The sequence below is a fragment of the Thamnophis sirtalis genome, unplaced genomic scaffold, assembly GCF_051295495.1.
Source record: "Thamnophis sirtalis isolate CommonGarterSnake01/CBP01778 unplaced genomic scaffold, rThaSir2_p1.2 scaffold_2, whole genome shotgun sequence".
NCBI lineage: Eukaryota > Metazoa > Chordata > Lepidosauria > Squamata > Natricidae > Thamnophis > Thamnophis sirtalis.
Genome location: NW_028261382.1, coordinates 27271824 through 27343609, shown reverse-complemented (window position 1 = coordinate 27343609; position 71786 = coordinate 27271824). Strand labels below are relative to the sequence as shown.

The following is a 71786-nucleotide window of genomic DNA, read 5'->3' as shown; positions in this document are numbered from 1 at the left end:
ATTTTTATCAATTCTGATTTTTTCCTATGGAATCAACTGTTCTTTTGTACTTTTTCTACTCTGTGGAGTATAAAATGAAACCAGAATCTGTGTCCTGGATTCCCTGTTTTCATTAATGGAAATCTCGTAATACTCTAATAAATTACCTTTAAATGGACATCCCACTTGGTGCCTAATTGAAGCAAGTGTGCTTTGCCTTGAATCTAGGGCTAATTTGGCCTTCATTGTTGCGGGTGTGAAGGAGCTTCTCCCTGTCATTATTTGATATAATCTATATGAGTTTTCCAAATGTCCGTATCATGTAAGACATCTGAAACTCTTGTCAGTTGGATTCCCTGAATGGTCCCCTTGTCTTCCAGCAGAAACCGCAACAAGAGACTCTCTAAGGCCAACAAAGGTCTGTGAGATGCCAGTCATATTCTCCTATCTCGCTCTACATGGGGCAGCCTTTGAAGAGTATTCGGAGACTACAACTCGTCCAGAATGCAGCCGTGCGAGCGATTGTGGGTGCACCTCGGTACACCCACGTTACACCTATCCTCCGCGAGCTGCACTGGTTACCGATCGGTCTCTGGATACGCTTCAAAGTGCTAGTCGTAACTTATAAAGCCCTTCATGGTATTGGACCTGGGTACTTGAGAGGCCGCCTGCTGCCAATTACCTCCCACAGACCCGTTAGATCGCACAGGGCCGGCCTCCTCCGGGTTCCGTCTACCAGCCAATGCCATCTGGCTACCACCCGCGGGAGGGCCTTCTCTGTTGCAGCTCCGGCCCTTTGGAATGAACTCCCCGCGGAGATTCAGACCCTCACCCCTCTCCAGGCCTTCCAGAAAGCTGTCAAAACCTGGCTGTGCCGGCAGGCCTGGGGTTGATGAGTTCCCCTCCCCTCTCGACCTGTATGGCTGTATGACTCTTGTGTATTTTAATTACGTGTATTGTGTTTGTATCCCCTTTCCCCTTTTGAGTTGTGCGCCGCCCTGAGTCCCTCCCGGAGAAGGGCGGCATACAAATAAATTAAATCTTAATCTTATCTCAGGTATCTCACCTCTTAGAGCTCCCACTAGGTGAAGTCATTAGGTGTGTTCCAGGTGTCAGGATCCGTAAAAGTTTCTATGCTTCCTGTTAATCAGCTGCTTGCAGCCCCACTGGGTCCCTAAAGGTATTGGGCCTGCTTTCCTGTCCTCCTGTGGTCCCATGGCCTCATTTCCATCTGTCGGTCATTGCTCACTGTTATTTATTTATAACCCACCTTTATTATTTTTGCAAAGCGGTGGATATATCCAACACATTCCTTTCCTCAATTCCCCGCAAGGACCTTGTAAGGTCAGTTGGGCTGAGATGGGGTGGCTGGTTTTGGTCATCTTTCTTCCATGCCCAAGGTGTATTAGAACTCTGCACCTCTTGCTTTCCGGCCCTGTCCCTTAACCCCTGGACCAAATCTTTTGAGTAGATCTCTTCAGGAAAGAGCCGCTCCAATGAATGGCCTTCTTGACAAGAGGATTTATGCTGCTGTCCTGAAAACGGGCACCATTCTGAGAGCAGCTGCAAGGATTTTTGACCACTCCAAAAGGGCAGCCACTTTGTGGACAGCACTCCAGGGCTTCCACTCTATAGGGAAGCTGAGGGCCAAAGCAGCCGCTCTCTTCGAACATCCTCCTCTATTGGGATTCTGGAGATCATATTTGGAAGGACTTATGATCCACACCCCTGCCTTAATGGAACTTCCCTTCCACATGCAGGGAAGTAGGCAGTGGGGTACCTCAAGGTTCTCCCAGGGGCCCAATACTCTTTCCTTAGGAATACTAATTAGAGTTAACTAGGTAAATGGGGAAGGAACAGAACGGAACTGGAAGGGATCTGGGTGGTCATTTATTGTCAAAGCCAATTGATTGGCAAACACAAGATGTGAAACTAGAACATACTTTTATTTTGATACCAAGATAGAAGGACCCAGGCTTTGAAAGCCTCCAAGTCCCACACACCCCTTGCCCTCCCATTAATAATGCCTATAATATTTATTGTTTACCTGGGTTACAGTCCTACCCAAAGCTTTTACCCTTGTTATGCTAAACAGCTAAATCTCAGGCCACCTGTTGCGTGTCCCAGGCCACGGGTATCTTTCAAAGCTTCTAGTTTCATATTCTAGCTCTGTAGTTTTGGGGGTTTCCTTGTAAGGGAGCTATTCTTGCATTCAACATCCTGGCTAAGTGGTTTCTGACAGGTAAGTTGTTTCCTTCTGTGGAAGCTCAATGATTCAGAAAACAATTGCAAGAGTCCAAGGGTCCAGAATGAGAAGCCAGAAAGGCCCAGGTAAGCACCCAGGAAGGTGGACTAAATTATGATTACGCACAGGTGTCACAAAGAGTATTCCACAAAGGGAAAATAAGGCGAGGGAAACTAAATGGAAACTCCTGAACTGCAAAATGGGGGAGAACACATGATTATTCTGAAATCACATTTTTCTTCTTTCTTTAATGATTGGTCCCATCAACCCCTCCCAAAATGTAGCCGCCCCACAATAATAAAAACATGTTTTAAAATTTACAAACTGCCAAGAGTCTCCGGGGATCAGGTGGCCAGGACATTTAAATAGTATTTATTATAATAAGACGGAAGGATGGCTACATTCAACGCTTCGTTCAGGCTGGCAATAGCCATCGCGAGGTCATCCGCCCTTCCTTCCAGTGGGGAGAGGAAGAGGGTCTATGTGCCAGGCGGCCAGGAGCATCTGGACTGGGGGTGCTGGTGGGGGAGACCCAGCTGCAACCCCCCTTCTCCCCCAGGAGGAAAGGGGGCCACCTGGAGATGCCCACGGGGCTGCTGCAGGCTTAATGGGGCGGGAAGGGAGCAGCTCCGGGGAGGCAGAAAAGGTTCTAGCACAGGAAAGCCCAGACCAGCAAGGGAAACTCCATCCGTTCCTGTCCATTGCAGAAACCTTTGGGAATCCCCCAATCCCCTCCGGTCCCAATTTCGCCTAGCCGGGCGCAGTGGTGGGGGCGGGGGCAGTGGAAGGGCAGGGCTGGCAGTACAATGGAGGAGCCAAGCGAGAGGAGGAACCCAGACGGGATGAAAACCAGGAAGGCAGCAGCCATAGAGTCGAGTAGGGGGCGTGGTCCCGCACCCGCCCGACAATGGGATGGCATAGAAGTTTCCCCGATGCAAATAACGCATCCTGGCAGGAAAAGGGCTTTTGTTTTCCTGGCGGAGTTTCTCTGACAACGGGACGGAGGACGGTGTGGCCCTCACTTCCGGAATCCGGGAAGCGACAGAAAGAGTTTTCCGCTAGGGGTTCGCATGCAGCCTGATGCTGGTAGGGCGCAGGGGACGCCGGGACTTGCAGTCCTGGAGGGTCCTCTGAAGAAAGGAGGCCTGTGAAGGAGGGGAGGCTGCGGCGCCCGTGGCTTGGTTTGGCAGGTTGTCGCTGACAGGGAGGACGGTGGGAAGCGGAGGCTTCGGCCTGGGCCTCCCCTGCGGGGAAAGGGACGCATCTGTGACCCGCCTCTTTCTTTCCCATGTAGGAGGACGGAGGAGGGCGAAATGTTCCGGGGCTACAGGAGGGATGAGCCTAGGGGGACCACAGGAAAGGCGGCTGCCTGGAGGGCGATGCGGGGAGGAGGAAATAACCGGAGACCCCGAGACAGTCTTGGAGGGAGGAGGATCCTTCGGAAGAGCCCAGAATCCCCAAAGGATTCCAGGAGGAAGGAAGGAAATATCAATGCTCGGAATTTCTCCTTCAAGAGAAATGGACATCTTCAAAGACACCTAAGGGTCTACTCAGGAGAAAACCATCATAAATCCCTGGAGTGTGGAAAGAGTTTAGTTGGAGGAGCCTCCTTTATTAAGGCGACCAGACGTCCCGCTTTGGCGGGATAGGCACGCTTTGTCACAAATTTTCCCACGTCCCGCAATGTTTTTAAAAAGTCCCGATCATTTGAGTGGACGAAAGGGCATCGGCAGTGCAGCCAGGACCCGCTCTGCGCGGGCGAGGCAAAAGCAGTACGGCGCCTGAGGGAAGCCGCAAGGAGGGGTCTCGGAGGGAGGGAGGAGCCAATATGGCGGTGGCTGAGGAGGAGGTCTCGCGGCCGCCGCTGCCACCGCCGCCGCCAAGGAATTGCAGGATGATAGTGGTTGTGCGCCCAGAGGACGGCCTGCGGGGCTGGAGGCTGCGTGGTAGGTATGCGCTGCGCACTTACAGGAGTCGCGGGGCAGGCTGGCTGAGCAGCCTCGCGTACGCAGCTTGCCTTGCTGCCCGATGGAGGCTGCCCTACTGCTTGTGCTGCTGTGCCCTGCTTCGTAGCGAAGATGCCACCGCCACCCCCACCGGCTCTTCCTGCCTGGACACCTGCCGCCCAGGAGCTGCCCGAAACCTTCCTCCCCACCATCGGCTAACCCATAAAAATTCAGAAGCGACTTGTGGGAAATAGAGTTCACTTCAAGGCGGTTGTAATTAAAGCTGCCCTTGAAAAACAACGTTACCCGTGAGCCCTTGGCCTCCGCTTCTGTACTACTCCGCTGCCTCCTATTGGTTCGAAGTGAAGATGACGTTGGTGCGGAACTGCGGGAAGATGAAAGTGTTTGTTTTTTAAAACTGTCTCGTTCTAACTGTTCAACGTAGCTTGTGTTTTAATATTTCTGGTGAATCTTCTGGTTAGAGTATGCGTTCTGTAAAGACCGAGAAGTAGAAAGGAAAGGATTTCCCCCCCCTGTTTTCCCATTCCTTTTAATTTTCTCCTCATTGGATTTGCTTCTCTTCCTGGTTCCCTTTCCCCACACTTGGACTTGGGTTGTCGTCCCCCATGTTATTCAAAGGGTTTTGAACTGTGGTGTTGAAGAAGACTCTGGACTGCAAGATGCTTGGACTGCAATATCAAAGTAGGTGATAAGTATTTGTATCAATTTTCTTAATTGTTTTATATGTATTGGGGGATTTTTAATATATCTTTCTTTGGGAATATTCTATTGCCTGCTAAAAATATCTCTATATGGTAGCAGCTATATACCATACAAATAAGTTCCAAATTCAGAAGTCCAGATATGAGATGGTGCATATAATTCATAGTACTCCATGAATTATTTTAATTATGGTTCTAAATTAGTGGAATTTGCTGCTCTCCATTTCAATATCTGTAGGTATCAGCTGTACTCTCTTTTTTTTAAATGGCTCTCACTTGAGACTCACATTGTAAATTGGTTTCCTTTAATAAATAAAATCCATTTTCTTGTACATTATTTCTGCTGTCCTGGAACTTCTTCTGTTTCATTTAAATGGGGATGTACTTGACGTGACCCGACAAAAGCGCGAACGTCATAAGCGTGCCGACAAAACCGTGGCACTAAAACCGCGATGTCAAAAGTGCGTAGACAACAGCGCGATTTAAGTTAAGGTAAGGTTTAGGGTTAGGTTGAGGGTTAGGTTGAGGGTTAAGTTTAGGGTTAGGGTTAGGGTTAGGTTTGGGGTTAGGTTTTGGGTTAGGTTACAGCGCGCTTCTGTTGGCGCGCTGTTGTCGGCACGCTTCAGGGCTCATTCGTCGCTCCTTCGTCACGCAGTTTTGTCGGCACGGTTTTGTCACCGCAGTTAAGTGAGCCGCGCTTTTGTCGTTCGCACATTTGTGGTGGAACCCGTACTTGTAACAATAGGGTAGAAAACAGTACTGATTTCTGAAGGAAAATTACATGGAATTGAGGATGCAAAAAATCTGATCAATCTTCATTTTTTAGTCTGAAAATATACAAGGTGGTTTTATGTGCTCCTGTTCTAACTAAAGGATGCACTCACAGTTGTGATTCCGTGAACTAGTTGCAGCTTATTTCTGTACCATTATGTGCCATGTGCTTTCCAAGTTTCAAAGCCTTGGATTTTTGCATTTAATCACTTTCTGATTCAGATTCCTAGGCTTTCGCTTGCATTAAAACATTAATGTTGATTCATAAGATCAGTAAACTGCATATTCTACTTTACAGTTATTGTAAATGCCATTTATTAGACATACAAGCCACAACAACTTCTAACAGTCATAAGTATGAACCAGTTGCCAAGCATCTGAATTTTGATCACATATCATGGGGATGCTACAAAGGTCATAAGTGTGAAAAATAGTCATAAGTCATTTTCAGTGCCATTGTAACTTTGAACAGTCACTAAATGAACTATTGTAAGTTAAGGACCATGTCAGCCTCTGCTTTGCTGTTGCTTCGGCTGCCATGAAACGGGGAGGGAGGGCATGGTATTTGGGAGGGGTTACTCATTGTGCTGGAGGAAGGTTCTGGAGTTCAGCTGCCTATCGGACTACGCATGCGTGGGAGATTCCCGCCAGGACTAACAGCACCGACGTTCCATCTTCGTGATGCCTTTTGAAGTTATCTCACACCTGACACTTGAGAGAATTATGATTGGACTGTAACTGTGATGCCAAGGGGTGGGGAATGGGCTATTCTATATATCAATCGCTTTCGCGCCTAAATAATCAGACTTCGCTACGCTATGCCTTTAATCATTTATAATTAGTAAAAGTACACTTGATTTCTACACATGGAATCTCGTGGTCTTCTTTCCTAATTATCTAATGGAGAGGTTCTGACAGACCACTTGTAATCTGTTTACACTCATGTAATTTAAGTATTGCCATAGCTAAGATTATGCCAGGATATTCTACATAGCAAGACATTCTTTAAAGCTTGCAGTCATTTTATGGGCATTTTAGCTTGCTGTAGTATAATTTTAGAATACATCTGAATGTAGGTAGTAAGCAATCTTTTCCCAAACAACGGAAGGGACAGAACTGGCCATCCTGCATTGGAAAACAAAACTTGCTGCTGGAAGCAGTTGATATTGGCAATCTACTTGGAACATATCTTATTTGGCAAGTAAACTTTTACTTGTTAAAATTTGTTACTTAGTTGTTTGATTGATTTCTCCTGGAAACAGTATTATATAAAAGAGGCATTTGCTCTTTTCTTTGCCATTATAAACCTTGTTTTGGGAATGGGAGATTATCATAGCCCTCATTCCTATGATTGAAAAAGAAGTAAATTAATTTCTTATTAAAATAAAGTATACCTACTCAGTACTTCTTGAAGATGGTCACATAAACTTTTTTTAATTTGCAATATTTGGCACATGGACTTCTTTCCTGGAAAATGTATTCCCTCAAATTGAGGTAGTACTTTTGGCCCTGCTTCAAGTTTTTCTTCCTCCTTTTCTAAACTGCTGAAACACAGGGTGATTTAATTTTGAAAATATTATTCAATTTTCAAACCACTGAATTAGCACAAAAACTATATACAATAGCCCATTAGTGGTTTGAAGGCTAAGTTTTCTGTTTGTACAATGGTGATTATGCTTATGCTTTCTTATGCCACTTGAGTAGTGTATTGCTATGATGAAAATGAATACTTGACATAAAATGTTTAAACATTTCTGATCAGAGTCATGAATTATTAGTTGCAGGAATAACCTCCCCATCTGCATTTATTTTTCATAAAATACTTGAAGAATCAGTGATGTTTTTCTAGAAAGAAGATAATTTTCTGAAACAAACCGGACAAATATTCTAATTGCTTTGGATTAATAATTGGTAAGTGTGCCAATATTATGATAAATATCCAGGGGCACAGATACTCGGCACAAATGATAGTGATGGTATTAATCATAATAGCCATGGACAAGGAGAATATAGTACAAAAAGATGAAATATAGTACAAAAAAGACCACCTCCATAGTTTAATATTCCAATCAAACCACCTCGTATCTTTACGTAATAAGGGAAAGGACAGTAACAAACCTGGTGATGTATCGTTTGTATCATCATACTTGCTTCTTGAAAAGAAAATTATATCAGCTGTTCTCCAAGCTTTGTTAAACACAATTGCAGTTATCATTTGGTTTAAGCCAAGCAGCATGCTGCTTGGAATTATATCAATCCAGAACCAGTGAAATTAAATCAGTGTTAAATTAAAAATGTATATTCCACATCCATGTATTAACTTAAGGAGGAGGGAATTGATATGCTAACAAAGACATATTTGCTCCACATGGTTTCACAACTTATTTATAGATTGATGTGTTTATTGTAGTTTTGAAAGAGTGTGTATTTTTTACTCAATCAGAACCTGCTGGACATAGGATCAAAATGTATTGCTATTACCTAATTTTTGGGTGTGATTCAGCAGTTAGAATAGTTTGCAAAGGTACAAGAAGTTCTATATGTCATCCCCACACATGCAAGTTACACAGCAGTTATTCACTTAAGAACTGTGGCAAGAAAGGTGGTATAGTGACCAAAGTTACAATGTCATTGAAAAAAGTGACTCATGACCATTTTTCACACTTTGGGGCCATTTTCACACTTAGCGACCGTTGCAGCATCCTCATGGTCACGTGATCAAAATATTGATGTTTGGCAAGAGTTACAATTTATATTTGTAAATTGTAGTTATGTTGAAATAAAAAAATTACAATACTATTTTTGCGTTATATGAAAATTTTTGTTGCTCCGTATAAAATTTTTAATCAAGCCCCCCCCCCCCTCTCCCGGTCAAAGGTGTCCCTCTTTACCAATCTGAAAATCTGGTCACCTTACTTTAGGTTATATTATCTACCTTTTCAAATGGGGCATCTGACACTAAGTGGACCATGTGACAAGTTTAGAGTTTCAAATAACGGGATGGTTTTGCAGAGCAGTAACATTCAGAAAACCCCTATAAGTTATTTATTTATTTTGTTTGACGTAGTAGAAGGCAGTGATGGGCTGGCTGCTAAAGCAGGGTCATGGCACACACTTGAAAGGGAAGCAGGAAGACTGTAATTGGGAGGTGTGTGTGTCTGTGTGTCTGTCTGGGAAGAACAAAGTTGATAAAAATAACAAGGATTAGACAACTTACCTTTTCCAGCTGTTTCACAGGGGATTTCAACTCTCCGCTTGTCTGCCATGATGAAAATGTAAAAAATGTAAAAAGAAAAAGGCAAGAGCTGCTGAGGTAAGGCTGGATTAGCTGCTGCCAGAGTCCCCAATGGATGACTCTGCTTAACTGTTTAAAAAAAGCCCTCTAAAAAAAGTGCCCTCTACAGGGGGAGGCAAGAGAACCACGTGCCTCATCTACATTAAGAATTTTTCGCCTTGAGACTAAATGTGGCACGTGGTTCTCTCGCCTCCTCCTCCTCCTGCAGAGGGCACTTTTTCAGAGGCTTTTTTAAGCAGTTAAGCACTAAGCAGAGTCATCCACTGTGACTCTGGCAGCAACTAGCTCAGCCTTTTTCCTTTTACATTTTCTTTTCATGATGACAGTGGTGAGGCTCTGCCTCCCCTGCCTCCCCTGGCTGCACGTCACTGGTCCCAGGGGATAAGGGGTATCCACCTGAGATCCGGCTTTGAAATGGGAAACTGGTAGCAAAAAGGAATCCCGTCCAGGAGCAACAGAGTTACTAAAAGGGAAGCTGCCCAAAGATTTGCCAGTGGTTGTATTTTGCCTCAATCTGAGATATTAGGAGGATTAGATATAGGGGTCAAAGGCAGCCTTTTTCTCATGACTGTACGTCTGTCTGGCGTCAACTTCCCTTGGACATTCCAGGGGATTTTTGGCCATTTCAGGGACCCCATAATATGGGACTTATTGAGCAACTAAAAGCAATATTGCAGAAACAAAAGAATAAGGCAGAGATACAATATTTGAGTTTATTTGTGAATCTTGTTAATAGTCCATTTATGTTAGAGGAGTGTGGAGGTAGTGTACATATATGTGTTTCTATGTTTTGTCATTTCCAAGACTTGGGGGAGGCGCAAGACCCTCTAATAATTATTAAGGATAATAATGATTGGTTTGCCTGGAGAAAGTATGAAAGGAAATATTTGTATGTGGATTTTTATGCAAGCAGTTTGAATGGAGGATAAATGTACAAGTATGCTGATGTGTAAATGCTTGTGTGTGTTGAGTCCCTATCCCCAGACTGTGAAAGGGGTTAATTATTTTGATTCCCTTTCTTACAAAGAAACCAGTGCTCCTCCTGTTAAACTAGTCTGCCACCCCCTACTTACTAATGGAATGAGACACCCCAGACAAGGAGATCCCAGTAAAAGCGGGGACGCTGAAGAACAACATAATCAAACAGTGAGTGACTCTTGTGAAATCCCATCTCGTTCAAAACTAAAACCAGAGATGCCGGCTCACTCCAAGAAAATATAGTGATAGGAGGAGGAAATAGATTCTGTGAAGTGCTTGTTTACACACCATTTTCTACTTCTGACCTTTGTAAGTGGAAGCAACAAAATCCCAGTTATAGGGAAGACCCAGAGAAAATGGACTCTGTTCTTATCTATTATAAGGAGGCATAGCCCCACTTGGGCAGACATTCAGACATTGATGGATGTCTTTTTAACACCGGAGAAACAGTGACTGGTGGGTGGGGGGGCAGTGGAGCGGCAGTTTAAAAAGAAGAGGAAGAAGAAGAAGCATGAGAATGACAACCGCTGGGAATACCCCCCTCACGGACGGAGCAAGAATGGGATCCGGATGATGATGGGAACAATACGAGGCTGCATAATTCTCAATGTTATATGGTATCCAAAAATGGAGTTCCCTAAATTAAGACTCTTGTAAAAGTATATGAAATAAGGCAAAAGAAAGATGAGAGTCCTGAGGACTTTTCATGAAAAGATATACCAGGATTTTAGCTAATACACTGATTTAGACCCTGAAGCCTCAGATAATCAGAAAATGATAAACATGATTTTTACAGGGAAGCCAGCGGAGGATATTAGAAGAAAGTTACAGAAAGTAGAAGAGGTCTGTAGAAAAACATTTCAGACTTGGTTGAGATAGCTTCCTGGTGTAGCAGAAAATGAGATCAGACCAGCTCTTTGTCAGAGGGAGAGGTTTATTTGAGCAAAGGTTCAGAAGCAATTGGTCAAGCAAAACCTGAACCCCGAAGGGCAGTTGTTTACAGTCTTTTATACTTGTAGACAACTTATCAATCATCCCAAAGTACCTGACTTTCCTGTGTCATGTAAACCTCCTACACAATCTCCCAAAACACAGACATGACATTCATTACTCATTTACCTCCCCACAGGGGGTATTGAGGGCTTGATCCACCCAAGAACACAGGATCCCGACCTATTCCCTGGTAATCTCTCATATGCAAGGTTGCCACCTATCCAATACATATTATCTGGGGCAATCTACACTTCTGATTTACTACCGAGATAATGAAATATGATGGTATCAAATTTTCCAGGCTCTGTTCCATTATTGGGTGACGTCCAGAATTTATATTCCTAGTCCCAGAGCCCTAAACATATGAGGTCTCCCACCGGTGCACTCTGGTCTCTTGTAAAACAGTTCCTTCCCACTAAGTTGGTTGACAGAGTCTAGATAATACCAGCAAAGCGAGTTCTGGCTGTGATGTTTCTTGCTCTAAACTTATTATTGAATATCTGTGGGCTAGCTTCCAAGGCTTCCCATGGCCACTGTTCTCCCATGTTCGTACCACCGCACACAAAACAGTTTTTTTCCGTAAGAGTTTTTTCTTTTCCTGCGAATTGTACAAACCTATTTATAACTCTCTTGGGGAATTCAGGCAATTCTAATTTTTCATATTCCTGGTATTATGACTAAATATACTTTTGTGTATTTGTTTTAATTTTTTTTCCTTCAATACTAGCCAACCCTATGGATCTTTTCCTTTTCTATCTATTCCAATTCCAAATTCTTTATATTGTGGTCCATTTTCCAGTGATTAATTGGTGTATAAATAAACCCAACACACAAAACACAATCGATACAATGAGAAGAACAACAATATCCACATGTACAATTACAAAACCAAGACATCTGGGAGGGCACGCAATGGAATTTGTTCAATCATAGTTTTCTGCAATTGAGGGAAGAGCATAGGCAACTCTGCCCTACATAGCACAAAAATTAATCTGAGTGCAAATATTGCCCTTCCTATCGGTAGCATGATTGTCCACCAGTCCATTAAGTCCATTGAAACTTCAGCTTCAGTGGGTCTCCTTGGTGAGACTCCACCTTCCATTTCTTTAGGGCTGGCACAGGCTCTCTCATTCAGAAGTAATGAGTCCTTCTGTCAGCAGTCCGAAATGCAGTCTCAGTAGTTTAGAGGATAATTAAAGGTCCTTCCCAACTTGGATTTTCTTTTCCATCTCTCCGGGTATTTATCAGCACCCACTGTCCTGCTTTTCACTGGTGCACTGCAAAGTTCAAGAGAGGCGTTTTGCACATGAATGCCTTTCTGTCTTAAGAAAGAAAAACTTCTGGACAGTTCCTGTACATATTTTCTAAACATTTTGTCTTTTACTTCAATGTTTGGTAGACTTTCCCTCCCTGTATTTGGTATTCCAAATAACATCTTAAATGGTGATATTCCCACTTCTTTCCTCTGGGTACGATATGTTCCAACAAAATTCTAACAGTAGTTTTTGCATTTGCATTTCCCCCCATCGAGTCAAATGATCCACAATAACCAACAAGTATTTCATCCTTCCCATCCTATTCTTCATCCTCATCCATCAGTCAATATACTTGCTGTTCTCTCTCTCTCCCTATTTCCTTTTGTGTACAGTTTCTAGAAAAATGTCCGTCCTTTCCACATCTAAAACACTGAGTTCTTCCACTTTTGTCCTGCCCACATTCCTCTTCCCCTGCTTTGCCACCTTCCTCTCCATTATGCTCAATTTCCAAAGTCCCTTCTCTGTCTTTTCTGGTCTCCTAACCTCTTATCCATCATTACTCCTACAACTGACAGCAACACTTTCTTATCCTCTCTTTCATCTCTATTCACATCTACTTTCTGAGCTTCTGGCACAATTCCCATTCCACATTTCCCATCTTTTAGATTTTTTTTCTAAAAGGGCAACAACTTGTAATGCCCCAACAAAGCATTCAAAATGCATTCAAACATAAAGACATTTAAGGAAGGGGAAAAATAGGGGTAAGAAAAGCAGCTTCAAAAATAAAACGAACAATCTAAATGGAGTACTTTGGGTCCATGCTCTGAAATATATTTGGATCAAACTTTTGTGTCCGTTCTCTATTTTTAGTAAAATGTGAGTTAAGTTCAAATTTCATTCAGATGGAAGCAAATTCTCATTAAGTAGGTTAAAACACGTACAAATGCAAACAAAATCTTTCAAAATCATTTCTTTTTATATAGGTTTAGTTTAACATCTTAAACCTCAAAACTTTCCCAGAAATAACAAAATTAAAATTATATTCAGAGCAGAAAAGAAAATATAAGAAAACCAAAACAATGAAAGGCAAATCAGTAGTCCACCCAGTAGCCCCTCTTTCTCAGACAAAAGGGTAAAGAGAAAAAAAAATGTTAAAGGGAGCAGAAAAGCAGCAACCTTTTCCTGCTAACAACCTAAACAATTTAAAGTGGATTAGCTCAGGGTTTAATGATCCACTGACAAAGGGGGGTGGGCAGGAAGCTGCAGGCAGCTATTCTGTCTTTTAAAACATGTTTTTCTTTTCACATCCAGAGAAATATTCTGCCTTTTCAATATTTCCTAGGATATTTCCAGATGCAGCCCTCAATCAAATTGAGTTTAAGACCCCTGATCTACAGTAAAAGTGAGCCATCAATGATGGGTGGAGAGGAGGAGGCAAGATTCAGCAGGGTGGGAAGCCTTTAAGAATGCATGTTGTTTTTCCTTCCTGGCTCTTTATTTGGTATGTGAGAACTTGCATTTTCAGCAACTACACAACTCCGAGTGTCTTTGAATACACCTGCAACTTTCAAGAAGAAACACAAACCCATCTGGGAAAGACTAAGGTGTACATTTGTGGAATTTTCTCTGGAATCAAATGTCTTCTACTGTTCAAACCTCACAAGCAATCAGTGCATTCAATCACTTGTTTTCAATTTTTTATTCTTTATCATAGCATGAAATACAAAATATAAAGAAAAATACAAGTAAAAGAAAAATAATGGAGGGAGAGAGGAGGGGAGTAAAGTGTAAGGTAGAGGGAGGAGCATTAATGTCCTCTTCTCCTTTTGATGCAGTAGAATAAACAACACTTCAACTTTTTACTTTTATATAATAAAGGTAAAAGCAATCTGGACTCTTCCCCCCTCTTAGGTCTCCCCTCCGAACAACCCTGCCAGGTAGGCCTGCGGAGGGAAGGCTGCCCCCTCCCCCCCAGTCAGAGCAGCCCCGCCTCGAAAAGGGAGAAGGTTAGGGGGAGGGGCGAACTAAGGCAGGAAGGGAGGACAAGACGCAGAGGAAGAGTCGCGGAGGGCGGAAGGGAGCGGATGGGAAGAGCAAGAAGCGGAGAGGCGGAGCCAAAGGGGGGACGATCCCAGACACCAAGGGGCGAGGGCGGCGCGCCAGTAAGGAGCGAGGGGCGGAGTCACAAAGCGGGCACCGCCAATGCGATGGCGTAGAAGCTGCCGCATGCAAATATGAACAGCCCTGAAGAGAAAGTTTTCTTCGCAATCGGAGAAACCTACGGGAGCGACAGGGAAGGAGGGGAAGAGGCCCCGCCCACAGTTGCGCAATCAGAGGAGCGACGGGAGAAACTCTGCGGTTACGGGACGGAAGTGCCCGGATGCAGGTAGGGCGCGGGGAGTGCTGGGAGTCGCCAGGCTGAGAGGCTCTGCGGACAGGAGAGTTCTGGGAGGGGGGCCCGTGGGAGGCGGAGGCGGAGGCCTCGGGTCTCCCCTGCTGGGAAGGGGACGCAGCCGTCACCCGCCCCTCTCTCTGCCCTGCAGGACGACGGAGGAGACCGGCGGGGGAACGAAGGAAGCGCCGTCCTAGAGGAGGAGGAGGAGAAGAGCCGACCCCGCGGAGCAGCCCTGCCCGGTCCCGGCGCGGCTTCCTCGGGAGACGGCGGGGAAAGGCCTGAAGGCTCCGAGGCTGCAGGAGAGATGAGCAAAAAGGGAGCCCGGGAAAAGCAGCTTCCTGGAGAGAGATTCTGGGAGGAAGAAACGGGAGGAGATCCCGAGACGGTCCTGGAGGGCGGAGGGTCCTTCGGAAGACCCCGGAATCCCCAAAGGGTCCAGGAGGAAGGAAAGGAATATCAACACCGGGAACGTGAGAAGTCCTTCAAGAAAAACGGCCATCTTCAAAGGCATCTAAGGGTCCTTTCACGAGAGAAACCATTTAAATGCCTGGAATGTGGAAAGAGCTTCAATAAGAGGAGCGACTTTGATAGACATGAAAGAATCCACTCAGGGGAAAAGAAATATAAATGCACAGAATGTGAACAATCCTTCAAAAAAACCAGAGATCTTCAAAAGCATGTAAGCATCCACATAGAGCAACAGAAATATCAGTGTTCAGAATGTGAAAAATCCTTCAAAAGAAAAGAGCATCTTCAAAGGCATCTAAGAATCCACTCAGGAGAGAAACCGAATAAATGCCTGGAGTGTGGAAAGAGATTCCGTGAAAGAAGATATCTTTATAAACATCAAAGGATCCACTGGAGAGAGAAACCGAATAAATGCCTGGAGGGAGAAAAGAAATATCAATGCCTGGAGTGTGAAAAATCCTTCAAAAGAAAAGATGCTCTTACAACCCACCTAAATGTCCACTCAGGAGAAAAGAAATACGAATGCACGGAATGTGAAAAATCCTTCAAAAGAAATGCCAATCTTCAAAGGCATCTAATGATCCACTCAGGAGACAAACCTCACAAATGCCTGGAGTGTGGAAAGAGCTTCAGTCAGAGGGGCAGCCTTTATAGACATCAAAGAGTCCATTTACAAGAAGAGTATGAATGCGGGGAATGTGAAAAATCCTTCAAAACAATTCAAACCCTTGAAAAACATCAAAGAACCCACAAGCCGAATATATGCCTGGTGTGTGGAAAGAGCTTCACTACAAGGGGAAGTCTAGATATCCATCAAAGAATCCACAGAGGAGAAAAACCTCATAAATGCCTAGTGTGTGGAAAGAGCTTTACTGTGAGTAGACATCTCCATCGACATCAAATGATTCACACGGGAGAGAAACCACATAAATGTCTGCAGTGTGGAAGGAGCTTCAATGTAAGGAGCAGTCTTAATATACATCAAAGAATTCACACAGGTGAAAAACCACATAAATGTCTGGAGTGTGGAAAGAGCTTCAGTCAAAGGAGCAGTCTTAATAACCATCAAAGAATCCACACAGGTGAAAAACCATATAAATGTCTGCAGTGTGGAAAGAGCTTTAGTGAAAAGGGCAGTCTTAATAAACATCAAAAAATTCACACAGGTGAAAAACCTCATAAATGTCTGCAGTGTGGAATGAGCTTCATTGTAAGGAACAGTCTTACTATCCATCAAAGAACACACTCAGGAGAAAAACCCTACAGATGCCTGGAGTGTGGAATGAGCTTTATTAGGTGTAGTAACCTCCGTCAACACCAAAGAATTCACACAGGTGAAAAACCACATAAATGTCTGGATTGTGGAAAGAGCTTCAGTGAAAGGAACAGTCTTAATAAACATCAAAGAATTCACACAGGTGAAAAACCACATAAATGTCTGGAGTGTGGAAAGAGCTTCAGTGAAAGGAGCAGTCTTAATAAACATCAAAGAACTCACACAGGTGAAAAACCACATAAATGTCTGGAGTGTGGAAAGAGCTTCAGTGAAAGGAGCAGTCTTAATAACCATAAAAGAATTCACACAGGGGAAAAACCACATAAATGTCTGGAGTGTGGAAAGAGCTTCAGTGAAAGGAGCAGTCTTAATAACCATAAAAGAATTCACACAGGTGAAAAACCACATATATGTCTGGAGTGTGGAAAGAGCTTTACTTTGATTGGAAACCTCCGTCGACATCAAACAATCCACTCAGGAAGGAAACCATATAAATGCCAGGAGTGTGGAAAGAGCTATACTGAGCGTAGAGGCCTCTATCGACACCAAATAATTCACCTGGGAGAAAAATGATAAGCATGCCTCAGTGTGAGAAGATCTTTGGTTACAGAGTGTATATTAGGAATTGAATTATGTATTCAATTTGTCCAATTCTGAATAGACACGCTACGAATTTGTCCCAAGTGCACAAACTCTCTGTGTCCTTACAAAAAATCAGAATCATCATGTCCATGATAATTATAATTCCAATAAGAGGGTTGAGTAAAGAAGACATTAAGAAAAGTAAATAGTTTGCCAAATGAGGGAGTTTCCCAGGCTGATTAATAAAGGACTTTTTCAATTGTACATGCGAGATGTTTCAACTGGCTGAAATTGTACCTTTTCACAACAGACTTAGGTGATTCATGATGCCATTTCTCATGTGAACCTTCTCTTTTTAATGCAATGCTTAAAAGTTTCAATGCTTGTGCTTAATATTTATGGGATGTTACTGTCCATGTCTCTGATGTAACTGTAGCTGAGCAGGATGATTTCTTCCATGCGTTAAAAAAAGTCGGATTTAAATTTTAAATATGTTTTGTATATTTTTTTATAAAATCTATTTTTATCCAGTCTGATTTGTTACATAGAATCAACTGTTCTTTTGTACTTTTTCTACTCTGTGGAGTATAAATGAAACCAGATTCTGTGTCCTGGATTCCCTGTTTTCATTAATGGAAATCTCATAATACTCTAATAAATTACCTTTAAATGGACATCTCACTTGGTGCCTAATTGAAGCAAGTGTGCTTTGCCATGAATCTAGGGCTAATTTGGCCTTCATTGCTATCGGTGTGAAGGAGCTTCTCCCTGTCATTATTTGATATAATCTATATGAGTTTCTGTGAGAGTGAGCTTGCATTGGGAATACAAGCATTCTCACAATCCGATGGACCACTTCACGAATTCTAATTCCTAGGCTGCTTTGGTAATGAGACACGCACACACTGCAGACTGGGTGAAAAATGGTGGTTTCTGGCTAAACCAGAACACTTTTTATTAGGAAAGTTCAAAGAAAGCTAGTCAGCAGTTTAATACAAAGGATCTCACAGTATGTTACAAATCACTTCTTGATTATACATTCCGGCAGAGAGGCAGGGAGGAGGGACAAAAGGTACTCTTTGATAAGGGGAAATGAGGAGGTATGGAATTGTAAAACACATCCTGATAAGGAGAGCAGGAAGGAGGAACAAACGGTCTTAGAATTGTAAATCATACAGAGAGCTACATTAGGCATATGGAGATGACTGATTTGTTACACGAGGCGGCAAAAGGATGCAAGGCTAATTCTGTGTGTTTATATCTCAGATAATAGAGGCCTCTCATCTCTGTGTGTATCTGTGTATTGCTATTCACATAGACACCCGAAATGAATTCGGCTTCCTTATCTAAAAGCTTTCCCAGGACTGTTCTTCCCATATGGCTTTTTGGCAAATGTTCACTGGGATCCTTCTGATCCAGATAGAATTGATCCAGATATTCTATCCTATCCTATTGATCCCAGCTAATTTCACCCAGCCAATTATGGGGTAATTTCCCACATCTCCTCCTTTTTTATTTTTTAAATGGAAGCAATTGCCATGGGTTGTTTCTTTCTCACAAATCCCCCTTCCATTGGGTATCCAGGGATTATTAATTCTGATGTGTTGACACTTATTAATAATGCATGATGCTTCTGGATAGTTGCGTCCGCAATACTCTGCATAGTGGATCTCAATAATGGTATTATGCATGGCAGCATAGTTAATCCCAAAAATATCATCCCAATAAAAAATAAACCTTGCTTCCAATTGTTAAAAATACCTCCAAGCCAACCGTCAGTGTCCAATATGCCTTTCCAAGTTTGTACAGGAACATGTGCAGTTTGTATCATAGTTCGAGTTATTTTTTCTATCACAATTCCAGAATCATCAATTTGTATACAACAATTACTAAGATTAAATTTACCATACACTCCGCCTTCGGCAGCGAGCAAATAGTCTAAGGCTAAACGATTTTGCATAATATAAGTTCTTGACAATACACTTTCTTTTGCAAGCTTAGTTAATACCAATGCAGTTTCATTTGTAATTATTTCTAATACAGCTTGTAATCTAATAATGCGATTTATCATATATATCGGCGTTCTATATCCCCATGATCCGTCTTGTGCCCACGTCGCGGGATCATAGTATGCAATAATTCTCTCAGGGGGCCACTCATCATCCTTCCAGTTACCTATTTTTATCCCTTTAGAAAGATCTATTGTACGTTTACGTCTTTCAAGAGTATCATATACAGGGACTCCCAGTTTTTGTTTTTTCTCTATAGGCATTAGGAAGAATGAGGGCTGAATCGCTCCTAAGATACATGAGCCGTACCAACCCGTGGGTAACATATTATAGGCAAAATTACCACATATCCAATATAACCCATCAGGTGGATTCCACACAATAGTATCATTTTCAGGGTCTGAAAGTCCTCGTAACTTAGTTACTTTTAGCAATGAGTTTTCAGGTTTGGTCATATTAGTTTGTGAAACCCAAGTGTTATTTTCCCACTCATTAGAACATTTTAAAAATCCCATAGGTTTATTTCTTTTAGTCTGATTATTTTTATTTCTGGTATAACATATGTGACCTATTATATGAGAGGTAACTTGCCAGGTTTCATTGAAGTTGTTATTAAAGGTGAAGTTCCCTTTCCATTGTGCTATTTCAGTATAGTTTGCTTCTTGTACATGCCATGGCCAGCGATCTCCCATAGTGGTTCCTCCACATACAAAACAATTTTTTTAACATAAGTTCTGTAGCAACTTCTTGAGCCAAATTAATAAACATATTTTTTGCTTTTGGAGGTGTAGGTAGATCGTTAAGTTTAGCAATCTCCTGCTCATAACTCCAAAAAAACTTTACAGGTTGATTTGTCAATTTTGTTGCTTCAGTCTTTACAATGATGTATCCATAAGGATCCTTTCCTGCTTTATCTATACCAATACCATAATGATAGTATCGGGTGCCTAAAGTACCTGCTACCTGTGCAGTAAGGCAGAGTGGTGTGCAGTGATGGGATTGACAATCAGTAGTGACTGGAGTAATAGAAAGATCGAAATGGTTAGGTCCATAGCCACTTGTATACCAATATACACTCGGTTGGGTATAGCCTCCATGTGCTGAAAGTGTTGAGCGAGTGAATAAATATCTGTGGTTTTGGATGTATGATTGTTCCCACGACTGTCCTCCACAGGTTACCCCCGCGGATCCTGTTCCTTGCCCTATAGCAATTGCTAAACATGTATCAAAACAAACAGTAATGGGTGCCATTCCCTTTGAAACATTATGGGCTATGTACCCTGATAATCTTTGTGCTGTAAGAAATTGATGTTTTAAACTAGATCCTCCTTTATAGCCATAAACATAGATGCTACTTGTTATAGGTCCTACCGCTTTTGGTTCATAACATTGTATCCCATTTGGTGTATAGCATTGATTGTATTGTGTATTGTTATGTGTGCATGGTGGTATTAGAGTTCCATTGCATTCAGGTTTCATAGTATAATATATTAAGGTCATGGAAATTGTTTTGCCTTGTTTGGTTTTTTGTAAACAGGCTGTGCAAATGTCCTCTTTTATCTCTCTTTTTGTTAGGTGGCGAGAGCTGTCTCCTCCTATCTCTTGTTGATAACTCAATAGTGTTAAGAACCACTCACTAACTGGGGGAAATTTTATACTTGCTCTTGAGGTTACTTCTGTTTTTATTATTTTATTAGGTAACCCTTTTTGGTATTGTGTGCATTGATACCAACCTATAGAATTCTCTGTGATTTTTATTCTAATATGTGTGATAAACAGCCGTTCTCTTTCGGGTGTGAAATACCTCTCACATTTTGGATTGCCTTTTTGAATTTTGCAGGCAAAAATTGCCATGTAATTAAACACGCTGCAGCTGGATTTTTCAAATAACAAGTTAAGGTAACTTGTGTATTGGCTTCTCCGTATGTATTGTGAGGGTAGATGCATATCCCTTGAGAATTGCAGTTTTCCCCATTGGAGTATGGAATGATCGCTCTTTTTGAGTGGTTGTGTGTGAAAGGAATTTCTTGAATATCCTCCACTATTCCCTTCTTATTTTTGCGTTCATATTCACATGCCCCCCATACAATTAAAAGCATAATTCCCATTCCCAACATCATCAGCAGAAGGTGCAACAGAAAATGCTTACAAGACATCGGAAGAGCCAAAAGATCCCAAAATCCCATTTCCTGTCCAGGCGAAGGTCCTCTGAAAAATGGGCATCGGGGCTGGCGTACTCTGGGAACATATGACCGGCCAACGACCTGTTCCGGACGGATTTTCATCTTGAGTACTAGATATCAAAAGAGGGGTCAAGAGATCTTTGGTGATAATCGTTAGAAAAAGGATTGTCAATAGTTTGTTGTACTGTTGGTGTGATACGGAGTTCAGTGTGAGAAGGATTGGTATAGGAAAAATATTCCTCAAGATACTGTTCAATTATCACAATGTCACACGGAATTTTGCAGTGAGTGCAAAGTTCACAGGAATAACAGTGGGAGCAGCAGCAATTCTAGTCGTCTGTTGTTTGAAACAAAAGGGATAGGCTTGCTTCGGGATCCTTTTTATCATCTGTCTTCACTGATTTCTCATGAAACGGTCGTATGCATCTTCCAGGAACCCACAGCACTCTGTCCGGGAGTTGTACAGCAGCGTATCCACGTCCCCAGGTAACGAGCTCCACTGGGCCCTTCCACTGAGGGTCTGGTAATTGTCTGTAATAAACAAGAGGGTGGGGAGAAACTACGCTACTCTGAAAATGTCTTTCCCCAGCTGTGGAAGCTATGGGTGAGCCTGTAAGATTCAAAAAATTCTGTGTGTATAAGGCTTTGCTTAAACGGTTTTGGATTTCAGGCAGCCCTATCTTAAAGGGGCCTTGCTGTTTATCAAGCATCATTTTTAGTGTTAAATTTGCTCTTTCCACAATTCCTTGTCCTTGGGAATTGTATGGGATGCCAAATTTATGAACAATTTTCCATTGATCACAAAAGGTAGCGAATGCAGCGCTACTGTATGCGGGTCCATTATCTGTTTTAATCTCCAGGGGGCTTCCTAAGACTGAAAAAGAGCGCATACAATGGTTGATCACTTGTTTGGTTGTTTCCCCCCGCTGTGGGCTTGCAACATCTTCACTAAGGCTTTTGCATTTTGATGAAAATACTCATGGCTTTCCCATGGAGTTGCAAATCCAACAAAACTTTCCCTAGCGGCTTTGTCTGCATAATCATTTCCCTCTGTTAGCATACCAGGAAGTGACTGGTGACTCCTAATATGAGCCACAAAATATTGAAATTTTCTATCCATAATTAATTGCTGTAACTGTAAAAACATATCTAACAATTGCTTATCTAGGGCTGGTGAAAGATAGGCATCAAACAAATTGTTAATCACTTGGTAAACATACAATGAATCCACAATTAAATTAAATGTTTGGTCTTTTAATTTCTCAAATGCTAATATGGATGCAGCCAACTCAGAACGCTGAGCTGAACTCTGAGGGTGCGTGTGGTAAGTTATCCACTGTCCTGAGATTTGATACACACATGCACCTCTATTCTTAGTTCCGTCAGCAAAAACTGTAACTGCATTTTTAATTGGCAGTTTACTTTGTAAGGAAGTCAATTGTAAATGTTGTAGATTCAGTAACAAAAACCTATGATCTGTGGGATAGTGGTATTTAATTGTCCCTAAATAGTCACTTAAGGCCAATTGAAGTGCGTCTGATATTTGAAAATATTTTTCCCACCAAGGTTCCCAGTACAGTTCGAGCTCTCTCTCTTAGCTTTATAATTATCTGGGATAACAATAGAGGTTTTGTTGAAACTGTTCTCCCCGGGCTGTTTGCTAAGTGTATCCATTCAATCACTAGCACTTTTTTCTGTTGTGTTTGCAACAAACACCCTGTGGGCAAGTTTTTGGTATTGAAAATAGCAGCTGAGATAGGAACGTGTGAAACCATCCTGTCTACCCATTTCTTTGCTAAGGCTGCCTCAATCACCTGAATACACTCTTTTTCTTTGTCCCCTATGGTTAGTATAGCAGCAGGCTCTTTTCCTCCTGCCAGCAATGCAAATAAGGGTTGTAATTGACTCGTAGTTAATCCCATGTAGGGACGTGCCCAGTTAATTGAACCCAAATATTGTTGTAACTGCACCAAACTACATTTATCCATCTCAGGTAGTTTTGGAATTACTGGTGAGGCATGAGATGTCATGATTCTATGTCCCAAATATAAATATGGTGGCATAGTTTGAATTTTTTCTGAAGCAATTTTAAATCCTTTATCATTAAAATCTTGTATGATCTCTTTTATACAAAGCGTTGGGCTATTTAGCATTCCCTGGGGTAAAACTTTCCACTGATACCTTACTGTTGGCTCACTATAATTTAGTACAGGAATTGTAAATGCAAATAATACTCTGTCCTTTTTATGTAAAGGTATTGAGAAGAAGGCATCTTTTAAATCAATAACTGTTAAAGCATAATTTTGAGGAATTATGTTAGGATTTGGTAATCCGCATTGCAAGGGTCCATTTCATTTATTCTTAATACAAAACATTCATTACCATCAGTTCAAAAAGCTATACGTAAGCCAATGAGCTCTATTTTCTTACTGTCTCTCTCCCTCTAGGTCTGAAAGCAGTTACACACACGTCTTCTTTCTCCCCCCCCCTTCTCCTGTTTCCTTCCAAGGAATGACTCAGGGGGAAAGGGGGGGGTGGAACTCACGCACACAATCACTTTAAGTTAGCTCAGGGCTGAACAATTCTACAAACGGCTATCCTGCTCTTTAAAACATGCTTTCTCTCAACAAATTTGGAAATGATAACACAAAGGCATACACACATCCCATTAAACAATCTTTGCAACTTACTGTTTCTTTATATGAAAGAAATCAAAGTACGTGCATACCAACTTTTACCATTTAACATACTAACACTGCAATCAAACTGCTTGTGTAAATTAACTTCACATACAAAATCCTTTGTCATGCATTCTTCAAACAGCGAGGAATTTCAGAGAGCAGTTTAAATCCTAACTACTCTTCTCACCCTCACAGCTTCAAGCCAAAACCCATTTACAAACTTCAAACATCAATTTAATTCAATTCTCCTCTTTCTCTTTACCTCTTATTCACTTTCTTTTTTCTCTCTACCTTTCTCTCACTCTTTCTTTACCTTACTCCAAAGTTAGGGTTGCCCCAAACTGAGACAACAAATCTCTCCCCCACAAATTAACATGCAATTTTAAAATAACCGGTCGGATACGTGCCTTAATTACTGAACCTGGGATAGACACTTAAGAATTGTTTTAACAGACATTACATCAAAGTAATCAAGTCCAATTACCTAGGTCTTCCCATTCAGTCAGGCTTTACCTCATTACTTACTAAATTTCTTACTTTTCTTTTAAAAGACAACTATTACAGCTGCAACAATTTTCATCTGATGGTGGCCAGAAAGTCAGCAAATTTGTTACAAAATTGAACACTTTAAAATCCCTGTCTTTTGGATTGAAAAAATCTTATCTACAATTACCTTGAGGGTGCACAAAACTTAGGCACACATTCATGCATGCACAAAAACATTTTTTCTGCATTCCAATTCAGATCTGACACGGGCTTTTGTAATTAGAGCTGCAAAGAGTGCAGGTTTCTGAGAAATGAAACATCTATGAAAAAGTTTCAAGTGCTCAGGCAGAAAAGTGTGCTTAAAGCAATCAGAAGAGAAATTAGATGAGTCAGTAAGCAAGAACTCCTTGAGACATGAAATTAGATGAGGAAAGACTAGGAGAGACATCGTAAGAGGGACATCGTGGGGGGTAATGGAAGAAAGGTAGCCGGGATCACCGGAAGAAATAGGAAGAGCCAGGCAGATTCACTTGCCAAGAGATTGAAATAAGAAGGAAGATAAAAGACAGCCTTTTGTGTGGGGCTAGCCGAATGCCCCAAAATTAATCTCCCGATTGTGAAACAGACAGAAGCGTAACGTTGAGAAGCTTCAAAGGCATACATACAAGGGAAAAGAAAGCCTTGGATTCAGAGTGAGAGTGTGAATTTAGCAAAGAGGTTTTCAAATATAGCAGGGGGGTGTCTGGTCCCCCCATCACGGCTTGTTCATGAGTTTTTAAACATTCCGTGATGATCTGCCAAGTGGAAAGTATTTTTGCTGCTGAGTACCATTCATTTGGCAATAAAACATCCAACTTTACATCGTCCCCACTTCTCCTTTTTTGCATTCCTGCAGTGAGGGGACCGAGTGAGTACTCAGTACTTCTTAAAACTGGATAAATATTAGATTTTTCTGCCTGAGGAACTTGTTGTTTGATCTCTGTTTCCTTAATTTCCTCTGCAATTTCTGTTGTTACTTTTTCATATTTTGGAGGGATATCAGATTTTTCTGGGGTGTTGGATTTTTCTTCTTGAGGAGTTTGCTTTAAAATCTCCTCTTTGCTTTCCCTTTTCTCTCCCCCTATAGCCTTTGTTGTTATTTCCTCATACTTGGGAGGGGCAGTGGGGTTTAAAGATGCTAATTCATCTGCCTGCTTTTTGGAAAGCGTGAATGTGTCTCCGTTATCCTTTAATATAATTTTGTGAGCTCCAACTATTTGTCTAATTTCCTTAAGGTGAGCGATCTGCTCTTTTTTAAGGCGAACCACCTGTTCTTTAGATAAATCTGTCCCCATACTTACGGATTGGCCTGGGTAAGAGATGGGGGTGTTGGGCACGCGATGAGTCCGTCCGACCTGTCCGGGCCTCCCTGCGTCGCACCTCTCGACTGATTCCTGGCGTTGTGAAATGGATCACGTCGGAGGTCACCACTTGTGAGAGTGAGCTTGCATTGGGAATACAAGCATTCTCACAATCCGATGGACCACTTCACGAATTCTAATTCCTAGGCTGCTTTGGTAATGAGACACGCACACACTGCAGACTGGGTGAAAAATGGTGGTTTCTGGCTAAACCAGAACACTTTTTATTAGGAAAGTTCAAAGAAAGCTAGTCAGCAGTTTAATACAAAGGATCTCACAGTATGTTACAAATCACTTCTTGATTATACATTCCGGCAGAGAGGCAGGGAGGAGGGACAAAAGGTACTCTTTGATAAGGGGAAATGAGGAGGTATGGAATTGTAAAACACATCCTGATAAGGAGAGCAGGAAGGAGGAACAAACGGTCTTAGAATTGTAAATCATACAGAGAGCTACATTAGGCATATGGAGATGACTGATTTGTTACACGAGGCGGCAAAAGGATGCAAGGCTAATTCTGTGTGTTTATATCTCAGATAATAGAGGCCTCTCATCTCTGTGTGTATCTGTGTATTGCTATTCACATAGACACCCGAAATGAATTCGGCTTCCTTATCTAAAAGCTTTCCCAGGACTGTTCTTCCCATATGGCTTTTTGGCAAATGTTCACTGGGATCCTTCTGATCCAGATAGAATTGATCCAGATATTCTATCCTATCCTATTGATCCCAGCTAATTTCACCCAGCCAATTATGGGGTAATTTCCCACAAGTTTCCAAATGTCCGTATCATGTAAGACCATCCCCAGACATCTGAAACTCTTTGTCAGTTGGATTCCCTAAATGGTCCCCTTAGATCTCCCACTAGGTGGAGTCATTAGGTGTTTTCCAGTTGTCAGGATCCTTAAAGTTTCTATGCTTCCTGTTAGTCAGCTGCTTGCAGCCCCACTGGATCCCTAAAGGTATTGGGCCTGCTTTCCTGTCCTCCTGTGGTCCCATGGCCTCTTCATGGACAGTACTCCAGGGCTTCCACTCTATAGGGAAGCTGAGGGCCAAAGCAGCCGCTCTCTTTGAACATCCTCCTCTATTGGGATTCTGGAGATCATATTTGGAAGGACTTATGATCCACACCCCTGCCTTAATGGAACTTCCCTTCCACATGCAGGGAAGTAGGCAGTGGGGTACCCCAAGGTTCTCCCAGGGGCCCAATACTCTTTCCTTAGGAATTAGAGTTAACTAGGTAAATGGGGAAGGAACAGAACGGAACTGGAAGGGATCTGGGTGGTCATATATTGTCAAAGCCAATTGATCGGCAAACACAAGGTGTGAAACCAGAATATACTTTTATTTTGGTACCAAGATAGAAGGACCCAGGCTTTGAAAGCCTCCAAATCCCACACACCCCTTGCCCTCCCACTAATAATGCCTATAATATTTATTGTTTACCTAAGTTAAAGCCCCCCCCCCAAGCTTTTACAATTGTTATGCTAAATAGCTAAATCTCAGGCCACCTGTTGCCTACCCCAGGTCACAGGTATCTTTCAAAGCTTCTAGTTTCATATTCTAGCTCTGTAGTTTTTGGAGTTTCATTGTAAGAGAGCTAATGCATTCAACATCCTGGCTAAGAGGTTTCTCACAGGTAAGTTGTTTCCTTCTGTGGAAGCCCAAAGATTCAGAAAACAATTGCAAGAGAGTCCAAGAGTCCAGAATGAGAAGTGAGGAAGGCCAAGGTAAGCAGCACCCAGGAAGGTGGACTAAATTATGATTACGCTCAGGTATCTTGAAGAATATTCCACAAAAGGAAAATAAGGCAAGGAGAGAAACTACACGGAAGTTCCTGAACTACAAAAAACATGATTATTCTGGAATCACTTTTATCTTCCCTTAATGGTTTGTCCCGTCACCCCCTCCCACAATGGAGACGCCCCACAACAACAAAAAATGTTTTAACATTTGCAAACTGCCAGGAGTCTCCAGGAAAATTAAATAGTATTTATTATAATACAGGGAAGGATTGGGTCTACTCGCATATACAGAATCCACCACCTGTATGCAATCATGATACAATTCAGTATCCACCTGGGACAAGAGTATAGCTGGATTAAGGTATTGCATACCTCTTATTGTATGGCTGGGGAGTCAAGCAGGATACTCCAAGAGCTGAGGTGGCGCAGTGGTTAAATGCAGCACTGCAGGCTGCTTCAGCTGACTGCAGTTCTGCAGTTCGGCTGCTCAAATCTCACCGGCTCAGGGTTGACTCAGCCTTCCATCCTTCTGAGGTGGGTAAAATGAGGACCCGGATTGTTGTTGGGGGCAATATGCTGACTTTGTAAACCGCTTAGAGAGGGCTGGAAGCCCTATGAAGCGGTATATAAGTCTAACTGCTATTGCTATTGCTACTTGGCTTAGGGGCCCCAGTCATCCAAAATGCTCCCTTCACTTCCATAATCTCCTGAACCCCGTGTGGGACTTTGAGTGTTAGATGTTGTCCCAGTGTTAACTTTCGGGCTTCCTCAACTAGCAGGGCAGTTGCTGCCACCGCTGTCAGACACCCTGGCCCTCCCAATGCCACCCCATCTATTTGCTTACTAAAATATGCCCCAGGTCTTTGCCATGAGCCTAGTTTCTGGGTGAGAACTCCTGCAGCAATGCCTTCCCACTCATGTGCAAAGGGGGTAAAAGGTCTAGTGGGGTCCGGAAGCCCCAGTGCTCTCAGACGTTCACTCTTTATTTGTGTGAATGCGTGTTGGCATTCTCCCGTCCATCCTTTTAGCCTTAAACACCTGGCTTTTCCCCAGGTGCTGGGAGATCAGACAATGAGAAGTTGGATGGATTGATGCCAGTCTTTGGTGGTTTGTATTTTCAATGTTTTATGTTTTAATGGGTTGTCTAGTTTTTAAAACTGCTTTTCGTGAGCTTCACAGAGTTGACTGAAAGAGGGGCAATAATAAGAATGTTTTTAAATGAATTAGACTCATTAGGGACCTCTTCGATCTCCCACTAGGTGCAGAGAGCAGGGGTTCCCCAATTGTCAGGATAGTTAAAAGTCCCCCTTTACTATGCTTTCATCAGCTAAATCGGCATCCGCCTTCCTTCAACCAACTAGATGGCCCCAGCACAAGCCTCTGGATGTGAGGCTGGGGGGGCTCCCTTTGATTTTTGGGGTCTGGTTTTCTCTGCCCCGCATTCACCTTTCCCCCCAATCTGGGTCCCTCCCTAGGCAAGGTGGGAAGCGAGGTCTGGGAGGGCACCCAGGCAAACGAGAGCTGGAGGGGCCACAGATTTGACTTCATTTTAATGTTCTTGTTGTTTTACACTAAAAACCTGAAGTAATCTGATGCTGGAGCCCAGTGAGTTTCTCCAGGTGTTTTTAGACGTATGAAGGAAGTTCCCTTGTCAGCTGACAGAATAAAAACAAACAAGCTGGAAGGGACCTTAGAGGTCTTCTAGTCCAACCCTCTGCTCAAGCTGGAGATCATATCCCAAGGGTGCTTTTTCAAGAGGCAATTGGATTTTGTTTGCTTTTCCTTGAAGATGTTTCACTTCTCATCCAAGAAAGTTCTTCAGTTAATAGAATGGAATAGAATGAATAAATAGAACAGAACAGAATAGAATTCTTTATTGGCCAAGTGTGATTGGACACACAAGGAATTTTGTCTTTGGTGCAAATGCTCTCAGTGTACATAAAGTAAAATATAATGCATTCATCAAGATACAACACTCAGTGATAGTTGTAAGTTACTAATAAATCATAGTAGGAGACAAACAGAACAATATCAATTGTAAAGATACAAGCAACATAGTTGGAGTCATGTGGGAAGAGAGAAAGGAAAGCCCCACTCATTAATGTAGCTCTGGATGAGCTTCCCATCGCATTCCCTTTCCTTTGCCATGCTCTTTTGTGTTTGGTTCCATCATCCCAGATTATCTCCCTCCAGTATTTTATTTATTTATTTATTTATTTATTTATTTATTTATTTATTTATTTATTTATTTATTTATTTATTTATTTATTTATTTATTTATTTATTTATTTATTTATTTATTTATAAAATGTATATGCCACCCAATCTTGAAGGACTCCGAGCGGCTTACAAAAAAGAGGGGGGGGGGAAAGACACATAACGAACACATAACGAAAGAAAATGGTTTAAAATAGCAACATCTCATACATACATTCTAATCGGGGCTGGACCTCAACAGTGAGGTCAACAGCCCCAGGCCTGCCGGAACAGCCAAGTTTTTACAGCTTTCCTGAAAGTCATGAGAGGGGGTATGGTCTGGATCTCTGGGGGTAGCTGATTCCAAAGAGTCGGAACAGCCACAGAGAAGGCGACACTGTCTGGCTGACGGCATCTGAAGGAGGCCCAATCTGTGGGATCTTACTGGCCGCTGGGAGGTATGTGGCAGTAGGCGGTCTCAAAGGTACTCTGGCCCATTTCTGCTTAGGTGAGACACCTTTTTGTGAATCCCAAAGTAATTCAGCGATCCAGGAGAGAAAGAAAAAATCCTGTCCCCTTGGAGAATTTCGGCCAAAAGAAAATACTGCATAGCTTAATCATCCTCTTTTACCCAAGTTCCAAATGTTGAGGGATCCAGCAGTTAAAGAGGCCCAGAAAGAAACCAAATTTGGATCCTATCAACATTGCATGATTTCCTGTTTCCTTTTTCCAACAATGAGGGATTGATTTCTATGTGAAAATTCACTATGAGAAACCATTGGCAGCAGATTCTCCTCCTCAGGTCCTCTTTAACTGGAGACGGTCTCCTTTTGTGCAAGAATTCCGAATTCTTATATCCAGGAAGAATAATTGTCCTGCATCAAATAGAAACCATGTAGTTGCTGTTTAAAAACACACTTGAGTGAATCACATATGGAGAGTTTATTTATTTGGATCCTGACTTTATTATTTCTGCAAATAAGGAGGAGGAGAAGAGATGCAAGAAAAGAAAGGAGCCAATTTGGAGCTCAGGGTTCGACTGAGAGGTCCTTGGAGCTCTCTGAGCCCCTCCCCCTTCCAGCCACAGTGACCCCTCCCTCCTCTCTTCCCCCAACAACAACCCTGTGAGGTGGGCTGGACCGAAAGAGTGTTCCTTGCTTTCTCCCCTGGACTGGTGCCTCCATCACTGGACCCCACTGGCTCCACTTTATAGGCGGCTATAAGGCCTCCGCCCCAGAACAGCCCCTGAGCTCCCCCGGCCACAAGAGGGGGGAAATGGGGGGGAAAGAAGGACCCCAAAGATCAAAGGGAACCCTGCTCCCACGCCTCTACTGGGAACCATAGCAACCATCCACACCGCGGAGGCGTCATCTTGCTGGATGAAAGGTGGACGCCGATTGGTCAGTTTGGAGAGGCCGTCGATTGGCTGGAGGACTGGCTTCGAGGGGAGGGGCTGCCGCCGTCGGGAGCTCAATAAAGCTCCTGCCAGGACTCTGGTTCGTATATCTTAATTAAGATCTATAGATATCTCCCCTTTCTGGCAGAAAGGGGCAGGGAGAAGGTCAGTCGTTAGGATCTCTTTGTAATTCATAGCTTTTTTTTTGCTGTGAATGGAGAAGAGGTTCAACATTAGCTGAGCCTTTACTCCGGCCAGTTTTCCGCGCTGCTTTTTTTTTGCAGCCTAGGCAGATTGCCTCCCCCCCCAGGACAAAGCTAAGCTATTTAAAAGCCAATCCGGGCGGGGAACATTCCCGAGGAACTTTCTTTATTACTATCTAAAATACCAGCTTCAATTTCGCAAAAGGCTCCCTTTCTTTTTTAACTGCGTCACAAGATGGCGATCTCGTAGCTTTTGTGTTTGATCTGACGCAGCTAGCTGACTCTACCCTCCTGAAGGCTTCTCCGTACTAATTGCTAAAAGATTATCTGAGGGTAGCACAGACTTTGATTTTTGGCTCGCTGGATTGCTTGTCTTTTAATTTTATTCTGGAATGGCTCCCAAACCTAAACAGAAGCGCCTTCTTAATAAGCCGCTACCCTTGTCTCCTACACCCTCCACGGGAGAATTGCTAACACAAGAATTCCTTCTCAAAACGCTTAATGATTTCAGACAGGAGATTAATCAACTGATTTCGGATTTATCTGATCAATTTGATGCCAAAATTGCTCAGGCAAAGCAGGATATGATCGGAGTAATGACAGTCATGACAGATTATATTGCTGAAACGGAGGACAAATTGGAACTTTTGGAAGAAACTAACCTTAATTTGATATCAAAAATTCAATCGTTAGAACAGGAAATTGAATCTGCACAAAAAGAACTTGTCAAATTAAATTATAACAAGACTGCCTTTGCCATACGTGTTAGAGGATTGCGTGAAAACCAACAGGAGAATTTGAAACAGACATTCTTTGAGGCTTTCAGCCGCTTGGTGGGAAGTCCGGGACTCAACTTTGATTGGCAGATTCAAAGAATTTACCGCCAGAATTCCTGGGTAGCAAAACAGCGACAGCTTCCGAGGGACATAATAATATACTTTACTACAAGGGAATCTAGAAATGAGATAACACAGAGGCTCTACGGAAAGAGGTTGAGAATTGACGGGGACGACTTGGTTGTTTTTAAGGAGATACCATTTCAAATGTTAAGAACAAGGAGACAGTATGCTTTCTTAACCGAAGAACTCAGAAACTCTCAGATTTCATATAGATGGGAAGTCCCAGCTGGTATTACAGTTACATTTGGCAACCAAAAACACCGCATTAACTCTGTCTGTGAAGCCCGAAAATTTTACTACGAGACCCTGAAGGCGGGACTTCCTGATTCATCCGGATCTGGGGAGAGACAGGGAGAAGGAGAAGACAAACAGTGAGACACGTGGCTACAAGGTGGAGCGTGTTGCTTTTCTCTTCCGGAAGGGCAGAAGACTAAAGAATAAAGACTAAGCGATGTTTTTAAAGCTTTATGATTTCCGTCTGGGATAAAATGGAAAAGTGGCATATTGATGATGAGACATGGAGACTGAAAGAAGCGTTGATGATTGGGGACATATATTGTACAGAAATTTTGTCTGAACTCTAACTTTAATTGCGCATGAACTATTCTTTCAGGCGAAGAGAGCGGATATTGTGATCTTTTTGAGTTGCGGTTTGGGACAAACGGAGTTGGGAGGTGCGTGGGAGAGGGAAGGGCAGCGAAAGTTTAATTAGATTACATGGGGCTAGAACGTAAGCTGATGTTTGTTTGAGTTGCTATATCAATATAAGGTTAAGAAAGTTTGGTCGGAGAATCTTCAGGAAAGTGGAGTAAATATAGGAGGAGCAATGAATGTGGATAAAATATATATGTGGATATGGATAAAGGCAGGGTGGAAGGTAAAAAATTTATATGTGGAGGTGGGTAAGGATAGAAAGGGAGGTGTTGGAAATGAAAAATGAAAGAAGTATTTGAGTTAATGGTGTTATAGAAAGGTTTGGATACTTGGATAAAAAAGAGATAAATTAAAGGTTTGAATAGATAGACAAAGCAAGGAGATTTTTAGTTGGGGAATTCTAATTGATCAACTTACCTGGCTCTAATACAGTTTGAAACCCTGCAAGTAGCAAAATAATCGAAATTTGGAATGAGTCACATTGATTAAGATTTATAGATAATGGGAAGCTGTGGTAACGTAGTGGGTTTATGACCCTTTTTGTTTCTTTCTCTTTTTTTTTGTGTGTGAGTGTGGGTGTTTTTTTTTTTATTTTTTATTTTTTTTTTTTTATTATTATTTTTCCCTTTTTCTTTTTGGCTTTACTTTTATCTTACTTTCTTTTAAATTTTAAAGTTAGCTGGCCTTATTATACTTAAATGCTTGTTAAAGAATTATGCCGGGCATGGGACCTGCGAAGCCGTAAGGGGGTTAGGGAGGGGGGATTATAGGGGGGAGGGGGGAGGGTGGAATTACAGTTTCAATCCTTAGAACAATAAGAATTCACTTGTGTACTGTCGTTTTTTTTTTCTTTTTCTTTTTTTTCTTTTTCTACACCAAAGTGGGGAGAAGAGGGAAAGAGAAGGGAGAAGTAAAGAGGGAGTGAGAGGGAATGTAAGGAGGGTAAATGGAGGGAGGGGGAGATGTCTGAGGGGGAAGGGAAGTAGAAGAGGGGAATGTTGGAGGGGTGAAAGGAAAGTTGGAGGGGGAGAAGAGAGGGTGTATGGGGGAATGAAGTGTTATGTTGGGGGTTTTTTTTTTTTTTTTCTTTTTTCTTTGCACAGTATATAAGTGATTGTATAAAATGAAAATGAAAATGAAATAAAAATATTTAGACATTGATTGGCTGGAGGACTTTTTGGGGCGGACCCTCCAAAGGAACTGGCGCAACTTCTGGAGAAAAAAAAGGGCGTGAAGCCTCCACTTCTGGAAACGAAACGGGCAACGAAGGAGCTGCCTAATCGGCGACATAGGAGCCCGGATGATGCAGGTTTGGCGCAGGGGATGCTGGGAGTCGCAGTCCAGGAGGGTCTTTCTCAGAGAAGGGGGGGGGGCTGGGAACCCGAGACCTAGCTGGGCGGCCAGGAAGGGAGGCCGGACGCTGGTAGGGAGGCCGTGTCCGCCTCCAGCATGCCCGGAAGAAACGTGAGAGGCGGAGGCTTCGCCCTGGGCCTCCCTACGGGGAAGGGGAGGAGCCGTGACCCGCCTCTCCTTTTCCCCTGCAGGAGGACAGAGGAGCCCGGCGGGGGAAGGCCGGGAGGCTCCGAGGCTGCAGGAGGGATGAGCCCAGGGGGACCCCGGGAAAGGCGAAGGGAGGAGGAAAAGGGAGGAGACCCCGAGACGGTCCTGGAGGGCGGAGGGTCCTTCGGAAGACCCCGGAATCCCCAAAGGATCCAGGAGGGAGGAAGGAAATATCAGTGCCCGGAATGTGGAAAATCCTTCAAAAATGGCGATAAACAGGAGACCCATCTCAGAAGCCACTCAGGAGAAAAGAGATATCAATGCGGGGAATGTGAAAAATCCTTCAAAAGGATGTCTTCCAGCAGAAACTGCTACAAGGGACTCTGCTATGTCCCATAGATCCCTATCGAACACTGCCGTTTGGTTTGGGGGGAGGCCTGGGTACATTCCTCACTTTAGAACCCTTTTCCTGCCTATCTTGTACTTTGAATTTCCTTCTTGGAAATTAACGTGGGGAGGGAATGAATTGGGGGCCATCTGTTACGTCTCAGCATTAGACATAAGACATAAGGCAGCAACAACAACTGAAAACAACTTATCACTTTCTCAGTGGGCACTTCTAAGGCCAACAAACCTTTGCCAGATACTAGCCATATTCTCAGCATATAGGAGGAGAAGTACATTGGGGATTGTACAAATTGAGGCAGGTGTATGTAGGAGATGGTCCCGTGCAGGTGCTCCCTAAAGAAGGTGGAGGTCAAAATACAACCCTGGGAGGCTTTTCTGAAAAGGATGGTTAGCACATTTCATCCAATTGCTGAATGAGAAACACTCTTTGTACTGTATTTTCCAAGTTCCTCATAATGATTTCTCTCTAAAATGGAATCAAATGTCGATTTACCTTATGGATTCTGGAGTGGAAAATCTTTTTGATCTCCTATTGCAGCCCCTTTGAGCAGCCGATCTCCAAGGGGAGCATCTGCTGAGAGGCTCTCGCCATGTCAAAACCACTTTGAAACTTCTCTGAGAGGATCCTGGTTTCTCTTTCATGGTTGCGGGACACAAATCCAAAAACTATTTCCAAGGTGGCTTATCATCTTGGAGTCCTGATAGTGAAATGCTTGGGATGCAACACCACCATATGGAAAGATAGAGAGAGCTTTGAACATCAGCTCACAGATGTCCTATATCACCCTCCCTCCCATATCATGGGGTTGTTGTTGGGGGAAGAGATGAAGAAGAGAGCTCCAAAGACCCCTCAGTCCAACCCTGAGCTACAAATATTTTCCTTTCTTTTATTGCATATCTTCTCCACCTTAGTTGCAGAAATAATAAAGCAGGATCCAAATGGATAAACAAACTCACTCTATGTGACTCGCAACTGTGTTTTTAAATAGCAACTAAATGGCCTCTGTTTGATGCAGGAAAATTCTTATTCATGGATATAGGAATTCAGAATTCATGCACAAAAGAAGATCGTCTCCAATTAAAAAGGACCTAAGGAGGAGAATCTCCTGCCAATGGTTCCTGCTAGTGAATTTCCTTTCATTCCAACACATTATTGTGGGAAAAAGGAAGCAGGAAATCATGGAATTTTGATTAGGATCCAAGTTGGATTCTTTCTGGGTCTCTTTTTATCTGCTGAATCCTTCAACATTTGGAACTTGGCCAAAAGAGATCATGTGCCTTGGGGTTTCTGAATAATTAAGCTATGCAGTATTTTCTTTTGGCCGAAATTGTTCAAGGGAGACAGGATTCCCCTCCCCTTCCTATTACTTTGGGATTCACAAAAAGGGTTCTCACCTAAGCAGAAAGACTGAAATGAGCTCACCTGGGATGATGGAACAAAATATAAAACAGGATGAAAACACAAAGGGAATGCAATGGGAAGTTCATCCAGAGCTACGTTAATGAGTGGAGCTTCCCTTGACAGAGGCAGTCTACCTCCCAACAATCTGCCTTATGTGCAAAAAGATGAGGAATGAGCAGCTATAGTAATTGGTTTGGTCACCTACCAGACATTTGCCTGACAATGGTGTGTGTAGAAAAGGTGGAGCAGGTGAGCTTTGGTAGCCACTTGTCAACTCCTTGGGAATTCTGATGGCTTTATGACCTCATCCATACATGTTAAATTGTCAGTTATCAGAGTGAAGATGCCCTCCAAGAGGTAATTTGGTGTCCGAAGGGGTCCTGGGCTCTGGGAAATCTTCCTTCTATTTATAGCCAATTTATCAGAGTTGTATTGCAAGAGCAGAAATCCCCATTTGGCCACTAATTAGAGGGAAGCAGGAAAAAAATGAGAACACCCAGTTCTTTTTCCTGTTACTTTTAATTATTGATCATTTTAAATCAAGTCTTAATCCCCAAACTCAGGCACCAAGTTTAGTATAGAACTTGATCACCTGAATTTGAGAGACTTTGAGGGAAGCAAAGGGGCTTCTTTGTCCACCTGAAAATACAGACCATCAAATAATCCAGAAAAAGCAAAGCAAAAGCATTTATTAAGGATGGGGTGTCAAATGGTACATACATTCAGTGTCAGTAAAGAAAGGATGAAAGGATAAAATACACTGATTGCTCGAGAAGTTTAAACAACAAAAGATATGGATTCTAAATAACATTCCACAAGGGACAAATGTATGGGCCACATTAGTCTTTCCCAGCTGGGTTGGTGTGTTTCTTGAAAGCTGCAGATGTATTCAAAGACACTCAGAATACTCTGTTGTGCAGTTCCTGAAAAGGCAGGTTCTCACATACAGAATAAAGAGTCTTAGTCAAGAAGAAAAGACACATCAAAAGTTGCCATTGGGTCATGATTGGTGAAATCAAATCAGGATGATAGCTGGCATATAGACTGTAGAATGATAGAGAAAAAAGGAAATGATATGGGGGGAAAATGGACTTGTGGAAATAACACCCTCAAGAAAACATAAACTGGATTTGAAAGAGACACCTATAACAATAGAAAAAGAAAGGAAGGGAAGAAGGAAGGAAAGGAGGGGAAGAAGGAAGTAGAGAATGGAGGGACAAAGGAAAGGAAAGAAGTGGAGCGTGGGAGAGAGAGAGAAGGAGAGATAGTAGGAGAGGAAGAAGAAATGTGGAGGAGAGCTAGGGGAAGAAGAAAGAAGTGAGAGGTGGGTGGGAGGGAGAGAAACAGGAGAGGAGGGAGGAAGAGAGAAAAAGAGAAGGAGAGAGGGTAGGAAGGAGAAGACAGGGTAGGAGTAGGAGAAGTAAGGGAAGGAAGAAGGGGAAGGAGAGGAGGAAGGAAGTAGAGAAGGAAGGGAGGGAGAAAAGAAAAGAAAGAGAAAATAAGGTGGGGTCATAGCAGGTGTGAAGGATGGTAACCAATACATTCCAAATTATACCTTATATCCTTTTAAATGGAATAATAATGTAAGAATGGCAAAGAAAAAGAATAACTATATGAATGTATACCTATAACTGCATGTAAGAGAATAGATGACAGTAACAATATAAAACACGATATAGGTAAATAATACTTGATCACAAGTAGCTAAGTATATATAAATAAAGAAATGTATATAAAAATGGATGAGTAACGAGATTATGATTATTAGAAATGTATAGAAAGGAAAACACTAACTGCAAAGAAACCGATTCGGAACTGCTGTATGATATACAATGGAACTTATTGTTCCTATGTTGTTTTTAAGTTATGTGGTTATTTTTGTTAATGTGTTTATGTGTTCTGTTGATGTGATTATATGTATAAAATAAAAATTCAAAAAAAAAAACCCTTGCCATTGGGGAGATGGGGAACATGTAAGGTTAAAGACTTATGGAGGGGCTCCATCAGGATCGCCTCCCATCCGAGGAGGAGCTCCAGAGCAAGAGAGCAGCAGGACCAGGAGCCCCTCCAACCTTTGGACGCATCAACCAGGAAACCCCCCCCCCCCAAGGCGGTGGGGGACCTCCAGCCCCAAGCCCTTCTTCCTGGGGAGGGAGTGAAGCTGTGGGGACTACAAGGGGTTTCCTGGAGGCCAGGAGAGGTTGAGGGTCCATATATTGAGGGGTGTCCAGGAGGGGATCCCCCCCTGCAGATTTGCAAAGCAGTCTTTGGGGGGGAGGAAGCGGGAAAGGGGGGCAAGAGGAGCCCCCCTTGCCTAGGGGGGACCCGAGATGCGGGGAAAGTCAGAGTCCCAGAAGGGTCCCCCCAACCCCCGTCTGCGTGAATGCGGGCAGGGGGAGTGAAGACGGGACACCAAAGATCAAATTGAGCCACCCGCCCCTGCCGCCAGCCTCACTCCACGCGAGACTAGGGAGTCCGCACTGCGCAGGCGCTCTCTGGCTGACTGAAAATGGAGGGGGCTGATTGGCCAATCTGGAGTCGGCGGCGATTGGCTGGAGGGCTCCTTGGGCGGTCCTTCTAAATGAAGGGTGCCCCCTGCCCATCCTGTTAGGGGGAGACATTCCGATGCGCAGGTGCCCTCTGGCTCTTTGAAGGAAATAGGACGCCGATTGGCCCTTCTGGGGAGGGCGGTGATTGGCAGGAGGACGGCTTGGGGCGGTCCTTTCAGAGGAACAGGAGGAGCTTCGGCTTTCCTACCTGGAAGAGCGTAAAGACAGGGAAGCCTCCACTTCCGGAAACTAAACGGAGAACCGGGAAGCTGCCTGAATCGGCGACAAAAGAGCCCGGATAAAGCAGGTTTGGCGCAGGGGATGCTGGGAGTCGCAGTCCGGGAAGGGGGGGTCTCTCCGGAGTGGGGAGGCCCTGAAGGGATTGAAGGAGGCGGGGGAAGACCTTCCCTGCAAGGAAAGGGACGCCGCCGTGACCCGCCTCTCTCTCTTACCTGCAGAAGGACCGAGGAGCCCGGCGGGGGAAGGAAGGAAGCGCCGTCCGAGAGGAGGAGAACGTGCCCCGCGGAGCAGCCCTGCCCGGTGCTGGCGCGCCTTCCTCGGGAGACGGCGGGGAAAGGTCGGGAGGCTCCGGGGCTGCAGGAGGGATGAGCCCAGGGGGACCCCGAGAAAGGCGGCTGCCTGGAGACGGATGCGAAGAGAAGGAAATGGGCGGAGACTCCAAAACAGTCTTGGAGGACGGAAGATCCTTCCGAAAACGCCGGAAAACCCAAAGGATCCAGGAGTGTGGAAAGAAATATCAGTGCTCCGAATGTGACAAATCGTTCAAGGCAAATAACCAACTTCAAACGCATCTAAGAATCCATTCAGGAGAGAAACCTCATAAGTGCCTGGAGTGTGGAAAGAGCTTCAGTCAGAGGGGCACCCTTTATACACATCAAAGAATCCACACAGGAGAAAAACCTCATAAATGCCTGGAGTGTGGAAAGAACTTCAATAAGAGGGGCAACCTTTATATACATCAAAGGATCCACTCAGGAGAGAAATGTCATAAATGCCTGGAGTGTGGAAAGAACTTCAGTAAGAGGGGCACCCTTTATATACATCAAAGGATCCACTCAGGAGAAAAAACACATAAATGCCTGGAGTGTGGAAAGAGCTTCAGTCAGAGGGGCCACCTTTATTCCCATCAAAGGATCCACACAGGAGAAAAACCTCATAAATGCCTGGAATGTGGAAAGAGCTTCAGTCAGAGAGGCCACCTTTATACACATCAAAGGAGCCACACAGGAGAGAAACCTCATAAATGCCTGGAGTGTGGAAAGAACTTCAGTCAGAGAGGCCACCTTTATTCACATCAAAGGATCCACACAGGAGTGAAACCTCATAAATGCCTGGAGTGTGGAAAGAGCTTCAGTCAGAGGGGCCACCTTTATTCACATCAAAGGATGCACACAGGAGAAAAACCTCATAAATGCCTGGAGTGTGGAAAGAGCTTCAGTGAGCGGAGCAGCCTTTATAAACATCAAAGGATCCACACAGGAGAAAAACCTCATAAATGCCTGGAGTGTGGAAAGAACTTCAGTCGAAGGGGCCACCTTTATACACATCAAAGGATCCACACTGGAGCAAAATCTCATAAATGCATGGAGTGTGGAAAGGGCTTCAATCAGAGGAGCAGCCTTTATAGACATCAAAGGATCCACACAGGAGAAAAACCACATAAATGCCTGGAGTGTGGAAAGAGCTTCAGTGAGCGGAGCAGCCTTTATAAACATCAAAGGATCCACACAGGAGAAAAACCTCCTAAATGCCTGGAGTGTGGAAAGAACTTCAGTGAGCGGAGCAGCCTTAATAGACATCAAAAGATTCACTTAGGAGAAAAACCTCACAAATGCATGGAGTGTGGAAAGGGCTTTAGTCAGAGGAGCAGCCTTTATAGACATCAAAGGATACACACAGGAGAAAAACCACATAAATGCCTGGAGTGTGGAAAGAGCTTCAGTGAGTGGAGCAGCCTTTATAAACATCAAAGGATCCACAAAGGAGAAAAAGCTCCTAAATGCCTGGAGTGTGGATAGAGCTTCAGTCAGAGGAGTAACCTTTATAGACATCAAAGGATCCATTGGGGAAAATAAACAAATATATGCCTGGAGGGAAGAGCGTCCTTCCGAAGACTTGGCAATACCCAAAGGATCTTGGAGGAAGGAAGGAAATATCAATGCCACAAATGTGAAAAATCCTTCAAAAATAACTGACATCTTCAGAAGCATCTAAAGGTCCATTCAGGAGAAAAACCTCATAAGTGCCTGGAGTGGGGAATGAGCTTCAGTCATAGGAGCAACCTTTATAAACATCAAAGGATTCACTCAGGAGAAAAACCCTACAAATACCTGGAGCGTGGAAAAACTTCACTAGTGATCCACACCTCCGTCAACATCAAATAATTGACACAGAAAAACCACATAAATGCCTCAAATGTGGAAAGTGTTTCAGTCAGAGAGTACATGTGTATGAACATCAAAGAATCCACTCAGGAGACAAACCACATAAATGTGTGTGCAACAAGCTTCAGTCAGAGATGAAACCTTTGCATACATCAAAAAATCCACTCAGGATGTGCGGAGAGAAGTCTTAAACCCTGGAAAGGTTTTGGATATAGAATTGGCACAACTGGCGAGAGATGAAAGGCTATTTTGTTATTGGAAAGATACTGGTTAATAATGCCAATTGATGGAAAAAAGCTAGTTAATATTTGACTGATTATTAAGTAGAGATGATTGTACCTTTTAGACTGCTTTAAAATACCACTGAATGTTTATCCATTAACTTAAATTTACTATGATACTAATAGGGAAATAATAACCCTAGTTAGAATAAATTACCAGACCATAGAAATACTAACCTACAATCTGGATGATTGTCAAGTAGAAATGTCAATATTTCTTAGATTATCTTAGATGTCTAATGTTTATTTTCTTAGCCCGTAATTAACTAATTTGGGATTGAGGGAAAAGTCCTATATATCTTATTAATAAATCATTGTTTAAAGACGGTTATAAAGTTATAATATTGTGTGGGCCTGGAGAGGAGAGGTAAGATAATTAGTAAATAACCTTTAGTTAACTACAATAATAACAATGAAATGTTAATGGACAATATTTAATGATACATACAGGTGTGTTACGGGGGGGGGGATGCTCAGATATCCTACTTAACCGACTTAACTTTAGAACATGTCATAAAGGTGTAATGGTATTGGAGATCTATTGAAATTGCAAATGAACGCCAGTAGGTAGTTGTGTCTTCTAATATAATGATTCTAGATAAAAACATGTTAAAACAATGGTAACCAAATGAGAATTATGGTACAGGGATAGTAAAATATATAACTTTTCTTTCTTGATTTAAAATGTACAATATGATTTGAATGAAGTATATGTAAGGACTGTGGAAGAAATGCACAGAATGTATTTGTAACCAATCGATACGCCTTCAACAAGATGTAACGAAACATGATTTTTTTTTCTGTTTAATTAAAACAAAAAAATTTCTCAAAAAAAAAAATCCATTCAGGAGAAAAAACATATCAATGTAAAGAGTCTGGAAAGAGCTTTGGTTGGAGAGGAAACCTTGATACACATCACCCTGGAGAGGAAACCTATAATCACTCTAAAATTGTGTTTCCACCAAAATAAGGCCTAGTGGTTATTTGGGCCCCAAAATGATAATAAAGCCAGGTGTTACATATGGATCTTGAGTCTGTAATTTAGCGTGTTGGCTATTCCTACCCTCTTAGTATTATCTGCAAATTTGATGTGTCCCCCATCTAGTTCCTCATTTAAGTCATTTATGAAGATATTGAAAAGTCCTCAGCCCAAGACGGAACTTTGTGGTACCCCATTGATTCCTTCCCTCCCTGTACATATAGTACCATTAAGGACCACCCGTTGAGTAGTTTGTCAGCCGGTTAAAAATCAATCCATCCAACACAGTCATGAGTTTCATCCCATGTTTCAGTAATAGCAACTATATCATATGTTACCTTTGTGCATTAGTAATTCAGCTTCTCCCTGTCTATTGAGTGTTCATATATAGGGATTAGAATCCTCCTTGAGTCTTGGGTGTGTTTCTTGTATCTTCTACTCTGTGTCTGGGTTTTCCATCCTTTCTATCACTCTACTTCCCTGTGTTTCCCCTTGATTTCTTCTTTCTCTTTACACCCCACCGCCTTGTATGATTGGTTATTTAGTGGCTTTTCTTTGGAATCGGGCTCTAGAGGTCTTGAGGATTGGACCTTCTCCCCGCTCAACTGTCTAACTTCACAATGAAGACCGTTTTCAAGTGTACATGCTAGGCATTTTAACTGGCTCAAATTGTAGCTTTTTGCAATAGGTTTCCGTGGCTCCTTTCCCCAGCCAGACGTTTTCCTTTTACGCCTTTTCAAAGTTTGTGCTTAATATTACGGGATGTTTGACTGATTGTCCATGTCTCTGATGTAACTGAGCAAGATTACTTTCAGCAAATCACCTGTTTTGTACTTTTTCTGCTGTATAAAAGTGTAAAATGAATCCTGAGTCTGTCATCCATTTTTTCATGAAGGGAAGCCTCTTTGCTAGATTACTCCAATGATGCCCTTAAATGATCTTCCAACTCTGTGCCTAATTTGACCAAGTGTGTCGTGGCAGAATTCAAGTGTCAGGCCTGCCTCAACCCGGTCCCTTAGGAAAGGAAGACCCTCGACCCTCTATGTGAGTTTCCAAAGGTGGGTATCATGTAAGACCATCCCCAGATATTCGGAACTCTTGTCAGTTGGATTCTCTGAATGGTCCCTGTGTCTTCCAGCAGGAACTGCTACAAGGGACTCTCTGCTAGGTCCCATAGATCCCTATCGAACACTGCCATTCTGGTTTAGGGGGAGGCCTGGGTACATTCCTCACTTTAGAACCGTTTTCCTACCTATCTTGTACTTTGAATTTCCTTCTTGGAAATAAACGGGGGGAGGCAATGAATTGAGGGCCATCTGTTATGTCTCAGCATTAGACATAAGCAAGAGACGCCTGAAAATACGTTATTGCTTTCTCAGGCGGCACTTCAAAGGCCAACAAAGCTTTCTGAGATACTAGCCATATTCTCAGCATATAGGAGAAGTACATTGGGGATTGTACGGATTGAGGCAGGTGTATGTAGGAGATGGTCCTGTGCAGGTGCTCCCTAAAGAAGGTGGAGGTCAAAATACAGCCCTGGGAGGCTTTTCTGAAAAGGATGGTTTGCCCATTTCAACAAATTGCTGATTGAGAAACACTCTTTGTACTGTATTTTCCAAGTTCCTCATAATGATTTCTAAAATGGAATCAAATGTCAATTTAAAACCAACACAGGCTGCCTGTAGTAATTCTCCTTGCCATTTTAATTTCGGTTAGAAGAAAGTTTATTCATAAATCAAAATTTATGCTCTGGATCAGTTTCAACAGTAAATTGAGGTTATTTGGTAAAAGGGTACCCCAACTTTTTTCATAGTTCATTCCCCCTTTCCCCATGGGCCACCCATGGTCCATTATGTCCATCAACAACTTTGTTCATTTTGTTATGGGAAGAAACCAGCCATGCTGGGAAATCTGGTTGGGATGTCCTTGTGATGGGAGTAATTCCTCACGGGAAGTGACAATGCTTGGATGCCATTCCTCCCAAACGGTTGCATTCCATCCCACCCCCTCCCTTTTCTTCATCCAAGTAGAAGTGAAGCAGAATATAGGTGACAGTGCTAGTCAGTCTTGACATGCTGACCCCTCCTCTAGAAGAAAAGTGGACCTGAAACAACAGTAAACATAGGTACAATTATTATGTAAGTAGGAATCCAACTATTGCTATATTCTTTATTGGGACCATTGAGGACACCTAATGTGAAACGTAACTAACCTCACTACCCTAACATCTGGAGCAGCCACCCACTCTCTGTGCTAATAGGTAGCCTTTCCACAATGATAGTTTTTCCTTATGGATTTCGTAGTGACTCCAATCTATTGCAGCCCCTTTGAGCAGCCGATCTCTAAGGGAGCATCTGCCAGTAGGCTCTCACCATGTCTAAACCACTTTGAAACTTCCCTGAGAGGATCCTGATTTCTCTTTCATGGTTGTTGGACACAAATCCAAAAACTATTTCCAAAGTGGCTTATCATCCTGGAGCCGATAGTGAAATGTTTGGGATGCAACACCATCATATAGAAAGATATAGAGAACTGTTAACATCAGCTGACAGATGCCCTATATCACCCTCCTTACCATCTCAAACAGTTGTTGTTGGGGGAAGAGATGAGGAAGAGAGCTCCAAAGAGCCCTCAGTCCAACCCTGAGCTGCAAATCTCTTTTATTGCATATCTTCTCCACCTCAATTGCAGAAATAATAAAGGTAGGATCCAAATGGATAAAAAAACTCCATGTGAGACTCACTGAAGTGTGTTTTTAAATAGCAACTACATGGATATATTTTCGTGCAGGAAAATTCTTGTTCCTGGATATAAGAATTCAGAATTCATGCACAAAAGGAGATCGTCTCCAGTTAAAAAGGACATAAGGAGGAGAATCTCCTGCCAATGGTTCCTGCTAGTGAATTTCCTCTCATTTTAACACATTGTAGGGAAAAAGGAAGCAGGAAATCATGCAATTTTGATAGGATCCAAGTTGGATTCTTTCTGGGTTTCTTTAACTGCTGAATCCTTCAACATTTGGAACTTGGCCAAAAGTAGATCATGTGTCCTGGAGGGCTCAGAATAATTAAGCTATGCAGTATTTTCTTTTGGCAGAAATTGTTCAAGGGAGACAGGATTCCCCTCCCCTTCCTGGATGGCTGTATTACTTTGAGATTCACATGGAGGTTTCCCACCTAGGCAGGAAAACTGAAATGAGCTCACCTGGGATGATGGAACAAAATATAAAACAGGATGAAAACACAAAGGGAATGCAATGGGAAGTTCATCCAGAGGTACGTTAATGAGTTGAGTTTCCCTTGACAGAGGCAGTCTACCTCCAATAATCTGCCATGTGCAAAAAGATGAGGAATGAGTAGCTTTAGTAATTGGTTTGGCCACTTAATAAAGACATTTGCCTGGCAATGGTGTCTGTAGAAAAGGTGGGGCAGGTGAGCTTTGGTAGCCACTTGTCAACTCCTTGGGAATTCTGATGGCTTTATGACCTCATCCAAGAAGGTTAAACTGTCAGTTATCAGAGTGAAGATGCCCTCCAAGAGGTAATTTGGTGTCCGAAGGGGTCCTGGGCTCTGGGAAATCTTCCCTCTATTTATAGCCAATTTATCAGAGTTGTATTGCAAGAGCAGAAAAGTCCATTTGGCCACTAATTAGAGGGAAGCAGGAAGAAAATGAGAACACCCAGCCCTTTTTCCTGTTACTTTTTAATTATTGATCATTTTAAATCAAGTCTTAATCTCCAAACTCAGGCACCAAGTTTAGTATAGAACTTGATCACCTGAATTTGAGAGACTTTGAGGGAAGCAAAGGGGCTTTTTTGTCCATCTGAAAACACAGACCATCAAATAATCCAGAAAAGGCAAAACAAAAGCATTTATTAAGGATGGGGTGTCAAATGGTACATACATTCAGGGTCAGTAAAGAAATGATGAAAGGATAAAACACACTGATTGCTCGAGAAGTTTAAACAACAGAAATTCTAAAAATATTCCACAAGGGACAAATGTATGGGCCGCATTAGTCTTTCCAGCTGGGTTGGTGTGTTTCTTGAAAGTTGCAGATGTATTCAAAGACAGTCAGAACACTCTGTTGTGCAGTTCCTGAAAAAACAAGTTCACACATACAAAATAAAAAGTCTTAGTCAAGAAGGAAAGAAAGCTCAAATCTGAAAAGTAGCTTTTGGTGAGAGGGGGGACATCTAAGGTTAAAGACTTATGGTGGGGCTCCATCAGGATCGCCTCCCAGCCGAGGAGGAGCTGCAGTACAAGAGAGCAGCAGGACCAGGAGCCCCTCCAGCCTTTGGGGCGATGCATTAGCCAGGAAAAGCCCCACAAGGCGATGGGGGACCTCCAGCCCCGGGCCCCTCTTCCTGGGGAGGGAGGGGGCACGTAGGGGGGAGCTGAGGAAGGGGCTTCAAGGGGCCTTCCTGGAGGCCAGAAGAGGCTGAGAGTCCACATATGAAGGGGGGGGTCTTGGAGGGGATTTTCCCCTCCCCCTGCAGATTTGCAAAGGGGTCTTTGGGGGGGAGGAAGCGGGAAAGGGGGGGAACAGGAGTCCCCTTGCCTAAGGAGGGGACCCCGGATGGGGGGCAGAGATCAAAGGGAGCCCCACGCCACGCCAGCCTCACTCGGCACTGCGCAGGCGCTCTCTGGCTGACTGAAAATGGAGGGCTCCGATTGGTCGCTCTGGAGTCGGCGGCGTTTGGCTGGAGGACTCTTTGGGGCGATCCTTCTAAAGGAAGGGTGCCCCCACCCCATTTGTTAGGGGGGGAGACATTCCGACGAGGGAAGGGAAATACACACCCAGAAGCCGCACCACCACCACCACAATCTCCCCCTGACTGGATGCGGGCAGCGGGGAAGCAGACCGGACCACAAACTTCATAGGTTCCCTTCGGCCCATCTCCCCATGGCAACCATAACAAACCTCGGCAACGCGCAGGCGCCCTCTGGCTCTTTGAAGGAAGGCGGACTCCAATTGGCCGTTCTGGGGACGGCGGTGATTAGCAGGAGGACGGCTTGGGGCGGTCCTTTCAGAGGAACAGGAGGAGCTTCGGCTTTCCTACCTGGAAGAGCGTAAAGACAGGGAAGCTTCCACTTCCGGAAACTAAACGGAGAACGGGGAAGGTGCCTGGATCGGCGACAGAAGAGCCCGGATAATGCAGGTTTGGCGCAGGGATTCTGGGAGTCGCAGTCCGGGAGTGAGGTCTCTCCGGAGTGGGAAGGCCCTGAAGGGATTGAGGGAGGCGGGCAAGATTGGGAGGCCGAGGGCTAGTCGGGGGTGGGGGGAAGGTGGGAAGGAGGCAGGGTTCGCAGGGACTGCGAGAGACGAAGTCTTCGGCCTGGGCCTCCTCTGCGGGGAAAGGGACGCCGCCGTGACCCGCCTCTCTCTCTTACCTGCAGAAGGACCGAGGTGCCCGGCGGGGGAAGGAAGGAACCGCCGCCGGAGAGGAGGAGGAAGAGAGCGTGCCCCGCGGAGCAGCCCTGACCTGTCCTGGCACGCTTTCCCCGGGAGACGGCGAGGAAACGCCGGGAGGCTCCGGGGCTGCAGGAGGGATGAGCCCAGGGGGACACCGAGAAAGGCGGCGGCCTGGAGGCGGATGCGGAGAGAAGGAAACGGGCGGAGACTCAAAGACAGTTCTGGAGGACGGAAGATCCTTCCGAAGACGCCGGAAGACCCAAAGGATCCAGGAGGGAGGAAAGAAATATCGGTGCCCAGAATGCGAAAAATCCTTCAAAACAAATAACCATCTTCAAAGACATCAAAGGATCCATTGGGGAGAGAAAGGAAAGAAATGCCTGGTGGTTAGAGGGTCCTTCAGAAGACCACGGAATACCCAAAGGATCCAGGAGGAGGAAGAGAAATACCAGTGCCCGGAATGTGAAAAATCCTTTAAGAGAAAACAGCATCTTCAAACGCATCTAATAATCCATACAGGAGAGAAACCTCATCAATGCCTGGAGTGTGGAAAGAGCTTCAGTCAGAGGGGCAGCGTTTATAGACATCAAAGTATCCATTCAGGAGAAAAACCTCATAAATGCCTCGAGTGTGGAAAGAGCTTCAGTCGGAGGAGCAGCCTATATATACATCAAAGGATCCATTCAGGAGAAAAACCTCATAAATGCCTCGAGTGTGGAAAGAGCTTCAATTGTAGGAGCAGCCTTTATAGACATCAAAGGATCCATTGGGTCGAGAAACTGAAGAAATGCCTGGTGTGTGGAAAGAGCTTCAGTCGGAGGAGCACTCTTCATGCCCACCAAAGGGTCCATTCAGGAGAAAAACCTCATACATGCCTGGAGTGTGGAAAGAGCTTCAGTGAGCGGAGCACCCTTTATGTACATCAAAAGATCCACACAGGAGAGAAATCTCATAAATGCCTGGAGTGTGGAAAGAGCTTCAGTCGGAGGAGCACTCTTCATGCCCACCAAAGGATCCATTCAGGAGAAAAACCTCATAAATGCCTGGAGTGTGGAAAGTGCTTCAGTCGGAGGAGCGGCCTTTATTTACATCAAAGGATCCACTCAGGAGAGAAACCTCATCAATGCCTGGAGTGTGGAAAGAGCTTCAGTCAGAGGGGCAGCCTTTATATACATCAAAGGATCCACTCAGGAGAGAAACATCATAAGTGCCTGGAGTGTGGAAAGAGCTTCAGTCACAGGAGCAGCCTTTATACACATCAAAGTATCCACACAGAAGAGAAACCTCATAAATGCCTGGAGTGTGGAAAGAGCTTCAGTTGGAGGAGCAGCCTTTATAAACATAAAAAGATCCACACAGGAGAAAAACCTCATAAATGCCTGGATTGTGGAAAGAGCTTCAATCAAAGGGGCAACCTTCATACACATCAAAGGATCCATTCAGGAGAAAAACCTCATAAATGCCTGGAGTGTGGAAAGAACTTCAGTCTGAGGAGCCACCTTTATAAACATCAAAGGATCCATTGGGGAGAGAAACCGAAACGCCTCGGGAGACCAAAGGATCCAGGAGGGAGGGAAGGAATACCAGTGCCCGGAATTTGAAAAATCCTTCAAGAGAAATGCACATCTTCAAAGGCATCAAAGGATCCACTCAGGAGAGAAGAAATACCAGTGCCCAGAATGTGAAAAATCGTTCATAGGAAGAGACCATCTTAAAACCCACCTAAGAATTCACACGGGAGAAAAACTTTATAAATGTCTGGAGTGTGGAAAGAACTTTAATCTGAGGGGAAACCTTTATAAACATGAAAAGATCCATTGCTGAGAAAAATCATATGAATGGCAGGAGGGCATTCTTCTGTTTGATCATGTTGTTCCTCAGCTCCCCCCTTTTACTGGGATCTCCTTGTCTGGGGTGTCTCATTTCAGTAAGTAGCAGGTGGCAGACTAGTTTAACCGGACGAGCTCTGGGTTTCTTTATAACAAAGGGAATCAAAATAATTAACCCCTTTCACAGTCTGGGGATAGGGACTCAACGCACACAAACATTTAAACATCAGTGTACTTGTACATTTATCCTCCATTCAAACTGCTTGCATAAAAAATCCACATACAAATATTTCCTTTCATACTTTCTCCAGGCAAATCAACCATTATTATCATTATTTTAGGGAACTTTCACAAGCCACTCCATTTTTTTCCCCAAATCCTTTTTTTTTAAAGTAAAATAAAAAATAATGTTTTGCTCCTTTCCCAAGTCTTTGAAATGACACAACATAGAAACATATATACACTACCTCTACACTCCTCTAACAGAAATGGACTATTAACAAGTTTCACAAATAAACTCAAATATTTTATCTCTGCCTTATTCTTTTGTTTCTGCAATATTGCTTTTAGTTGCTCAATAAGTCCCATATTATGAGGTCCCTGAAATGGCCAAAAATCCCCTGGATTGTCCAAGGGAAGTTGACGCCAGACAGACATACAATAATGAGAAAAAGGCTGCCTTTGATCCCTATATCTAATCCTCCTAATATCTCAGATTGAGGCAAAATACAACCCACCGGCAAATCTTTGGGCAGCTTCCCTTTTAGCAACTCTGTTGCTCCTGGACTGGATTCCTTTTTGCTACCAGTTTCCAATTTCAAAGCCGGATCTCAAGTGAATTCCTCCAATCCCCTGGGACACCTCCTGTCCAGTCCTTACCTTTCCTCCACATTTTGCCTCTTTCTGTTCCTCCACCAGGTCCTGCTCCTCGCTTTTCTTCAGGGTTTCAGCCTTTGAGTTCAATTAAGGAGTCACCAAGGATCTTTCCCAGGCTGGGTTTTCATTTAGACAGTGGCTCATAGCATTCAGTCAACCCAGTAGGACACGTGGATCTCTGCATAACCCCTTGCTTTTCAGAGTACTCAATCACTGTCAAAAGACTCATAAGCTCTGAGGGCAGCTGGCGGTGCAGAAACACACAGTCCTGGTCACCGACTGGGAGTTTTATTTCAGAGCAATCACACACCTTTCAGCCCCTAAGTCTTACCCATCCAGGGACCCCCCTCTGGTAGTCTTTGGTGCCTTCCAATTGAATCCAGGCGTGGAATCCCAGAATGAGCCCCCAGATTGTTGTCCCCAATTCGGGTCTGAGCCTGGTGCCGAAGCCAATGATGGAGGCCAGACACGAGGTGGAGGTTTTCTGATTGCTTTTTATTGGAGTATTCCAAGGAAAAGGGTTCCTGGTCAAAAGGCCAAGAATCAAGAACAAAGGATTCAGAAAGATTTATACATTTATACATTTTCACTAAAGGAGAAGGCGGGACAAGGTGAAATAATAAGAAATATCTTCTAATAAACATTTGAGCAATAATTCTACAATTTGTTCTATTGGTCTAAGCCTTGGCTAATGAATGTGCCAGGAGTTTTCTAATAGACATTTCATTTGCTGCAGGCCATCTCCATTGCTAACTTTTGGCTGAGGTCTGCAAGTTGTCTAATCCTTGTTATTTTTATCAACTTTCTAACCACCCATAATTGCTACAGGCTTTATACATGCATATTTCCTGTTGATAAGCATTCTTTGTTCTTGCCAAAGAGACACACACACACCCCAATTACAATCTTCCTGCTTTACTTTCAAGTGTGTGCCATGACCCTGCTTTAGCAGCCAGCCCATCACTGTCTTCTACTATGTCATACAAAATAAATAACTTATAGGGGTTTTCTGAATGTTAGTGCTCTGCAAACCCATCCCATTTTTTGAAACTCTAAACTTGTCACATGGTCCACTTAGTATCAGATGCCCCGTTTGAAAAGGTAGATAACATAACCTAAAGGCTCAAATAGGGCCCACACTGCAGCACCTCCCCAGCCCAGATGTGGCCTTCCACAGACCTCCCCCACCCTGAGACCCCCTGGGCACTGCTTGCAGCCCCACTCGGTCCCCAAAGGTATTGGGCCTGCTTTCCTCTCCTCCTGGGGTCCCATGGCCTCATCCCCATCTGCCGGTCATTGCTCACTTTTATTTATTTTTATCCCACCTTTATTATTTTTTCCAAGCGGTGGATATATCCAACACATTCTTTTCCTCATTTCCCCGCAAGGACCCTGTAAGGTCAGTTGGGCTGAGATGGGGTGGCTGGTTTTGGTCATCTTTCTTCCATGCCCAAGGTGTATTAGAATTCTGCATCTCTTGCTTTCTGGCCCTGTCCCTTAACCCCTGGACCAAATCTTTTGAGTAGATCTCTTCAGGAAAGAGCCGCTCCAATGCATGGCCTTCACGACAAGAGGATTTATGCTGCTGTCTTGAAAGTGGGAAGTAACTGCAATGATTTTTGCCCACTCCAAAATGGCAGCCACTTCGTGGACAGCACTCCAGGGCTTCCACTCTATAGGGAAGCTGAGGGCCAAAGCAGCCACTCTCTTCAAACATCCTCTCTATTGGGATTCTGGAGATCATATTTGGAAGGACTTATGATCCACACCCCTGCCTTAATGGAACTTCCCTTCCACATGCAGGGAAGTAGGCAGTGGGGTACCCCAAGGTTCTCCCAGGGGCCCAATACTCTTTCCTTAGGAATACTAATTAGAGTTAACTAGGTAAATGGGGAAGGAACAGAACGGAACTTTTATTTCGATACCAAGATAGAAGGACCCAGGCTTTGAAAGCCTCCAAGTCCCACACACCCCTTGCCCTCCCACTAATAATGCCTATAATATTTATTGTTTACCTGGGTTACAGTCCTACCCAAAGCTTTTACCCTTGTTATGCTAAACAGCTAAATCTCAGGCCACCTGTTGCGTGTCCCAGGCCACGGGTATCTTTCAAAGCTTCTAGTTTCATATTCTAGCTCTGTAGTTTTGGGGGTTTCCTTGTAAGGGAGCTATTCTTGCATTCGACATCCTGGCTAAGTGGTTTCTGACAGGTAAGTTGTTGCCTTTTGTGGAAGCCCAATGATTCAGAAAACAATTGCAAGAGAGTCCAAGAGTCCAGAATGAGAAGCCAGGAAGGGCCAGGTAAGCACCCAGGAAGGTGGACTAAATTATGATTACGCTCAGGTATCTCGAAGAGTATTCCACAAAAGGAAAAAAGGGCAAGGAGAGAAACTACACAGAAGTTCCTGAACTACAAAATGAAGCAAAAAATTTCGTATGCAAAGGAGGCACTGATTCTCCCGCCTCCTGATCTGGGAGCAGTGAATCATGCCTTATGAGCACGCTTACGTTGAGCATGCTTACGTTGGGTGGACAAGAGGAGATTTTAGAGAGTTTCCACAGCTGGAAAAGGTATGTGAATCAGACGGAGGGAGGGGGAATTCAAATTTAGTGTAATTTAATTTGTAATTTTTTTTATTGTGAGGAATTTGTGTGTGTGTGTGTGTGTGTGTGTGTGTGTGTGTTTCACAGTGGTGGGGTTGGAGGAGGAGGGGGGACGAGGCGGCGGCGCGCGGAGGTGGCTGGGACGTTCTCGCCGCTGTGTCCCAACAGGCCAGGCATCTCGCGTTTATGTCTGCCATAAACGCAAGACGCCTGGCCTGTTGGACACAATGGTGGCGGGGAGAGGAATGGGCTGGCTGGCTGGGAGGGGGTAGCCCTTTAAAGCCTTGCTACCGCGTCTTCCCAGCAAGACTTCCTTTTGGCTCGCGGTTTCCCTTGCCTGCCTTAACCAAAGCTTGGCGCCCTGCCTCTGCTTTCGTGCTCTCCCTCCCTCAGGTCTGCAACAGCGTCGGCAGCAGCTCTCGGCCAAGGGCTGCAGCATCGCGCAGGCTGTGTAAGGAGGAGGAGGAGGATGGAACCAAACGGGAGGCTTTTACTGGGCCTGCGCTCCACAGCCAGGACCGTCCTTGCGCCTCAAGCCATGGTTCTTCCTGCAAAGCCCTTCGGGCGTCAGGCAGAGCTCTGGGGTTGCCCATCCCCTCCGTAGTTTTGAACCTGGGAGGAACTGGATTGGGCAACCCGAGAGCTCTGCCTGACGCTTGAAGGGCTTTGCAGTCTAGCGTTAGCTCCACTCCAGGACCAGATGGCGAGAGTTGTCAGGGCCCTGGTCTCAAGCTGTTGCTGCTAAATGCCAGGTCTGTGGTTCACAAAGCTCCCCTCATCCGGGACCTAATATTAGACGAGGGGGCAGACCTGGCATGTATTACTGAAACCTGGCTGGGCCCAGAGGGACGAGTCCCTCTCGCTGAAATGTGCCCAGAAGGGTTTCAGATGCTCCATCAGCCGCAACCCCAGAAAAGGGGTGGGGGAGTGGCTGTCATCATCCGAGGGTCATTAGTTTCTCGTAGGATCCCTGCTCCAGAGTTTGTCGGGTGTGAGTCCCTGTTGGTGAAGTTGGATCTTGAGGGTCAAGCGGGCTTGTTGTTAACGTACCTATCTCCCAACAGCATTGCAACAGCCCTCCCCTCGCTCCTCGTGTCAGTAGCCGAGTTGGCGGTAGAGTTCCCAGGCTTATGGTGCTGGGGATTTCAACCTACCTTCGCTGGGTGAACACTCTGATGGGGTGCAGGAGTTCATGGCTTCCATGACAGCCATGGACTTGACCCAAGTAATCCAGGGTCCGACTCACTCAGCGGATCACACGCTTGACCTCGTATTTCTCTCGGAGCAGTGGAGACGTGATCTAGATTTGAGGGGCATTAAGATCTTGCCCTTGTCATGGTCTGATCACTTCCTACTGAGGCTTGACTTTCGGAAACCAATCCCCCACTGTAGGGAGGAGGAACCGATTAGGTGGTTCTGCCCCAGGCGCCTGATGGACCCTATGGGATTTCAGATGGCGCTTGGAGAAATACCTGATGCTCTCGTCCACAGTCCAGTAGAGTCCTTCGGATGGTCACTCACGCCCTCGTCACCTCAAGACTGGATTACTGTAATGCGCTCTACATGGGGCTGCCCTTGAGGAGTGTTCGAAGACTTCAGTTAGCCCAGAATGCAGCCACACGAGTGATAGTGGGCGTACCTCGGTACACCCACGTTACACCTATTCTCCGCGAGATGCACTGGCTTCCCATTGGTCTCCGGACATGCTTCAAGGTGCTAGTCATTACTTTTAAAGCCCTACATGGTATAGAACCTGGCTACCTGAGAGACCGCCTCCTGCCAATTACCTCCCAGAGACCCATAAGATCTCACAGACTAGGCCTCCTCCGGATTCCATTTGCCAGTCAATGTCGGCTGGCGACTCCCCGGGGGAGGGCCTTCTCTGTAGCTGCTCCAGTCCTATGGGACGATCTTCCCGTGGAGATCCGGACCCTTACTACCCTTCCGCAAAGCGACCAAAACCTGGCTGTTCCGGCAGGCCTGGGGCTGTTGATTTATCCAGCCCCATCCTAAGCTATGAATGTTGTGGAATTTTAATGTTGTTTTTTAATTTTTTGTTTGTTCCCCCTTCCTTTTTTATCTGTAAGCCGCCCTGAGTCTCTCGAGAGTGGGCAGCATACAAACCCTATAAACAAACAAACAAACAAATAAATAAATAAATAGGAGGGTCTCTGTAGAACAGGGAGTGGGCTGGGAGACAGAGGCCTAGTCTGTGGGGCGGGTCCCAGAATAGGGAAGGAGAGGAGAAGGGCAAAAGGATTACTTTCTTTGGTGCTCTTTGATACAGTAGAATAAATAACATAACACTTCAACTTACTACTGTACCTACTGTACTTTTATATAATACATACCTTCCCTAGTATCAAATTATTTGGCAAAACCCAAAATCAAAGTTTTTTTCCCCATCATAAGCGCGAAGTCCAAAAGTGGTTTCCAAATAAAAACAGAATTATGTTCTTTTCTTTAATCAGTCCATTAAGCTGCTTCTGCTAACTCCAATCAGCTTTTGCAGCCATTATTGTCCATTGAGGGAATCACAGTTTGGTCATTTGCTTACTGATGTGTCACTTGGACTGAATATTATATTTCTTTACATGCCCCTTAATCAACCATTTTGGCTTTGCTTGAATTTCTTGGTGATTTGCATTTGTATGTTCAGGTGAGCAAAGAAGCCCCTTTAGAAAGGTAAAAGTTTCCCAAAGGGAGGAAATTCAGCTCTTTGCAGCTCCACACCAAATTGGGAGCGCCTGGCTTTAGAAGCAAAAATCCCACATGATTAAAAACGATCAAGTACTAATTAAAAGGAAGAAGGAAGGGAGCTGGGTGATCTCTGGAGCACATCTTCACCCACCTCCCCTTTCCTGAGAACAGAAATTGAGTTGAAGATTTGGAATACAACTCTGATAAATTGGCTGCAAAGAGAAAAGCTTCCCCAGAGCCCTGGAGCCCCTCTGAAGACTGACCAACCTCTTGGGTGGCATCTTCACTCTGACAACTGAGAGCAACTGGCAGCTTAGGCTGCATGGATGAGGTCATAAAGCCATCAGAATTCCCAAGGAGATGACAGGTGCCTATCAAACCTCCCCTGCTCCGCCTTTTCTACCTGCAACCATGCCAGGCAAATGTCTGTAAGAGGAAAGGAGACAAATCACTCAAGCTGCTCATTTCTAGGGAAGCTCCATTAAGACTTATTTATACATTCTCAGGTCAACCTCCCATTGCATTTCCTTTGGGTTACTCTAAGGATGCCTTTAAATGATCTTCCAACTCTGTGCCTAATTTGACCAAGTGTGTTGTGGCAGAATTCAAGTGTCAGACCTGCCCCAACCCGGTCCCTTAGGAAAGGAAGACCCTCGACTTCATCGGATTGTGGCAAAAGGGGCCTCTGGTATAAAACGGTTCTGGGCTTCATTGCCTGTCATTCCCCCCTGATTTCTCATCACACCCACACAATCATATTGTCCACTTGTCCACCTCCTCAATGTACCTCCAGATGGGAGGACCTGACATTTAATTTGCCCTTCATTGTTAAGGGGGTTAAAATGCTCCTCCCTGTCACTGTTCGATACAATATATGTGGGTACCATGTAAGACCATCCCCACATATCCGAAACTCTTGTCAGTTGGATTTTCTGAATGGTCCCCTTGTCTTCCAATAGAAACCACTACAAGGGACTCTCTGCCAGGTCCCATAGATCCAGGGTATGTTCCTGCTAGTTCTAACCTCTTCTATAGAAGAGGTTCCACAAATCTACAGTGCCGTATAGAACCGATTCCAGCTCCGGTTCAAGAGGAATTCTGGGAGTTGAAGTCCACAAGTTTTAAAGCTGTCAAGTTTGAATATGCCTGGAGTTTTTTTCCCAAAGAGTTAGGGGTGCCAGGGTCTTGTAACTTGACAGCTTTAAGACTTGCGTGCTTCAAATGCCAGAGTTTCTGAGCCAACATTTTGGTTGCTAAGCAAGAGCGTTGTTAACTGAGTTTCACCACATTTTACACGCTGGCCACATCCACCCAGTCACATGACTGTCAAGCCACTCCCACAAAGCAGTTCACACCTACAGACGAGGTTCTAAAAATTTTTGAAACCCACCACTGCATAGATCCCTATCGCACACTGCCATTCTGGTTTAGGTGGAGGCCTGGGTACATTCCTCACTTTATAGCCCTTTTCCTGCCTATCATGTACTTTGAATTTCCTTCTTGGGAATGAAAGGGGGGAGGGAATGAATTGAGGGCCATCTGTTACGTCTCAGCATTAGACATAAGACATAAGCAAGTGGCGCCTGAAAACAAGTTATTGCTTTCTCAGTCGGCACTTCAAAGGCCAAGAAAACTTTGCGAGATACTAGCCATATTCTCAGCATATAGGAGGAGAAGTTCATTGGGGATTGTACGGATTGAGGCAGGTGTATGTAGGAGATGGTCCCGTGCAGATGCTCCTTAAAGAAGGTGGAGGTCAAAATACAGCCCTGGGAGGCTTTTCTGAAAAGGATGGTTAGCACATTTCATCCAACTGCTGAATGAGAAACTCTCTTTGTACTGTATTTTCCAAGTTCCTCTTAATGATTTCTCTCAAAATAGAATCAAATGTCGATTTAAAATCAACACAGGCTGCATGCAGCCATCCTCTCCCTGCCATTTTAATTTCTTTCGGTTAGAAGAAAGTTTACCCGTAAATCAAAATTTATGTCCTGTATCAGTTTCAACCGATTTCACATTAAATTGAGATTATTTGGTAAAAGGCTACCCCTCCTTTTGCCATAGTTCATTCCCCCTTTCCCCATGGGCCGCCCAAGCTCCATTGTGTCCCTCAATCACTTCTCTTCATTGTGTTATGGGAAGAAACCAGCCATGCTAGGAGATCCGGTTGGGATGTCATTGTGGTGGAAGTAATTTCTCACAGGAAATAACAATGCTTGGATGCCATCCCCCCCCACGCCAACCGTTGCATTCCATCTCACCCCCTCCCTTTTCTTTATCCAGGTGGGAGTGAAGCAGAATATAGGTGACAGTGCTAGTCAGTATTGACATGCTGACCCCCCCCCCAAGAAAGGTGGACCTGAAACAAAAATAAGTTCAAATTATTACTTGATTATTTGTGTTTTCAGGTGGACAAAGAAGCTCCTTTGCTTTTCTCAAAAGTCTCTCAAATTCAGGTAATCAAGTTCTATTCATCCCCACACCAAAATTGGTGCCCCTAGTTTGGCGATTAAGACTTGATTTAAAATCATCAACCAATAATTAATAATAAAAGGAAACAGGGCTCGGTGTTCCCATTTTCTCCCTGCTTTCCTTTCCTAAGAAGGGGCCAAATGGGCATTTTTGCCCTTGGGATACAACCCTGATAAGTTGGCTGCCAATAGAGGAAAGCTTCCCCAGAAACCAGGAACCCTTCAGACCAGGGACGTGGAGGCAGGGGAAGCAGTGCCACACTACGGTCATCATGAAAAGAAAAAAAATGTAAAAGGAAAAAGGCAAGAGCTGAGCTCAGGCTGAGCTAGTTGCTGCCAGAGTCACCGTGGATGACTCTGCTTAACTGTTTGAAAAAACCTTCAAAAAAAGCACCCTCTACAGGAGGAGGCAGGAGAACGGAGTCCCTCATCTAGTCTGACTTTTTATGATTACTCGAGCAGAGTTAAGCAAGGATTAAAAGCCAAAAAATTCCTGGTGCACGTCGTTCTCCTGCCTCCTCCTGTAGAGGGTGCTTTTTAGAGGCCTTTTTAAACAGTTAAGCAGAGTCATCCGTGGCGACTCTGGCAGCAACTAGCTCAGCCTGACTTCAGCTCTTGCCTTTTTCCTTTTACATTTTTCTTTTCTTTTCATGATGGCAGGCCAAAGCAGAATTGAAATCCCCTCTGAAACAGCTGGAAAAGGTATGTGTGGAGCAGAGGGAGGGGAAGGAATTCAAACTTCATCCTCCTGGTGCAACTTTTTGTGTGTGTGTGTGTTTGAGAGTGGGGGAGGAAGGGAGAGAGGGAAGAAGGAGAGGAAGGGTGAGGAAGGAAAAAGAAAAAGAAAGAAGGAAACTTATTTAGCAAAGGAGAAAAAAATGCTGTTGCTTTAAATCGGAACTGAGCATGCCTGGCTGTGGAATTCTGGGAGTTGAAGTCCACAAGTCTAAAAAAAATTGCTGCCTCAGCAGCCATAAACCTCACCGCACATCACTGCTTCAGAAACCAACCTACCTCTTGGACAGTGACGTGCAGTCACTAGAGGCAGGGGAGGCGATGCCTCACCGGTCTCCTGAGGGAAAGGAAACTATTTTCAAAATAATTAAAAAGGCCAAGGTAGTTGCTCCCAGACTCTAAGTCACAGTGACTCTGAGTCTCCTTAGTGCAGTTAATAGAAGGAGGCTAGAGAACTATCGGCCTCCTTTGCTTAAGGATTTTTTCACCTTTTAAGTGTCAACAAAGGGTTAAAACCCGAAAATTACGTATACAAATGAGGCACGTGATACTCCCGCCTCCTCCTGCAGAGGGCACTTTGTTTTGAGCCTATTTTAAAATGTTTAAGCAGAGTCATCCACGTGGTGACTCTAGCAGCAACTAGCCTGGCCTGCCTGGCCCTGGCTAGACCAAATCTAGCATTTTCGGAGCTGGAAGGTATGTGGTTCAGAGGGGGGGGGGGAGAGGAATTCAATTTATTTGTAATGTAAATAAATATAATTTGTTTTTATTATGTGTATGTGCGTGTGTGTGTGGTTTTTTTTTTTACCCCCCTCTGCTGGCGTGTGAGCTGGCACATCTATTTTTATTTTTCATTTTTCATTTATTATTTTTCATGTTTGATTTTTCATTTTATTTTTTTATTTTTTAAAGCCATGCCGCCTCGGCGCACCATAGAGTGAAACATGTCCTGGTTTGTGGCCAGGCGGCATGCACTTTAAAGTGCAAGCGTGCAGCCCGGACACAAACCAGGACATGTTTCTGAATGGCCGGCTGGCGCGAAGGGAAGCCGGCAGTTTAGACCTCAGCCACTATTCAGCGAAACATGTCTCGCTGAATGACGGCCGAGGGGCAAGCTAAAGTGCCGGCATGAGAGCCTGCTTGCCTTCTGTGCTGGCCTGCGCGGAAGACAAGCGGGCATTTAAAGGCATGCCAGCAGTTTCGCTGAATGGGGGGGGGGGGCGAGTCCTGCCGGCACGCTAAAACGTTGATTGTAATTCCTCCTTTGCTAGAGCAAAAAAGAAACCAGAACCCCACCCACTCTGAATGGCCCTACTCAATGGCCCTCTGCCTGTAAAAAACAAAACAAAAACAAGAAAAGCAAAGAGACAAGAACAGCATGGACCTCTGCATTAAAAAACATACATAATTATGTCCTCTTTGTGTTCATCCCTTCACTTTAGATCACATGATGTTGATTTACTCTTCAAAAAGGGAAGGAGGGAAACAAGGGAAAAGGGAGCTTTCACTGCTGCTTTTTTAAAATTTTCCCGAAAAAATATTTTTCTCTCCTCTAAGAAAAATTTTTTGAAAAGAAAAGTTTCATTTTGTACGTTAGAAATATACATATATTATATATACCTCTTACATTTTACAAATGTTGCAAATTAATCAATATAAACAGACAACAAAAAATTAACACAAACCCATAAAAATAAAAGTTAAAAAAATTCTTTTTTCTTCCTATGAAACCAGGTAAATTAGTGCAGGTCTTAAAAATAAAATTGAAGCCAAACATTTAACTCTTCAGACAAGACCAAAAAAGAGGCTGTGAGTTTCATTGTTGTCAGCACTGGAAATGCTTCTGAAGCACAGCTGTGTGTTCATTATGTGTTTCTTTAGGAAATAGAAGTTGGTCCCTCCCCCTTTCTTCCTTGTGCATGTAGACTTCTTTTCCAAAAGCAAGAGTATAATAAAGCAATGTCAAACATTGCAAATTGCAGGTGCTAAGTGAGACTTCCTCCCTATTATTCTAAACTTTAGAAGGGTATGCATATAAATCCCTAAAGGTGGGTTTGTGGTATCCTTCTCTGCTACAGAAATAAATTAACAAGAGGAGATTATGCTGGGTGGATAGTCTCTACCAGGGAGGAAGATGTGGTTCAAGTCCAGTGTAATAACTAGGCAGTCTACATTACAATACACTCCACAGGGGCAAGTGGGTGGCAGTGGTACTTTTAGGGGAAAGCATTTCTGAGGCACATTTCCCTCTTTTTTTAGTTATAGTCAGTAGCTCTGAAGTTGGCACAGGTATTAGATTATGGCTGAATTATACATTTTAAGCAACTTTATGTGCTTGCATAAGACAATGTGCATTTGCCCTGTAGGACCTTATATTTTTTATTGTTAAATACCTGTCCAAAAATTGCTATCCTCTGGAGATAAAATGTCTCTATGAGCAACTTTCATTTGACTTCAAAAACTATTGCTTGAGTTGTACTCTTGAAGGTTTTGAAGGGAGGGAAAGGAACAGTGTGTTTACTGAATAAGTAAATCATGGAACACTGAAAAACTCTTAACAACTCTTTATTTGCCCTACTTGGAAAACTTCCTAGAATTAATTTTGTCCTGGTAATAATTCAGAGTTGATTAAGAACTTCTGCAAAGCTCTGAGTGATTCTTTGATCTAAGTCCTTATCAAGGAAATTAAATCAACTTTCAAACTAGAAAAGGAATGAAAACTTTAAAACAGAAGCTGGGCTCCCGCTCCAGCCTGCTGCGTGGGGGGGGGGGGAGCCGCTTTCTTTCTTTTTGCCTCACCAGGCAGAAGCTTCACCGCACGTCACTGGTCTCAACTCAATTTAGCTACAAAGAATAAATAATTTAAACGCTTGTTTATTTTCCAAAAATAGGCAAATGACAAAATGGTTTTAATATCTGCTGGGAATTCAGTTCTTTTCAAATTGTTTGTACATCTAAGTTATAAAATAATGAAAAATAAACAATTATTTTAGAAACAATTATTTGTAAAAGCTAGGTAAACAAGCGTGAAAAAGTATACAGAATAACACAAAGAAATTGCTACTAGGAAGTCATGCAGATGTGCTAGATCAAATGCTGTTAATACTACTACTAATAATAATGTTAATAATGCTAATAATGCTAATGTTACTTGATCCTAAATACTAATAGTATTACTATTGCTATTTCCTCTCTTATGAGGGTAAATTGCTAACTTCATCTTTAGCAAATATCACATCATTGCTCTTTCTGTGGGGAAGTCTTTCCAGAGTCTTTCAATGATGTAGAAGTTTTATTTCCTTCAGTTGGATTCAGTGCAGCTGTGCTCTTAAGCTGCTCTTGATAATCATTAGGGACATCCATATCCTCCACCACCAACTCATCTTCTTTTTTGTGAGAGGCAGAAGGCACATATCTCAACTGCTCTTCCTCATCACCAATAAAGTCATCTAAAAAAGCCACGCCATCTTCTTTTCTGTGAGAAAAACGCTCCAACTGTTTAGAGTCTGACCTTTCCCTTTTCATGAAGAGTTCTGGCAGGGTTAGCTCTTGTCCAGGCTTTACCCCAGTTGCAATTTCAGCTTCTTCTTCATCTCCTTCATACTCATCTAAGAAAGCCACCCCATCTTGTTTTCTGTGAGGAAAATGCTCCAATTGTTTAGAGTCTGACCTTTCCCTTTTCATGAAGAGTTCTGGCACGGTTAGCTCTTGTCCAGGCTTTACCCCAGTTGCAATTTCAGCTTCTTCTTCATCTCCTTCATACTCATCTAAGAAAGCCACCCCATCTTGTTTTCTGTGAGGAAAACGCTCCAATTGTTTAGAGTCTGACCTTTCCTTTTTTCATGAGTTGTTCTGGCACGGTTAACTCCTGTCCAGGCCTTACTCCAATTGTAATTTCAGCTTCCTCGTCACCTTCATACTCATGCAAGACCACTACATCTTCTTTTTTTACAAGGTATGGGTAGGTCCTGGGTCATGGAGATTGAAGTTTGACTTTGAACAGATGCTAATTCTGATTTCCCCTCAGCTGTATCGTTCTCTTGATCCGGGAAAGCCTTCATATATTCCACAGTACCCAGTAGAGGTCCTAGGTTCTGACGTCATCTTAACAGATGCTGTATCTGACTTTAGTATGCTTTTAAAGGATTTCATGCTGAATCCTTTTGAATGGCCTGGGGTACTTGCTGCAGGAAATATCATAGATTTTGTGAATGAGGAAGTAATACTCTGTAACAAAAAATGTATTATGAAAGACAGTATTAATGATGGCAGTTCAACAGCATTCTTCCATTTCTTCTCGTAATCTGAATACACACTATGTATCTGAGATAAAGACAGTGTACATCTGATTTTAAAAGTCATCTATTATCATGATCACTCATATTCCTTTTGAAATCTATAATTTAAATAATCTTTGGATTCATTAGCTATAAACCATCCTTCCACATAGCCTTCAAACTCTGCTTTGGGACAATTTTAAAATATATATAGAGATTATTATAATTCCCAACATCCTAAATCAGCTTGTAAGAATTGTGATCCCAAACCAAAACTCAAGCCTTACAATGTCTTGTAATCACTTCCTCTCTAAAGATTGTAAATATCTAAAGCATCTGTTCATTTCCTCCTCCTAATTATTGCAGCATGAAGACAAGCATTCCAGAGGGCACTGGAGTGAGGGAAAGGGACTATAAGATCCAACCTTTTACCCAGCTTCCTCAAGGATCAAATTTGGGGACCTTCCCAACCATACAACTGGAGTTGTATTCTTCTGATACTGTAAGCAGGAAGGCTCAAGTAAAATCATATGCAAAAACCGTCACATAATTCTCCATTTAGCAACTACTTCACTTAATGACTGAGTTGCTGGTCCTAACTGTGGTCACTAAACAAGAACTAAGTATACAGTTTTTGAGACAGATGGGGACTGAGGCCTCAATCTAGACATTCAGCTGCTATGGGTTCAACTGCTTTAGTACTGTATCCAATGAATTTCTGACAGAAAGAGTAATTATATCAGGTCTCCTTTATGAACATCTGATATTTTTTAACAGCCTGTGTAATGCAGCCTTTTCCCAGACAAAAGGGGTATAAGGTATTTCAGAGTGGGTTACTCCCTACTATTGGAATTTATTAAAAGGGCCTTAAGTATCTTAAAGGCAAACGGCAATGAAACTGTACTTTTTATACTTTGCATTTGTCTAGGAACGAATGAAATGAAGAAAATAACAGAATTGGGGGGGGAATCTCCAGAGAAATTAGCCAAATACGTTGCTTGTGATGCATTTTTTCTAAAAAATAGCTGGAACCACACAAAGGGCAAGGGTTCATGCCAAAACCTCTAAACTCTGAGAGTTTTAAATGTGTCTTCATGTAGCTGGCACATCCTGTTTGAGCAAATCACGAAGACCGTGATGAAGATTCTATATTAATTTCTCTACCACCTGTCAATAGAAATGCTAATAACTGAAAGGGTCATTGTGATAAAATGCCTATCAAAGATCAGGTTAGTACAGAACACATACTACCAAAGGAGGAGGAGGAGGAAGAAAAAGAAGACGAAAGAAATTTTCTTGTTTAGAGAAAGAAATGTCATCAAATACTCCTTACCCCTAATGAAATACTTGGAGATTGCCAAGGCACGATGGTATTGGTTATTACACATACAGAAGCATTAATGTAGTTTTTTGTTGCCTGGACTGATGATTTTTGCAACGAGGGTATTAAAGCAAGTATGCCAGCTGCTCCAATATTGCAAACCCCAGTTACTACAAAGCCAATGGTATAATTGCCATATGCATCATACATTACACCTGAAACAAAAATATGTTGTTTACTTTTGTGCTTCCTTTCCCAAAACAGAATTTTCTTTCAAATGATACCATACATTCCAGTATCAAAAAGATTTAAGTAATCACAGCATACACCTTCCTGATCCCAAAAGCTATTCAGCTGGTCCTTCAGGAGGTTTTAGCGATGGTCAGTTTGCCTCACCTGCTCCTCAAGAAGCCAGGCAAGCGTGAGATGGGGGTGAGGCATCCATCCTTGCCCTGTTTGACCTCTCTGCAGTTTTTGATACCATTGACCATGGAGTCCTTCTGGATTGAGTTTGATTGAGGGTGGGCGATAAGAGTGCTGCTCCAGTTCACTTCCTTTCTCCGGGGCTGATTCCAGGTGAGAGTAGTTGGGGAAGAGAGATCTGAGGGACTGCTTCTTCCTCATTATATGTGCTTGTCCTACCAGAGAAAGCAGGCTGCATGTCCCAACTATTAGGGAATTAAACTTGGGTCTCAGAAGGCAGACTGTCTTTGGTGTGGTCCTCCCATTTTGAGATATTTTACCCCCAGAAGTGAGGCAAAGTCCATCCTGTTCAATATTCAATATTCAGGACCTGGCTGTACCATCAGACCTGGGGGTCCTAGCAGACTGGGGAAATCCTGTGATGCTATTGTCAGGCCTGCAGCCGATTCCTTTTAGGATCTTTGGCCTGCCACACTAATATTCTTTTCTACTATGCTGTTTCATTAGTAGGGAATTGGGAGGGGGAATAGTTAGAAGTAGAATGTATTGTTATCAAAATAAAATTCCTTTCTGGGAAGCCAAGGTCATCTTTTGTTCTCTACCTCTCTGAGCCTGACTGGAACTGGATGGGTGAAACTGCCAGCATGGCAGTGGAATATTGGGCCATGTGATGGACTTGTGGGTGTGGAGGCAAGATTGTGAGCTTTCAATTGGGTGCGGAAACCCAGGAAGCTTTCAGATTCAGGTTTCTACATATGTGCCAACATGTCTCTCTTAATAAATTGGAACTTTGAGTCACCCTGTTTTCAGCAAAGCAAGCCCGGGGAGGTCCTTTGTGGGCGGCCAGTCCTAGCCGCTTGCGCCCAGCACTGCAGCTGAGGTGAAGCCCCAAAGCCCCCGCTGCCACCAGAATATCTTCTGCCGCCACCTCCTCCTCCTCCAACAGCACTGCCAGATTTGCCGTCCGACACTGCGGCTGAGGTGAAGCTGCCAAAGCTCCCACCACCACCCCCGCCCATGAAAGTGACACATCCCCCTCCGCTCGGAACACCTGAACTGGGCACCGCGTTATCCCTCTCCCCTCCTCCTTCGCCGTGGTTTTGAGGAGCCATGAGGCTGCGGGAGCCAGTAAGAAGGCGGCGGAGGTGGTGGGAGCAGGAAAAAAAGGCCTCATGGCTTCTCAAAAGCACGTTGGAGGAGGAGGAGGTGGCGGCAGGGGTAACGCGGGGCCCAGCTCAGGTGCTCCAAGCAGAGGGGGAGGCGTCACTGCAACAGGTGGGGGTGCTGGCAGGAGCTTTGGCGGCTTCACCTCAGCCATAGCATCGGGCGGCAAATCTGGCAGTGCTGTTGGAGGAGGAGGAGGCGGCAGCAGATATTCCGGTGGTGGTGGGGGCTTTGGGGCTTCACTTCAACCACAGCACCGGGCGCAAGCGGCTAGGAATGGCCACCCACAAAAGGGGCTTACCAAGTTTACCCACCTTCTCCAAGAAACAACTCCATTTCTCTCCGTCTTTATCCCCCACGTTGCTTCTCTTTCAGTTTGTACATGTTCCTGGGTGGTGTCCTTTTGCCCACTTCTACTTAAGGATGGAAGTCCTCCCTAGGAAAATGATGGCACCTGACATCCTATATTGAAGAGCCAAGGTGGCGCAGTGGTTAAAAGCAGCACTGCAGGCTACTGCTAGATCAGCAGGTCAGCGGTTCAAATCTCACCGGCTCAGGGTTGACTCAGCCTTCCATCCTTCCGAGGTGGGTAAAATGAGGACCCAGATTGTTGGGGGCAATATGCTGACTCTCTGTAAACCGCTTAGAGAGGCCTGAAAGGCCTATGAAGCGGTATATAAGTCTACTGCTATTGCTATTGCTATTGCTATCTCTTCTTAGTTGGTTAATTGAAACCCACCACTGCTCTGTATGCTGGTTTGTGTGTGCTCCAACACAACTCTCACAACGCTTCGCTGAACGTACTCGCTCTCCCAATGGAAAGCTTAGCTAACAAGTTTCCTCATGAAAAAGTGCTGCAAAGCAAAAGCAAAAGCAAAAGCAAAAGCAAAAGCAAAAGCAAAAGCAAAAGCAAAAGCAAAAGCAAAAGCAAAAGCAAAAGCAAAAGCAAAAGCAAAAGCAAAAGCAAAAATATGTTTTCAAAAACAGAAGAAATGTGTGACAAAATTTGATTTTAATGTAAATCATTAGCTGGAGTGTAGGCCAGACTTGATCCCACACCAACAACAATTCCATGTGTGAAAAACAGCATTTTTAGCTTTTCAGTACATGATGACCACACTAGACCACCTATGGTCACTAGATCTCCAACTATCGCCACTTTTATAGCTCCATACTTCACCAGAGGTTTTCCAGAAACAGGACCAAACATCATAATGAGAGCATAGCTGATTGATCCAATCCAAGCTTAAAAAGATGCAAATGCATTTAATTAAACATATTTTAAAAAAATCATAAAAAAATATTATCAACTCACTTCTATGTTTTACTGATGTAAATGACACCAATTCTTGTGGATTTCAAGAGCATTGACATATAGTTTAAACCAGTGTTTCTCAACGTTGGCAACTTGAAGATGTCCGGACTTCAACTCCCAGAATTCCCCAGCCAGCGAATGCTGGCTGGGGAATTCTGGGAGTTGAAGTCCGGACATCTTCAAGTTGCCAACGTTGAGAAACACTGGTTTAAACCATTTGCTTAAAGACTGTTAATAAGCAAGACATAATTATAAACAAAACTGCAGTACAACATATCAAAGCTATGCTGGAAACCTTAATGTAACAATGACCTACCTATCTGCGAGTGACTTGATTCAAAAGTATCAAGAAGGGGCAGCATGTAAACCCCAAAGGCACTATGAAATCCACTGACAAGCAAGCAGTGAGTAGCAGCAGCCGCCACTACAACCCAGCCCCAACCTCCATCCGGAGGGGGTTGTAAAAAAGAGACATCCGACCTGATATCCTCCAAAGTACCTGTTCTTCTTAATCTCCGTTTATTGAAGAAATCACGGACTTTCTTCATGACTGGGAACAAAGAATTGTAGAGAAGAAAAAAAGCATCATTAATCCCTCAAATAGAAAAGATTCAGCACACCTGTCCGATAATCAGAATTCTCTTACTAAAGCAGCATAAAGCACATAGGAGCAGCCTTTGCATTACACCATGTCAGCAAACATTTCAAACTTGTGGCAGTGCTCAACAAGGGGCACTTACAATTGGTCTGCAGAGTTCTGGCCATCGCGCCGTCTCTGCAGTTACACAATTGAGATCTGGGTTCTTGGCACTTGGTTTGCCATTGCAATGTTGCAGCAAGCTGCTATGGCGCTAGTGCAATTTCTGAAGTTTCCTGCTGACTTTCCAGTAGGAGAGTCAATGGGGAAGCGAGCAGGAAGTTGGAAGTCACTGTCATGTAAGGTCGGTGCTTAATGATCCACACAATGGTCTCTTAACGATGAAAACTGGGATCGCCATCCCTAAGCAGCACAGTCACATGAAAATGCCCCACTGCATTGCTTACCAATGGCAATTCCAGTCCCAATTGTCTTTATAACCCGAAAAACTACTTGCACTGCCTTCTGGCAAAGCTGACTTGACTATTTATTTACAACTTTTCATAAGTTATCTAAAAGATGTTACAAGTGTCAATTCCTAGAAGCATAATTTCACAATTAATTTTATAAGACTATAAAAGCTATTATGTTCATCAGTGAACATTTCACTATCAGAGAAATGCCAGGTATAAGAGGATTTTTTTTAACGCATGCCTTGTTTTTGCTGATATTGTCAAGTGGAAATCAAGACATTCAGAAAGTTCACATGAGTAATAAAGATTTATTGCAAGCTTAAGCTCTCTACAAATCTGACCCACTAACAGTCAAGGGAAATGAGTAGAAGAGAAGCATTCAAGGTGGGCTGGACTTGCATGTCTTGTGAACATGCAGGGACTCGTAACTTATAAAGCATTTGACCCTTCCCTCGGGCTCAGCCTGGTTATCTCCTGAAAATATTTCTGATACCAGACAAATGTTCTTAAATCATCCATCGAATCTAACTAAAATATCTTCTACTTCAATTTGCTAACTTTCAATATTTTTAAACTGTAAATTGGTTTTTGATAAAAATAGAGAATATAGATCTGAGAGAAATCTGTCCCTTAAGAAATCTTCTTTCTGATATTTTCCCCCTGAAACTTATGGATCAATATACTTTTAAATATTTTGTACACATATACTCAAGTTAAAGACTGTTGGCTTACGTGAACGGTTGTTCTCGGGGCACTGCGAGGAGAGTCCAAGTGTGGGTTAACACAGTCTATCTGCTCTAGGACTGAGTGAGTTTTTTCTCTTGGCCACGCCTCCCTTTGCCTCCATTATTCAGTTTAAAAAACGAGGAACCACCGAGCAGGAAGCCCGTACAGTCATGTCCAGTCATCACCCTCGCATCCGCGAAGACCCGGGGTGGGGTTGGACTCTCCTCACAGCGCCCTGAGAATGACCGTTCAGATAAACCAACGGTCTTTCTTCAGTGTGCTGCTTGGAGAGTCCAAGCGTAGGACATGCCCAAGCTATAGTGTCCCCGGGTGGGAAGAAACTTGAGTCTCCGGAACATCCACAACCTTCTGTAGAACTCTTCGCCCAAAGGAGGCTTTGGCTGAGGCAAAGGTGTCAATCTTATAGTTCCTGATAAATGCAGTGGGAGAAGCCCACATGGCCGCTCTGCATACATCGAGAATAGATGCCTGGGTCGCCCAAGCCGCAGAAGTGGCAGCGCTCCTCATCGAACGCGCAATCACCCAGCTAAGCACAGACCTGCCCTGATGTTCGTAGGCAAGCTTGATGCAGGCCTGCAACCAACGCCCAATGGTGTGGGAAGACGCTTTGTGACCAAGCGACCCCAGATGAATGGCAGGTCCCAGGACGGGTAACGGTGAACAGCTCGGGGGCAGATGTTTGTCGCTTCCTTCAGGAAACTCTTGACCTGCGGGTCTTGGCTCAAGGGCCAGGAGGACCCCTTGATCAGGATGGTAGAAAGGGCCACAACCTGACGTTGGAGAGTGCTGGGGGCCAGACCCCTGTCCAAACCCTCCTGCAGAAAGTCCAGCAGCTGGGGAACAGACACGGACACATCCCTTATGCCTTGTTTCTGGCCCCAGGAAGAAAACGCAACCCAGGTCAGCTTGTATATCCTGGTGGTCAAAGGCCTCCTGGGAGCCTGGATAGTGTGAATGACCATGTCCAAGATCTTCTGCCTCCTCAGGAGCTTCCCCTCAAGTGCCAGACAGCTAGTTGCAGCCACTGGGGATCCAGGTGGCGAACCGCCCCCTGGCAGAGGGAGATCTGATCCTGAGGAATCCTCCACAGTCTCTGCATCGAGAGACCCACTAGATCCAAATACCAAGACCTCCTGGGCCAATGGGGGGCGACCAGGAGGTTCTCCGCACCTTCTGCAATGAGCTTGGATACCACGTGCGGAATGAGAGGTAGAGGAGGGAATGCGTACAATAGTCCTGGAGGCCACTTGCACTTCAGTGCATCTGTCCCCTCCGTCCACTGAGAACGGTATTGGGAGAAGAATCATGGCAGATGTGTGTTGGCATGTGTGGCAAAGAGGTCCACTTGTGGTTTGCCGAATCTCCTCACAATCTGTTGGAACAGGTCTGGATGCAGCTGCCATTCGGAGTGGTCAATCTGCTGCCTGCTCAACCAATCTGCCTCCTGATTGCTGGACCCTGAGATGTGGTCCGCTCTGATGTATGCCAAGTGGTGTTCTGCCCACCTGCCCAGAGATTCCGCCTCTGCCATGAGCTTTTTGGAGTGGGTACTGCCCTGCCTGTTTATGTGAGCCTTCGTGGCCATGTTGTCCATCAGCAAGAGTACATGGTGCCCCGCAACCAGGCTCGAGAACTGCCTTAGGGCGAGGCTGGCAGCCCTCAGCTCCAACCAGTTTATGCTTTGGGAGGCTTCCCTCTGGGTCCACAGTCCTTGTGTGAGTTGGCCCTGACAGTGAGCCCCCCACCAGATGCTGATTTAGGCGTTTCAGATCCAAGATGGCTCTCCACCACTGTTCCCTCTAAGGTGCGTGGCTGCGCGGCTACGCACGTGGCAAGAAAACACCGCGCAGCAGTTTTAACTGCCGCGCAGTGATTTCTACCAAAGCAAACGTGGGGAAATCCTTTGCGGGCAGCTAGAACTGGCCGTTCGCAAAGGACCTCCACAGACTTGTTTTGATGAGCACGGAGCGACTGACGGTAGTTTGTGCTGGCCGCGGCCGCTCAAACTAGCGTCAGTCACCCCTGTGTTCAGCAAAGCAAGCCCGGGGAGGTCCTTTGTGGGCCACTAATCCTAGCCGCTTGTGCCCGCGCTGCGGCTGAAGTAACCCCCCAATGCCCCTGCTGCCACCAGAATATCTGCTGCCTCCTCCTCCTCCTCCTCTAACAGCACCGGATTTGCCGCCCGACGCCGCGGCTGAGATGAAGCCGCCAAAGCTCCCGTCAGCAGCACCCCTCCCTCCCCCTCCACGTGGAGCACCTGAGCTGGTCCGCACGTTATCCCTCCCCCTTCCACCTCTGCCGTGCTTTTGAGCCATGAGGCCACGGGAGTTAGTAGAAAGGCGACGAAGGGGGTAGGAGTAGGAAAAAAGGCCTCCTGGCTTCTGAAAAGCACTGTGGAGGTGGAGGCAGCGGCAGGGGTAACCCAGAGCCCAGATGAGGTGCTCCGAGCAGAGTGGGAGGCACCGGCGTTGCTGCCATGGGTGGGGGCGCCTACGGGAGCTTTGGAGGCTTCACCTCGGCTGCAGTGCCAGGCAGCAAATGTGGTGGTCCTCTTGGAGGAGGAGGGGGAGGCGGCAGC

At 44.1% G+C, this 71786-nt stretch overlaps 2 protein-coding genes, 2 long non-coding RNA genes and 1 pseudogene across 4 annotated transcripts in view; 4 read left to right on the top strand and 1 right to left on the bottom strand.

Annotated features, from left to right (window-relative positions):
- LOC148048542 (uncharacterized) overlaps positions 1–5229 on the top strand; it is a 9206-nt gene extending 3977 nt beyond the window's left edge. Inside the window, exon 2 of the mRNA XM_087704552.1 lies at positions 3519–5229. The gene's annotated coding sequence lies outside the window, so the exon portion shown is untranslated. The remainder of the gene's footprint in view (positions 1–3518) is intronic.
- Positions 5230–14739: 9510 nt separating this feature from the next.
- On the top strand, positions 14740–41209 carry LOC148048540 (uncharacterized; annotated as a pseudogene).
- On the top strand, positions 33969–37145 carry LOC148048541 (uncharacterized). The gene is made up of 2 exons (XR_015695474.1): positions 33969–34066; positions 35204–37145. It is a non-coding gene; the product is annotated as an uncharacterized LOC148048541 (long non-coding RNA).
- A 4922-nt stretch (positions 41210–46131) lies between the features above and the next one.
- LOC148048539 (uncharacterized) lies at positions 46132–47216 on the bottom strand. Its single transcript, XR_015695470.1, has 2 exons — positions 47081–47216; positions 46132–46378 (listed from the first exon to the last, which is right to left on the bottom strand). It is a non-coding gene; the product is annotated as an uncharacterized LOC148048539 (long non-coding RNA).
- Positions 47217–47302: 86 nt separating this feature from the next.
- LOC148048538 (uncharacterized) lies at positions 47303–50055 on the top strand. The gene is made up of 2 exons (XM_087704547.1): positions 47303–47442; positions 47681–50055. The coding sequence occupies exons 1-2, from the start codon at positions 47437–47439 to the stop codon at positions 49295–49297; spliced, it is 1623 nt and encodes a 540-aa protein (XP_087560673.1). The 5' UTR covers positions 47303–47436; the 3' UTR covers positions 49298–50055.
- The last annotated feature ends 21731 nt before the right edge of the window (positions 50056–71786 follow it).